The 72,089-nt window shown below is 31.4% G+C and overlaps 5 protein-coding genes and 2 long non-coding RNA genes across 24 annotated transcripts in view; 6 read left to right on the top strand and 1 right to left on the bottom strand.

Moving 5' to 3' along the window:
* The first annotated feature begins 21,196 nt into the window (after nt 1-21,196).
* Nucleotides 21,197-22,225, top strand: LOC119370726 (uncharacterized). The gene is made up of 2 exons (XR_005178298.2): nt 21,197-21,435; nt 21,574-22,225. It is a non-coding gene; the product is annotated as an uncharacterized LOC119370726 (long non-coding RNA).
* Nucleotides 22,226-33,298: 11,073 nt separating this feature from the next.
* Nucleotides 33,299-40,528, bottom strand: UREF (urease accessory protein F). 6 transcript variants are annotated; one of them, XM_020680545.3, is made up of 3 exons: nt 40,217-40,528; nt 38,201-38,959; nt 33,299-33,764 (listed from the first exon to the last, which is right to left on the bottom strand). In XM_020680545.3, exon 2 carries the CDS (start codon nt 38,926-38,928, stop codon nt 38,209-38,211), a length of 720 nt encoding a protein of 239 aa, XP_020536204.2. In that variant the 5' UTR covers nt 38,929-38,959; nt 40,217-40,528; the 3' UTR covers nt 33,299-33,764; nt 38,201-38,208. The 6 variants fall into 6 exon arrangements, with proteins under 6 accessions (XP_020536204.2, XP_020536202.2, XP_020536203.2 ...); XM_020680543.3 differs by lacking the exon at nt 33,299-33,764 and adding an exon at nt 35,083-35,252; XM_020680544.3 differs by lacking the exon at nt 33,299-33,764 and adding an exon at nt 36,214-36,672.
* LOC110009882 (uncharacterized) lies at nt 35,199-36,056 on the top strand. The gene is made up of 2 exons (XR_016320919.1): nt 35,199-35,321; nt 35,443-36,056. It is a non-coding gene; the product is annotated as an uncharacterized LOC110009882 (long non-coding RNA).
* A 201-nt stretch (nt 40,529-40,729) lies between the features above and the next one.
* Nucleotides 40,730-41,371, top strand: LOC149496019 (NAC domain-containing protein JA2-like). The gene has a single exon (XM_089722156.1). It carries the CDS (start codon nt 40,730-40,732, stop codon nt 41,369-41,371), a length of 642 nt encoding a protein of 213 aa, XP_089578282.1.
* Nucleotides 41,372-42,753: 1,382 nt separating this feature from the next.
* On the top strand, nt 42,754-47,247 carry LOC105637175 (putative mitochondrial protein AtMg00810). 2 transcript variants are annotated; one of them, XM_089721612.1, is made up of 2 exons: nt 42,754-43,738; nt 43,951-47,247. In XM_089721612.1, the coding sequence occupies exon 2, from the start codon at nt 45,945-45,947 to the stop codon at nt 46,851-46,853; it is 909 nt and encodes a 302-aa protein (XP_089577738.1). In that variant the 5' UTR covers nt 42,754-43,738; nt 43,951-45,944; the 3' UTR covers nt 46,854-47,247. The 2 variants fall into 2 exon arrangements, with proteins under 2 accessions (XP_089577738.1, XP_020536205.3); XM_020680546.3 differs by having other exon boundaries at nt 43,951-47,235.
* Nucleotides 47,248-51,103: 3,856 nt separating this feature from the next.
* Nucleotides 51,104-54,736, top strand: LOC105637174 (RINT-1 / TIP-1 family). 2 transcript variants are annotated; one of them, XM_012220591.4, is made up of 4 exons: nt 51,104-51,522; nt 51,612-51,707; nt 52,534-52,652; nt 52,760-54,736. In XM_012220591.4, exons 1-4 carry the CDS (start codon nt 51,216-51,218, stop codon nt 54,725-54,727), a joined length of 2,490 nt encoding a protein of 829 aa, XP_012075981.1. In that variant the 5' UTR covers nt 51,104-51,215; the 3' UTR covers nt 54,728-54,736. The 2 variants fall into 2 exon arrangements, with proteins under 2 accessions (XP_012075981.1, XP_037495457.1); XM_037639529.2 differs by having other exon boundaries at nt 51,507-51,522; nt 52,548-52,652.
* A 14,526-nt stretch (nt 54,737-69,262) lies between these two features.
* The window catches only part of LOC105637172 (Pentatricopeptide repeat (PPR) superfamily protein), a 5,800-nt gene continuing 2,973 nt past the window's right edge, over nt 69,263-72,089 (top strand). For 10 of the 11 annotated variants that reach the window (XR_005178301.2, XR_001046995.4, XR_002284745.3 and 7 more), the window contains exon 1: nt 70,167-72,089. This exon is cut by the window's right edge and continues 945 nt beyond it. Coding sequence is in view for 1 of the 11 variants with exons in the window: in XM_012220590.4 (XP_012075980.1) it covers nt 70,349-72,089 (1,741 nt within the window). In the remaining 10 variants the exon portion in view is untranslated. Of the gene's footprint in view, nt 69,515-70,166 lie in introns of those variants that run through there. The other variant, XR_005178302.1, reaches the window with a different exon arrangement.

The raw sequence follows: 72,089 nt of genomic DNA, 5'->3' as shown, positions 1-72,089 counted from the left end.
TTTTTTTTTTACTATTGAGGGGAGAGATTCAAGTGAAATATACATTTATCACTAAATTAAATGTAATAATTTTATTATTAATATTATTTTTATTTTGTATATTTATTTTAATAAAAATATAAAAAATTATATATCATCGTATTTAGTATTTATTATTTATTTTTGTGAAATTACTATTTCATGGATATTTTAGAAAATAAAAACAAATGAATCTTCAATTTTCAAGGTATTTTTGATATTACAAATAAACTAAAGCACGTAATTTTTATAATTTCTTTATGATTTTGATCTTCAATTCAATACATAAGTTAACTACTCAATCATGTAACAAATATTAAAATTAAAATAACACAATAAATAGAAAATAATTTTGAAAAGTTATGTATAAAATATGCGAATTTTATAAATTAGTGTAGTCAAGAGCTATCAATCACCAGAAAAAAAAAAAAGGATAATGATAATTATTTATTGATTTAGTATATAGGCGGTGTGATACATCAATATACCAAGAGTAGTTAAGTAATTTTCGAGAAGATATTGTAATCATAACAAAAAATTTATCTACATTTGGTGTACCAATACTCTCATTCATCAAATCAATCAAAAAATGTTAATGTTTTATCTTTTCTTTTTTTTTTTTCAGTATATATAGTCAGAAATATTCTCGTATAAATCAAAAAATTGTTTTTGATTAATTTAATATATAAGTGAATTCATATACGAGACTTAAGTAAGTTTTTACTTTATAACCAAAGACAATTTAAAAAAAAAGAACCAACCCCGTTGAAAAAACTATTAAAAATCTTTTATTAATTATGAGTCATTTCCAGAAAATACATATCTAGAATCGGTTTATAACTCCATTTATAGACCAAAATAATGAAATTAATTATCCTTTAAAAATTATTTTTATTTTTTTTTTCCAATTGTGAGGTCAGAAAATACACTCGTTTTAATAGAAATTTTCTATTTTCATTATTTTGATTTATATAGACGGCTCAATAGACCATGAATAGTCTACGTAAGTTCTCACCTTCGTTCCCACTCAGGCCAACCTTTTGGTGCAATACCAGTGACAGTTAATAATGAATGCACGTGAAGTATACTACTGGCATTCTTTTCTTTTTAATTTTAAACTTTTAAAGAAATTTTAAATTTGAATAAAATTAAATTTGAACTCTAACTCCTAAATCCAAATGCAACGTTTAAAAATATATATATATCTTATCAAGATATAAATAGATAGATAAAAGATCAGAAACGAAACAAAGTTTATACACAACCCCAAAAAAACCCTTTCCATTATTCTTTGCTTAACTCCTAACCCTCCATGTCTGTCTTCCCTGAACCAACAGTCGAGGCATATCAACCTCACAGTCCTCACAGTCACAATTATCAAGAGACAACGTCCACCTCCAGCCACCACCGCGGAAGTAATCCCCGCCAGATAACCACCGCTCACGGCAATGAAGAGTTTAAGCTCGAGAATATACCTCCAATTTACATAATACTATTTTTTTCTGTTCTCATGGTGGCAGTTCTTACCGTCTTCGGGATGACAACACATGGTCGTTCACAGAAAATCAAAAAGTTGAGGTATTATTTTGAAGCACCAACATTCCTCATCGAATCAGCCAAAGTTTATCCTTTTGATATCTCTTCATCTAATATAACAGCAAATTGGAATATCATTGTCTACATGGGCTACCCTGATACTGATTCTTTTGTTGAGCAAGGATTCTATTACCAAAATATGGAGGCTTCTGTTCTGTTGAAAAATGAGACTGTTTATTCTAAAAAGATAGGAAATATATATAAGGAGTATGAGAGGGGGGGTGATTTTAAGATGGTGGATGTGTTTCTTGAATCCTCGTTAGCAAGTATAAACCAGACTGTAGCAGAGGCTGTTATGGCGGAGAAGAGAGAAAATGGAGTCGTGACCTTCTCTTTCGAGTTGAATTGTAGTGGGACAAACTATCCTGCATACATTGATACAAGAAACAGAAGGAAGATGACGGTGTTATGTAAGGATTTGAAGATTAGGTTTTTGGCTAATACTAATGCTAAAGCTGGAGCTTTGGTAAATCCATATGGACCAATTCCCTGTGATGTCTTTGTCTTCCTTTGAATTCAAGAACTGTTATTAATTTCGTGATTTTGTCAATTTAATTTGCAAGATTGTTAATAAGTTTGAATTTATTTTGCTTTTAAATATGGAGAATTATGTCCTTGATTAGCTTTTTAATTATATATGTTATTTTTTATTTATATTTTTTTTTACAAACCACTTGTATCCGGACCCTATTACCAAACCGACTAAATCCAGATTGGGACTTTATTTTTTAATTATATAGGTTTCTTGTTTGATCACCGTTCTTCAAGGTAATACAAGTGGTATCTTCCTTTTCAAGAAAAAAATATTTTTGTGATTGTATCGATATATTTTTTATTATTACATTTAAAATATAAAAACATGCAAGCAGGTGTAAACTATACTTTGCTTAAAGTGATTTTAAATTTATGTATTAGTGTTATTTAGAATATAAAAATATAATTAGATGTAAAATGTAGATTATTTTTATTATATTTTTCTTATTGCATATGTGTTTAGATTAAAATAATATTCGGATAAAATTCTCAATGGTCTTTTAATAAAATACAGTTTGTGTTAAATAAAATGTAACCATGAAGGCAAATATTTCATTCATATCCCATTCAAAAGAGAGATTCTTTATCAACAATTTTTTTAGTAGGATTTTACCTAATTATTGTTTTATAGTTTTACTATGTTTTTGTATTTTCTTTTTTCTAATGATGATAAAAGGATAAATTTTTACTTTTTTTTTTCAATTTTAATCAATTATTCCCTCGGTCCCATATATATATATGTGTTCATTCATTTTTTGTTTGTTTCAAAATATACTCCTATTACTTTTGTTAAAACATCATTTATTATTTAATTTCTTAATATATATATATAAAATATACATTCTTATTCTCAATTGTATATACATTATTTAATATTATAATGAATAGTTTTGGAAAAAAATAAATAAAAAATACTCCCTCCATTCGATTTATATAGAGAAAATTTCATTTTTTTGGCGCTCTGTCTATGTAGAGAAAATTTCGTGAATATAACTTTAGGACTAATGCTAGAGCAAAAGGTCCAATATGCCCTTAATTTGGTTTATATTTTAAAAAAAAAAAGTGGCAGATATTATTGTGGCCGGTCATTTAATGTTCCAAAACTAGTTGAACCATGCAATAAGAAAATGTGAACTTTAAGTTCATTGTGCACACAGATTAAATTTGACCAAGAAGCTTGTGCTTAATAATTAAGTGTGCATATATAGTGAGATTTACTTATAACTCTAATAAATCCAAGAACAAATGGAAATTTTCCTCTAAATTACAATGCTTAAATCAAAATTGTTGTGCTCATTTCTATTTATTTATAGTTGTGTATATTTATAATTTGATTCTTATAAACAACTTTATCTTATAGACAACTTAAAGTATTGCAAACACATAAAATAGTTAGTCGACACTTGTAAAAATCTGTGAACATTTTTATATGACAGTGAACATGAACGTATTGCACCGTGGAAATCACATTTTTATTTTGTTAGAAATCTAAGCAAATAAAACTCCATATTTAAATAATCTATCCTCTCTCTCATCCTTTACTATCCTTTCTCTCATCATTGAAATTTGGGGACTATTTAATTGTCTTTTTAGCTGTAAATTAAGAAAAAATCCATAAAAAGACTATTTCCTTAATCGTAGAGAAATTTTGACTTTCTCTATTTTCTTATTGATAAAACAGAGAGAGTATAATTTAATTATATTAACTAGTTTTATGTGAAAGTCAAACCAGGTTTTTGTGTATGCTATGGATGGAATAGTTTAATTTTGTCAATCCATACATGGACTAATTATTTCATGTCAATTATGACTGTGACCTAGTGTTCATTGAAAATGTGATAAAGTTGTCACTAATGGGCCCATCAGGTACTAGATAAGGTCCACGTCAGCTTTAAGAAGGGAGTCTAATGGTCACAACTCTCCCATTTTTTAAGCTATGAAACTATGTCGTTTCATCAACACAAGCAAGTGTCCTCTAAAAAAATTGAGGAATAAATCCCGACACAATAGTTTGCCCTCTAAAGATCGAATTTATATTCTAACTTTAATTTGAATAAAATTAAATTTGAACTTTAAACTCTCTAAAAAAAATTTTAGAGAGTTTATACAAATAACAGATTAGAATTGACAGAGTTTATACACCAACTCTTCTTAATAACCCTTCCACTAACCCTTCCCTTAACCCTTCCATGTCTGTCTCCCCTGAACCTACAGTCGAAGCTCATCAACCTCACAATCATAATTGTCAAAGACAACGTCCACCTCCAGCCACCACCACCGCCTAATCGCCGTCAGATAACCATCACTCTGTAAAACTCACGTGCTTTATTGGTCCACTAATCTAGTATTTAAAATCAATTATAGTTATTAGCCAAGTAAAGGATAATACCAAATAACAGAGTTAACTCTCTTCATAATAGGATTCCTTGATGGATTGGAATTAAATAAAAATAAAATAAAAATATATATAAGAAGGGACAGTTATTAAACACGATATTTTTCTTTTAAAATAAGAAAACTGCATTGCCATCATCTCTCATCTACAAAAGAAAAACTAGAACATCACTTTGTTAAGCTTTTCTTCCATCAACAAAATTACATACATGTTGGTAATTTAAGTTGACAGAGAGAAAAAGTGTGAAAAGTAATAAAGTTTCAAGAAATGGTATTGTAAAGTTTGAACATGGCTGCATCTTCTTCTACTGGTATGTTTCTAAATCTCTACGTAAATTCTTAAGGTATGTTGAATTCAAAGATCTTTATGTTTCATTCCGCATTAAAGTTATGCTTTACAGTTGGTATCAAAGCCAGCTTAGTTGAATTCACATATCTTAGAATTAACGTTATTTTCATGTTTATATGCATATCTGACTGTTGAGCTATAATTCAGTAAATTAAGTTCATTTCTTTTTAGTAATTGAATATTAAAGAATGACTCAATATAAAAGTAGAAGTATATATATATATATATATATATATTATAGTCAATTTTGCTTTCATAGAATTTCATAGTTTATGACAGTTACCAAAGTGACTTGAAACATTGAAATTTTATGATAGCAAATTACATAAAACATATATATAATACTTTTCAATTTTATTTTTAATTAGTAGTTGGGACTAGCCCAAAGGAGAGTCACTTTTTACTAATTATCTGTAATAAAACATTATTTGTATTTACCTGAAAAGTTTAAATGGATGCCCAAAGGTAACATGTAAGTAGTACAAATTTATTTTACAAAGTTATGATTGAACACTAGATATACTGTAATTTTACCCAAAGGAAAAATTAAAGTGATATCAGTAGTTCGTTATTTATAGTTTTAACAAACTTGAGGCCATATATAAGCATTATCTTATTTTCTACAGTTCCAACTTCATTGCATTCTCTTGCTTTTATAATAACAACTTTTGATGGGTCGAATTTTTTGGAATGGTATGAAAGGTTCCAGTTCTCATTGGGTGTATTGGATCTTGAAGTGGCTTTATTAAATGAAAAACCTCCAAAAATTACTGCAGGAAGTACTGTGGAGGAGGTGCAACATTCAAAGGCTTGGATAAGGTCAAATAGATTCAATCTTATCTTTATGAGAATGACCATTGCTGCCAATATCAAGACTTCTCTTCCTCAAACTGAGATAGCCTCAGAATTTCTGAAATCTACGAAGGAACATTTTAAACGTGCCGATAAGTCTCTTGCTGGCACTTTGATGGCTGAATTCATAATGAAATATGATGGTTAGAAAGGAATTCAACAACATATTCTGAACATGAATGAAAAGGATATAAAACTTAATGCATTAGGAATGAATATTGATGAATCCTTCTTAGTGTAGTTCATCTTTAACTCACTTCCTTCCCAGTTTGCTCCATTCAAGATCCACTATAACACTACTAATGAGCAATAGAACTTGAATGAGCTGACTAGTAAGTGTATTCAAGAGGAAATGAGAATGAGGTAAAATGGACAACATTTAGCTCTTATTGTAACTCATGGAGCTAAAAAGAAGAAAGGCAAATTTGGAAAAACTAAGAATTTTCCACCAAAGAATGTAAGTGAACATGGAGAAACTAGCCAGTGTCATAATGAAAAATATGTTGTCAAATGGTATTTTTGTGGCAAGAAAGGACATGTAAAGAAGGACGGTATCAAATGCAAGAATTGGTTTGAAAAGAAAGGTATGCATTTTGCTTTTGTATGTTATGAATCAAATCTTGCTAAAGTACCTTCTAATACTTGGTGGGTTGATTCTGGTTATGAATCAAATCTTGCTAAAGTACCTTCTAATACTTGGTGGGTTGATTCTGGAGCCACCACTCATGCTACAAATTTGATGCAGGGATTCCTTACAACACGAAAATCGAAGGAAAGTGAAAATTTTCTCTATATAGGAAACCGTCTCAAAGCAGAAGTGGTAGCTGTGGGTACTTATCGCTTACTCTTAGAGATTGGCCATCAGTTGGACCTCATGAACACCTTTTATGTACTTTCATTTTCTAGGATTTAATTTCTGTATCCAAATTAGATGATTCTGGATATTCAGTTACTTTTGGTTGTAAAAGACTACGTTTGTTATTTAATTCAGTGATTGTTGGTTCTTGTGTTTTATATGATGGTTTATATAAAATTTCTTTGAATCTTAAATTTGCACAAGTATGTTTGGATTGCATTAAAGGAAAGCAAATCAAGCATACACAGAAAGGTGCCACAAGGAGTAATGAGCTTCTTGAGATAATACATACATATATATGCGGACCCTTTTCAACTCCTTATTTCATAAGAGAAATACTTTATCTCCTTCATAGATGATTTGTCTCATTATGGTTATGTGTATCTAATTCACGAGAAATCTCAAGCTATTGACATCCTTGAGGTGTACATTACAGAAGTCGAGAGACAATTAGATAAAAAAGTTAAAATTGTTTGATCAAATCGAGGTGGTGAGTACTATGGTAGATATGATGAATCAGGACAAAATCCTGGCTTATTTGCTAAATTCTTAGAAAAGCATGACATTAGTGCTCAGTATAAAATGCCAGGTACACCATAACAGAATGGTGTTGCTGAAAGGCATAATCGTACTTTAATGGAAATGGTTAGGAGAATGATGAGTTATGCAACTGTACCTATTTCCTTGTGAGGTAAAGCTTTAAAGACTGCAATGTATATCTTGAACAAAGTTCCTAGTAAAACAGTACTAATAACTCCTTTCGAATTGTTGACTGGTAGGAAACCTAGTTTGAGACATTTACATATATAGAGTTGTCCGGCGGAGGCAAGAATCTTTAACCCACATGAGAAAAACTTAGATTCAAGAACTATAACTTGATTCCTTATTGGTTATCTAGATAAGTCAAAATGGTGCAGATTTATTGTCCTAACCAAAGTATAAGATTTCAGAGATTAATTTTGGTTTTTAAGATTAATTGTATTTCTGCTGTACACCTCTTTAAGTAGAGGGAGCTGTTATAATATGATAAGCATAGGCAGAAGAAGATAACTACACAACAAATAGAACTTAGCTATACAAACAGAATTATAAACAGAATAAAACTTATCTTATCCGTGTGGCTTAATACTCCCCCGCAAGATTGTGTTCCCACAATGAACACCAATCTTGTATCGATTCGTAACAAATATTGTTTTCGACAGTGCCTTTGTTAACAAATCCGCCAGCTGATCTTTAGAAGATACATGGGCTACTCAAATCTTGCCCTTCTGAACCAAATCTCGAACAAAATGGATATCAATCTCTATATGCTTCATCTTAGAATGATACACTGGATTTTGACAAGCATAGGTGGCCGAAACATTATCACAATATAACACTGGACATTTAATCGACTCATTTAAACACCCTAACTCAGTTAATAACGACTGGACCCAAATAAGTTCAGAAGTTGCCGCTGCCACTGCTCTATATTCGGCCTCTGTTGATGATCGGGCAACAGATTTTTGCTTCCTAGAGGACCAAGAAATAGGAACTGATCCCAAATATAAAACAAACCCAGTCGTTGATGTTCGATCAGCAGGATCTCCTGCCCAATCCGCATCTGAAAATGCATGAAATTTTAAAGAAGTTTGATTGGATATTAAAATTCCATGATCTAGCGTGGACTTCAAATATCGCATCAAGCGCTTGAGCATGTCCCAATGTTGTGCAGTAGGTTTCTGCATAAATTGCGACAATTTATTTACTGAATAACATATATCCGGGCGCGTCCAGGTCAGATATTGGAGAGCACCTACCAATTTCCTAAAACCAGTAGCATCAACAACTAATCTGCTATCATCATTTTTAACCAGATGTGCTGCTATGGCAACGGGAGTCTTTACTGGCTTAGAACCTTCCATTTTTGCTGCCGTTAATAACCTGGTGATATAGTGGTGTTGAGAAAGAAATAGACCATCTTTACAACGATGAATATCAATCCCCAAAAACAAATGTATAGGCTGTGGCTCCTTGAGTGAAAAACAAGAAGCAAGTTCTTTCTCAAACATCCGAATAAAATCACTGCTATTTCCAGTAATAAGCAGATCATCAACATATACTAAGAAATAGCAAGTCACTCCATCTTTACAATATAGAAACAAAGAATGATCACATTTAGATTGAACAAACCCAAAATCCAAAGCACACTTACGCAAGGCTTGATACCAAGCACGAGGAGCTTGTCGAAGTCCATACAGCGCCTTCACCAATTTACAAACAAATGTCGGTTTCGAACTGTCAACAAATCCGGGTGGCTGCTGCATATAAACTTCCTCCTGTAAAGGACCATGGAGAAAAGCGTTATTAACATCCAATTGACTTATTTCCCACCTGTTCTTGACTGCAATTGTAAGGATAATTCGAATTGTGGCGGGTTTTAAAACAGGACTGAATGTTTCTTCAAAATCCACCCCAGGCCGTTGACTGTATCCTTTAGCGACTAAACGAGCTTTATACTTCGCAATACTCCCATCTGAATTCTTTTTCAGCCAAAAAACCCATTTGCAACCCACCAAATTCTGACTCCTATTAGGAGGCACTAACAACCAAGTTCCATTAGAAATCAATGCATTATATTCATCAGACATGGCAGCACGCCATTCATTATGATTAAGAGCTTGCGAAACACATGTTGGTTCAATATTAGAAGGTAATGGATACTTAGTCGCTAGATAAAGACGTTTGGGCTTAAAGATATTATTTTGAGACCTAGTTTGCATAGGATGCGTACGAACAACGGGATGAGAAACAGGAATAGAATCTGGTATAGCAACTTGCAAAGGAACTGGAGCAGACTCATCAACTGACACAACAGACTCATCATTTGTAGCAGCTGCACCGATTGGAGAAGAAAGAGAAATAGTAGCAGCTGCATCTACAGGTAAGGAACTAGGAGCAGCTGACCCAGCTAAAACAATATCAGTTGAAGAAGTAGAATTTCCAACCGTAGGACAGAAAGGAACCGATTGAACAGAGACAGCAGAAGTATCATTATAAAAATCATACCAAGATTCTTTAGAAACCAAAACATCTGATAGCTTGTCGTGTCCTGGAAATTTTGTCTCACAAAACTGCACATGTTCAGAAACATAAATTCTGCCACCAATATAATCAAAGCAAAGATAAGCACTTTGTGTGAAGGAGTATCCTAAAAAGATACACGGCTTAGACTTAAGATCAAATTTAGTTTTAGCATAAGGCCTAAGACATGGGTAACACAAGCAGCCAAATACCTTTAGACTTTTATAATTTGGATGGTGACCAAAAAGTTTGTAATATGGAGACAAATAACCAAGAATTGGAGTTGGTAGTCTATTAATTAAGTATGCCGCAGTTTGGAATGCATAAGACCAGAATGTTTTGGGTAAAGATGCAGTTTGAAGAAGAGTGAGTCCAGTCTCAACAAGATGCCTATGTCTACATTCTGCTGCCCCATTATGTTGAGAAGTGTGGGGTGGTGTTTTTAGATGAGAAATACCATTATTTCTAAAAATCGAGCCCAAAGCGATATATTCACCTCCCCCATCAGTATAAATAGAAACAATCTTACTAGAAAATTTATTCTCAATAAGCTTCTGAAACACAGGAAAAATTTTGGAAACATCTAATTTGAATTTCAATGGATATAACCAAATGTACTTTGTGAAATGATCGACAAAGATAATATAATACTTAAAACCATCAACAGATTCAACAGACGCTGGACCCCATAAATCAGAATATATTAACTCTAAAGGACGAGAACTGGACAAAGACGACTTTCCAAAGGTGAGTCTATGACTCTTATTACAATGACAAGAATCACAATAAAACTCTTCATTTTGAGAGACAGGTAAATGAAATTTAGACAAAATATAACTAGAAATTTTCTTGGACGGATGACCCAGACGATTATGCCAAAACGACGACGAGGCACGAACACTGACACAAGCTTGAGGACAGGAAGCCAATCGATCTTTAGACAAAGACGAAAGACGATATAACGAGTCCTTAATTCGTCCCCTTGTTATGATCTCCCCCGTGATTAGATCCTTCACAAGAAAACAATCAAAAAAGAATTCAATTGACACATTATTTTTCAAACAAAACTCAGAAACAGAGATCAAGTTCTCCTTAGACTTAGGAACACATAACACATTATGAAGAGAGCAATTTTTTGACGGAAAGAAAAGGCACTTTGAACCAACATGTGTAATACGCAAACCTGAACCATCAGTCAAGTGGAGCTCATCCAAGCCATCATATGGTGCATGAAGAGAAAGATTCTGTAAATCGTTGGTAACATGATGAGTTGCTCCAGTATCAAGGACCCATCCATTATCTTGTGAAGCAGAAGAATGAATATAATTTGCTCGTGGCTGGGGAAAATTATTCTTGAAAAATTTCTTTGCACTAAAACACTGCCTTGCTGAGTGACCAGGTTTCTCACAAATCTGAAAAATAGTTTTGGACTGCCCATAACCTCTCGACTGTCCAGAACGACATTGAGATTCAGAAAAAATTTGAGACTTGTCAGTGGTAGCCTCAGATTTACGAAAGTTATATCCTTTCCGAACAGAATTTGCCACAAGTGGCACTACTTCAAAAGTCGAATCTGTGCGTTTAAGATATAACTCATGTGCTAGAAGCTTATCTTCTAATTCTTCAAACGAGATTACAGAATCTCGAGCACGCACAGCCGCAGCAATCTCCTTAAACTCAGGTCCAATTCCATTCAGAACATAGATAATTAAATCAATGGGAGAAACTGGACTTCCACAAAGGGACAAATCATCTGATATAGCTTTAACCATCTGCAAATATTCAGAAACTGGCCGGGTTTCCCTTTTAAGATTAGATAATTTTTCACGAAGAGAAATAAGTCTTGTTGCAGATCTATTCGCAAATGAGCTTTGTATTCGATCCCAAGCTTTTGCAGATGTTTCAGCAGAATTAACAACATGCATAGCCGAAAAACTAGTAGCACCTATAAGAGCAGCCAAAATCAATTGATCTTGACACTCCCAAAATTCAAAATCTGTATTTGGTACATCCTTTCCATCTTTTTGTATAACTGGAGAAGGAGGAACAATCTTTCGTTCAACATACCCAAGTAAACCATAACCTCTAAGAATCGGAACAACCTGAGCTCGCCAAGAAGGATAATTTTGTGAAGTCAATTTCAGAGGAAACTGAGAAGCATTGAACGAAACTAACGTTCGACCAGAGGAATGAATAACATTAGAGTTATTTGAAGATGAAGTCATGACGACTCACAGAATTGAAAGGAGATAGAAGAAATAAAAACCGTAGTTTTTACGGCTCTGATACCATATAAGATTTCAGAGATTAATTTTGGTTTTTAAGATTAATTGTATTTCTGTTGTACACCTCTTTAAGTAGAGGGAGCTGTTACAATATGATAAGCATAGGCAGAAGAAGATAACTACACAACAAATAGAACTTAGCTATACAAACAGAATTATAAACAGAATAAAACTTATCTTATCCGTGTGGCTTAATACAAAGTAGGAGGATAGTAGAAATTGAAAATGCCAGATTCCTAGAAAATGGCAAGTTTAGTAAGAGTAATGAACCTCGAAAGGTAGAACTTGAGGAAACAAGAGTGGATATTCTACCCCCATTTTTACATCAAGAGCTTGTAAAAATGTTGTAGAAGCAACACAAGCTGTAGCTTTGAGAAGATCTCAAAGAGAATGAAAAATAGCAATTTCTAATGATTATGTGGTGTATTTACAAGAATCTGGTTTTGATATTGGGATAAAGAAAGACCCGATTTCATTTTCACAAGCCATGGAAAGTAATGATTATGATAAATGGATTAACGCTATGAATGAAGAGTTGAAATCAATAGACCACAATGGTGTTTGGGATTTTGTTAAATTGCCTTCTAACTGTAAAACTGTTGGGTGTAAATGGGTCTTTAAGACCAAACGCAATGCTAAAAGCAATATTGAACAATTTAAAACCAGACTAAAGGTTTCACACAAAAGGAAATTATTGATTGTAGAGAGACCTTCTCTCCAGTTTTAAAGAAGGATTCTCTTAGAGTTACATCAAATGGACGTTAAAACTACCTTTCTGAACGGGAATTTAGATGAAGATATCTACATGGAAAACCTGAAGGGTTTGTAAAGAAAGGAAAAGAGCATTTAGCTTGCAAATTAAAAAAATCCATTTACGATCTTAAACAAGCTTCTAGACAATGGTATATAAAATTTAATAATAGCATTACATCTTTTGGATTTAAAGAAAACATTGTTGATCAGTGCGTATATCTGAAAGTCAGTGGGAGCAAGTTTATATTTTTAATATTATATATGGATGATATTTTGTTAGCTAGTAGTGATATTAGTTTGTTACATGAAACCAAGGAATATCTTGCTAGGAACTTTCAAATGGTTGATATGGGTGAGGCAACCTATGTTATTGGCATAGAGATCTTTAGGGATCGATCTCGGATTACTAGGCTTGTCTCAAAAAGGATATATTAATCGAGTTCTAGAGAGATTTAATATGCAGTTATGTTTGGCCAATGTTGCATCCATTCAAAAGGGTGAAAAATTAAGTAATAAACAATGCCCAAGGAATGATTTGGAAAGAGAACAAATGAGAAAAATTCCTTATGGTTAGTTGTTGGGAGCTTAATGTATGCCCAAACATGCACTAGACCAGACATTAGCTTTGCTGTTAGAATGTTAGGAAGATACTAGAGTGATCCAGGATTTAAACATTGGAAAGCAGCAAATAAGGTTATGAGGTATCGTCAAGGAACAAAGGATTATATGCTTACATATAGAAGATCAGAAAAATTAGAAGTCATTGGGTACTCAGATTCAGATTATGGTGGTTGCATTGATAGCATTAAAGTCCACTTCTGGATTTGTCTTTATGTTAGTAGGTGGAGCAATTTCATGGAATGAAGCAATCCATTATTACTCCATCCACAATGGAAGTTGAGTTTATTGCTTGTTTTGAAGCCTCGAGTCATGCTTTCTAATTGCAAAATTTTATCTCAGGACTTGGTGTTATTAACTCAATTGCTAAGCCATTTAGATTGTACTGTGATAATGCAACAGCTGTTTTCTTCTCATGAATGGAAAAAAAATACTCAAGTGGGTCCAAACACATGGACTTAAAGTATTTGGTTGTTAGAGAAAGAGTCCACAAACAAGAAGTGTCAATTGAAAATATTAGTACTGCACTTATGATTGCTCATCTATTAAGTAAAGGGTTGCCTCCAAAAACATATATGGAACATATTGTTAGGATGGGTCTTTTGAGTAATCCATGATATGTATGTCATGGATATTTTAACTTTTATGTAATTGACATGATTGTGCATTAAGAATTTGTTTCTGCTTATTCTTGTTTTTAAATTACCAGTGTACATCTGGATTGCTTGACAAATAAGAATTGTTTTGACAAAACAAATTATAGGGGTTGTTTGATTTAGAAGAGTGAATTAATGATTGTGACTAATGTATAGTACATAGAAGGGAATATGACATTAAAGACATAGGACTGCTATGACTCACATTAGTAGCAAGAATTAATTTCAGTATTGTAGTATTTTAATTTGGGATTGTTGGCTAATATCAAACTTCGTGATCACTTGTCAAATGTATTTTGCTTTAAAATTTTTTTTTCCCTTTTCATAATTAATTTGGTGAACCAAGAGGGACAATGTAAAAAAGATAAGAACAAATAATAAAGTTAACTCCCTTCATAATAGGATTCCTTGATAGATTGGAATTAAATAAAATAATAATAAAAAAGATAGTTATTAAGAAGGGACAGTTATTAAACACGATAGTTTTCTTTTAAAATAAGAAAACTGTCTTGCCCTCATCTCTCATCTATAAAAGAAAAACGAGAACATACCTTTATTAAGCTTTTTTTTCATCTATAACAGTACATACATGCTGGTTATTTAAGTAGACAGAGAGAAGAAGTGTGACAAGTAAAAAAGTTTCAAGAAAGGATATTAACCATGGCTGCATCTTCTTCTACCGGTATGTTTCTTAATCTCTAAATAAATTCTTAAGGTATGTTGAATTCAAAGATCTTTATAGTTCATTCCCATTAAAGTTATATTTTACACACTCACCACGATAAAGTTATGTGATTTCAATGAGTTTTCTCTAACTGAAAAAATAATTTTCATTCTATTTTGGTCATTTTATCATTGTGCCGCCATTTACCTTCTTTGGGTCACTAGCATATATTTCAGAAAAAGACGAACACAAATTTGAAACACAAACATTCCTCATTGACTCAGCCAAAGTTTATCCTTTTGATATCTCTTCGTCTAATATAACAGCAAATTGGAATATCACCGTCTCCATGGGCAAACTTGCTGGTTATCGGAGACGATTCTATTATGAAAATATGGAGGATTTCTCTTTTGTCGAAAAATGAGAGTGTTTATTCTACAAAGATAGGAAATCTATATGATGGGTTTGAGAGGGATAATCTTAAGGTGGTGGATGTGTTTCTTGAATCCTCATTAGCAAGTATGAACTAAACTGTAGCAGAAGCTGTTATGGCGGAGAAGAGAGAAAATGGAGTTGCGACCTTCTCTTTCGAGTTGAATTGTATTGGTACAATGTATAATTCAAAAGTTGAAAGAATAAAAAGGAAGATGAAGCTGTTATGTAAGGATTTGAAGATTAGGTTTTCTGCTAATGCCACTTCTAAAGCAGGAACTTTAGTAACTCCACATAGACCAATCTTCTGTGATATCTCTATCTTCCATTGTTGTTAATTTCTCGATTTTGTCAGTTTTGGATTTACGTGGCTCTAAGTGCTTCTAACTATTTGAATGTGAATAAGATATGGAGAATTTCTCTACTTCATTAGCTTTGTAATTGTATATGCTTTTTTTTTATTTTTTTTAAAAGATATATTCTTTACTTGAATTAGAAAATTGATGGCTTTTATTTGTCAAAATGAAGCTGAATTGGAATAAAATCGGATTCATCCTGGGTTGTCCAGTTTCCGATTTCTGCGGGTTTTAATTTGTTGAATCCGATTTTTTATCCATCCGATTTTTCATATCAGAACGGATCCGATGAATTATCAGTTCGTGAGGTCCAATTAGCAAGTTCAGTCTGGTTTTGAAAACATTTATTTCCAATCTAACATCTAAACAGAAAGAAGTTGAATGAGTAAATTAGACCAAAAAGGAGATTGAGTATAGAGAGAAAAAATGAGGTTATATGTAGGCAAGAAACTGGAAAAATTATATGTAGAATATTATATATGTAGCAGTAGTAGAGAGGGAAAATTTCACAATCTGGTTTTGGTTTCTTGAATTGAAAATTTCACAATTTTCTGTGATGTCTTTATTTTTTTATTGAAATTCTATTTCATGTAAACTGAAAATTCTGATTGAATATGTTAGTTTAAATTTCTGCTGCCTTGTTGATTTTTGAGTTAATGATTTTGATTTTCTGATCTCCTCTCTTATTTTCCAACAAATTTTGGCTTGTCATAAGACATAAAACAAATAATCCATATTTGCATGGAAGCACTTCGCGTATTTTCTATTCCAACCAATTTTTTGGTGTGTCATAGCACAGAAAACAAATGAGATATATTTCTATGAAAGCTTCACGTATTTTCTACCAGACCAGACCCAACTAAACATTAAAATTTCATTGGAAAAATATATCATCCTTAGTTCATGATAACACAACTTACAATGGAAGAGAAAATAGCTGTTCAACAGGTGTTGTTCAAAGCAGATAATAGTGTTCAGAATCTGAAATTTCTCTAATCAAAATGTTGGTCTGGATTAACTACCAGTCACTTAGATATCCTGTAGTTCTTCCAATTAATCCGACTATTGAAGGAATAAAAAAAGGAATTGAGAATGAGCAGCACCTTGGATTTGAAGTACAGGACCAACAGCTATTCTACCAAAGCACCCTGCTGGAAAATAATAATGCAAGAATTGAACATTATGGAATTCAACCTAATTCTGAAATCGTTCTTCTTGTTGTGCGTAGTTAATTATATGTTTTAGATTACAAAATTGAATCTGATTTTTTCTGATATATATATAATATGAGCTTCTTGGTTTACGCAGATTAGGCGTATCAACATTTTGTTTAACTCGGCGAGGCTTACTGTGTCGATTTGGGACCAAGAGCGGGTTCTTCAACTCCAAAAAAAAGTAGCAAGAATGATTCATACAGCTCGTCTTCACGGTGTGGAGCTCCTTCACAATGGTAGCGAGTTGAAATTGGACCGAAAGATCTCAACTATTCCGATTGAGGATACTCTTGTTGCCGCTGTCTTATTTGGAGTTAAAGTTGAAGGAAAAATACTCGTTTATGAAGTAATTGTCCATAACCGGATGACAGTTGCACAAGTGAAGCAGAAACTCCATACAAAATATGGTCTTGAACCTGAAAAACTGAAGCTCCTCTGCAGTCGGTCGAGAAATTTTCTTGATGATGGTGCAACTTTGATGGATTATGGAATTCATAAAGAAGGAACTGTAATCCCTGTAGTTGGTGATATGTTCCCTGCAATTGATGACATAATTTAAGTAGATTTATGTTTGTTTTATCATATAATATTAGAAAAATAAAAGAGCTACGGATATATATATATATATATATATATATATATATATATATATATATATATATATATATATATATATATATATATATATATATATAAGGCTTTTAACTTGGTTTTATTAGTTTGATTACAAGAATTAAATTTTGATGGAATGCATCTGCTGCAGCCGCTATTGTTGCTGCAATTTTTAAACTGCAGAATTTAAGTATGCTCAATTCTACTTTCAAGCTATGGATCTTAGTTTATCGTATGATTTTAAATTAGTTTAGGACACTGGCTTTTATCTTTTTCTTCTTTTTTCTCTTTTACCATGTCTATGTACTTTTTTTTTTTTAATGAAAATGGGTTCGACATGTAACAACTACATAATTTTTTTAATTTTTTTTTTTTTTTGAAAAGTCATCATAAATCAAATATAGTTGCAAATATTATACATAAATGTTCTAAGATTTTATTCAAAATTTACTTTAACTTGATATTAAAAAATGAGTGTTTTAATTAAAAATTATTTATTAATTCATTTATTTTTTATTAGATTAAATATTACAAAAAATAGATTTAAAATAATCTTTCAATTCAAAAATATTATAATAATTAATAAATAATTAAACTTAATAAAATAACACAAAACGAATATATAATATAAATTAAATCAAATACCATACATAATTGTTTATGCAAATACTAAAACAAGATTTTGAAGTATTATGTTAATAAAATTAATAACTGAAAATTTTTTTTAAGAGTATATATTAACTTATCATCACTTATTTTTATTTATTTATTGTATAAATTTCATAATAAATAAAATAAAGTTCAAACATTATAAACACTTATTTGATAGCCTAGCCTTTAAGATATGAGAGATTTTTTTTAGAGAAAGATTAATAGTATTTAAAATTTTATTACTTTGAGAGGATCTCCTCTTTTAAGAAATAATGTTGTATATATAGGGTTCTTTTTTGAACCTAAGTCGGTATCTAATTAGGAAACTGTGTATGTTCCTGATTATGATTTTATATTAAATATTCATATTAGCCCCTATAATTGTTGGAGACTTGTGTCTAAATTACCATTAAGTCTATGGTAAATGTGTATATTCCATGAGATGTCTCCTTAGTTTTAGACATTTATATTTAAATTATTATTCATTTTCTACCTATGTATTATTATTTAATTTATTTCAAAGCTCTCCTTTATTAATTGAAATTTAGAAATTAACTTTTTAAGGCATTTAGTTTTTTTTCGACTCACTTAGAATATGACGAGTTGAGTTTGTAGCACGGAGAAGGTGCTTAGCCTTTTTAAAGCACTTAACAATTTTTTGGCTCACTTAGAGTGTCGCGAATTGAGCCTATAACTCAGAGAAAATGCTTAATCTTTTTAAGGCACTTAACCTTTTTCGGCTCACATAGAATATCGCGAGTTGAGCCCGTAGTTCGAAGAAAGCGCTTAACCTTTTTAAGGGACTTAGCCTTGGAGACACTGAACACTTGGCTACTTTATAACAAATAATAAATAATAAATTTAAATTTAATTCTAATTTTTCTATTTGATACATTGCATTAAGCTACTAAATAATATAATGGCATGGTTCAAATAAATAAATAGACAAATATTAAAAAACATAAAGAAAGAAAACCTATCTCTTTTTCTTTTTCTTTTAAATACGTTCTCCTTCTTTATTTCAAATGTTTGAATTATTTGATTTTTTTTTTAAATATCAGACATTTAATATCTGACGCTTTGACTACCAAATAACATAGTTTTATAGTTAAAATAAACAAATAAATGATCAATATACTATTATCTTCATCATAAGAGGATTTAGATAATGGTCAAAAATAAATTATTAGAATAATCAATAACTCATGCCATATTATATATATCCACATTTACAAGGGTGGTAAAAATATAATCTCATTAATAAATTCTTGATATATTTAAGGCTTATGCAAGAGCATAGCACCAAGTTAAATTAAACAAGATGAATAAAAATTATACATATGAATGCCGAAGTGTATGCTTGGAATGGCTAGGCCCTCGCATGTGATTTTGAGTAAATAAAATGTAGTGATTATGCCAACAAATTTACTTTTTAAAGATTACCTGTAACAATGATTGACAAATTCAATTTATTACTCCAACAATTTAATTTATCTTCAAATTGATAATTAAAAAAAATTAATTTTGGCCCGTTCAGTCAATCAATGTTCTAGAGATAGCCTAATCCATCTCTCCCCATTTCAAGCAGCATCAAACACCTGGTGATTGATTATGCATTTGGACATTAGATAATAAGTTTCCAATGAAATCAATGCATATATACATCACCCCTGTCAAACTATATATATAGAGAGATCATGGTAAATTAAAAGCAGCTATTAAAAGCGACAAAGTTTTTGATCGATGACATATACAGAACCCCAGTGCCCCTTCAATTTGAAGGTCCTGGTGCTGATGCCAGTAACTCTCTGTGAAGAAGATCAGGATTACATGGGCGCAGGATAAAGAAATTGCATGAATACCTTGCCCAGGTGTCTATATTTAATATATTCTCTCAATTCTTTAATTGCTATTTTACATTACATGAATGTTAAAGCTAGAATGATAATTCAAGCCGATGAGATTTACATGGCGTAGACACCTAGTATTCCCAATCCCAAACAGCAGTAGTCGGTCCCCTATGCCCACACATAGCAAATTTGAGCTATGTACATGACAAATGGTTCACACAGCGAAATAAGAATGGCCAAATTCCATTGTTTGATTTTTTTTTTTTTTTTCCTATTTTCCTCTTTGCAAGTGAAAGAATTAGTATTTTCAAGACTTACTCCTTTGAACTTGTATAATGTTGTTGTATCTTGATAGATTTGGGAAAAGCCAACAGTAGTTGGTGTAAACGGAGAGAAACAAAAGAACTTAAAAGCACACTATGGCTTCTTCTTTCACAATTCATTTTAGGACCAATTTTTATACAAGTTGCTCTTAGAGCTGGGCAAAGTGGGCTTAAAGAAAAACTGAACTCAACCATCCGATTTTAGTTTATTTTCATTAAATTATACGTCGGTTTTGGATTTTTAGTATACATATAAATAATTATTTTTTTGAAAATTGAACCAAACCGACTGAATTGGTTGAATTCAAAATAAAGTTCAATTGCAGTTTGATTTAAGAAAAATGGCAATACAATTTTTTTTTTATTTTAATAGATTGGTTTAGTTCGAAACTGAAATGCCAGATTACACACCTCTAGTGTCTCTTTCTTTTTATTGTCTAGGAGATGAATTAGGCATCCCCCAATTCTGAAATTGCGTGCCTAGCCTTTATTTCAGTGTAGAGATAGAGATGAAGGAGTTAGGTGGATAAGTTCTCTATGGTTTTGTTTGCGCCCACAAGTCATTCCGACACTTCTTCAAGTATTGTAACTACTAGTTTGTGAGCTCGAGTTTGGGGAGGAGTGTTATGTTGAACATATGAAGAAGAAAAAGAAAGATGTCTTTGTTTTTTTATTGAAATTCTATTTCATGTAAACTGAAATTCTGATTATTTTCCAATAAATTTTGTTTGTCATACCATAGAAAACAAATGCTGCATATTTGCATGGAAGCAATTTACGTGTTTCGTATTCCAATAAATTTTTTAGGTGTCCTACGGGTTGTGGCTCGGCAACATAGATTGGGCATATGGAAATAGCTCTCGAGTTCCGTCCCTACTAAACGCGCCTGAATTCGGTTTCTATAGAGTTCAGAGACACAGGAGGTTTATGAAAAAAAAAAAATTGGTGTGTCATAGCACAGAAAACAAATAAAACATATTTGCATGAAAGCAATTTACGTATTTTCTACCAGACCAAACTAAACATTAACATTTCATTGAAACAATAAGTCATCCTTAGTTCGTGATAACACAACTTAAAATGGAAGACAATACAGCAGTTCAACAGGTGTTGTTCAAAGCATATAATAGTTAAGAATCTGAAATTTCTCTAATCAAAATGTTGGTCTGGATTAACTACGAGTGTATTAGATATCCTGTGGTTCTTCCAGCGAATCCAACTATACAAAACATCAAAGAAGCAATTCAGAATGAGCAGCACCTTAGATTTGAAGTACAGGACCAACAGCTATTCTACCATAGTAACTACCTGGAAAATAATAATGAAACAGTTGAACATTATGGAATTCAATCTAATTCTGTAATCATTGTTCTTCTTGTGCATAGTCTTGTAGTTAGTTAATAATTATATGTTTTAGATTACACGCAAATTTTCTCAGTTAGAATAATTCAATCTGATTTTTTCTGAAATATAACATGAGCTTCTTGGTTTATGCAGATTAGGCGTATCAATATTGAGTATAACTGGGGGATGTTTACTGTGTCGATTTGGGACCAAGAAATGGGTTTTTCAACTCAAACAAAAAAAAAAAAAAAAAAAAAAAAAAAAAAAAAAAAGGTGATTTATAAGCATCCTGATAGAATATTGCTTATTCATAATGGTGGCGAGTTGAAATACAACCGAAGATCTCAACTATTCCGATGGAGGATAATCTTGTTTGCGTTGTCTTGTTTGGAGTTAAAATTGAAGGACAAGCAGCCAGTTATGAAGTAACAGTCCATAATATGATGACAGTTGCACAAGTGAAGCAGAAACTCCATACAAATTTTGGTCTTGACCCTGAAAAACTGAAGCTATTCCGCGGTAGGACGGAGGCAACGAGAACTTGAGGATGATAAAACTTTGAGGTCTTATGGAATTCGTCGAGAAGGAACCCTAATCCGTGCACTTGGTGATCTATCTTAAGTAGATTTATGTTTGTTTTATCATATAATATTAGAAAAATAAAAGAGCTAGGGATATGTTCTATCTCTAGAGCCTGTGCTCTCTTCTCTTACCAAAAAAGAGCTAGGGATATGTTTTTTTTTTTTTTTTAAGGCTTTTAACTTAGTTTCTGAAATGATAATAATGAATATGTTACTACTTATGATATTACTGTTATTTGTAATTTGTGTCTTAAGTGAAAATAACAGTTCAGACAAGGGCAGCCTTCAAACTAGATGAAAAGGATTAGTTAGTTCTTTGACCTTATTCACGATTTGAATAAGCTTAGATAAAATTGGTTTCTGTTAAAATTGCCTTATAATTCTAAGATTCACACTACTAGTCCTTTGGTGGCTAAGAAACATGTTTCTCATGGCTTATACTAGTCTTTTGGTGGCTTCAATGTTTCACACTACTAGTCTTTTGGTGGCTAAGAAAATTCAATATTGGTTGGCAATGTTGGTGAGCTAACTTGGACTAGGATGGCACATCTTCAACAATGGAAGGAAGACTTGAAACACATGGTGATACACCTCTATATAAGGCAACCTTGCTTGGAGCACATTTAGAAGATCAAAACAAGTGAAATTCATCCAAGAGAGAAATCCTCCAAGAGCATTTCTCTAAAACTATCCACTCTCTTCATATACCACCTTTTTCATTTATACACACTCTTACCATATTCATTGAGTGTAGTGAGGTGTTATCTTGAGTGTATTTTTGTGTGGGTGTAAAATCACTTGTATCTCCATATTTTTCATAGTGCATTTACTTCTCTCTCGCCCCGTGGTTTTTTCCCTCTATATTGGAGGGTTTCCACGTAAATTTTGTGTATTTTCCATTTATTATTTTACTTCTCATTTTATCATCAATTACCAAAACTAAATATTTATCCATTACCACGCTAAATTCCGCAACAAACTGGTATCAGAGCGTTGTAATATTTGTTTGGTTTTCACAACATGGCTTCTGTCATGAAATTTGATGTTGAGAAGTTTGATGGAAAAATCAGTTTTGGCATTTGGCGAGTTCAGATGATGGCCGTTCTCATCCAACATCGGTTGAAAAAGGCCCTTGTAGGAAAGGCAAAAAAGCCGAACACCATGTCGGATGAAGATTGGGAAGAGTTGGATGAAAAAGCCTTGTCAGCAATCCAACTTTGTTTATCCAAAGAAGTTCTGCGAGAGGTTATCAAGGAGGATACAGCTGCAGGTTTATGGCTTAAGTTGGAGTCATTGTATATGACGAAGAGTCTTGCCAACATTATTCGTCTCAAGGAGCGCCTCTATACCATTAAGATGGTCGAAGGTACACCCATTCAAACTCACCTTGATGAGTTTAATTCCATCATATTTGATTTGGAAAATTTGGATGTTGAAATTAATGATGAAGATAAAGCTGTTTTGTTAGTTTGCTCACTCCCCCGATCTTACCGTAACTTTAAAGATATTATGTTATACGGTGGTAATGAGACCCTAACCTTTGATGATGTCAAACAAAATCTCTTGTCAAAAGAAAAATATGACTATGAGAATAATTCAAAGGATGAAGCTGAAGGGTTATTTGTTAGGGGGAGAACTATGGATCATGGTAGTAGCAGTAGAAGTAAATCCAGATCAAAGTCTAGAGGCCGAGATAATAAGAAATTTTGTCGCTATTGCAAGAAAAAGGGACATGCAATTTCAGAATGCTTTAAGTTGAAAAATAAGCAGCAAAAGGGCGAAAATAATAATCAGAAAAATTCAGAAAATTCAGCTGAAGCAAGTATTGCTCAAAAAGAGTCTGAAGGTGAAGTTTTGTCTGTTACTGATTTTGGAACTAGATCTAAAACGGAGTGGATTCTAGATTCTGCTTGTTCCTATCACATGTGTCCCCATAAAGATTGGTTTACCACTTATGAATCTGTTGATTGTGGTATTGTCTTAATGGGGAATAATGCTCAGTGTAAAGTTGTTGGAAAAGGAACAATTAGAATTAAAATGCATGATGGCATGATTAGAACTTTAACCGGTGTTAGACATGTTCCCGACTTGAAACGGAACCTTATCTCTCTTGGCACCCTGGAGTCCCTTGGGTGTAAATATGCAGCTGAAGGTGGAGTTCTAAAGGTCTCTAAAGGTGCCCTTATTTTAATGAAAGCTAACAGATCTGGAAGCTTGTACGTGTTGCAGGGATCTACTGTTACAAGTTTTGCAGCTGTATCATTATCTATGTCAGATTCAGACGTCACAAAATTATGGCATATGCGACTTGGCCATATGAGTGAAAAAGGAATGACCATCCTGAGCAAGAGAGGTCTTTTGTGCGGTCAGAATACCGGTAGGTTGGAGTTCTGTGAACATTGCATTCTTGGCAAGCAGAAAAGATTAACTTTCGGTACCGGAATTCATAGAACCAAAGGTACTCTTGACTATATTCATTCAGATCTTTGGGGACCCTCACGTGTTCCTTCAAAAGGAGGACATCGTTACATGCTGACCATCATTGATGATTTTTCTCGTAAAGTCTGGGCTTATTTTTTAAAGCACAAAGATGAAGTTTTTTCCACTTTTAAGAAGTGGAAGATTTTGATGGAAAACCAGACAGGGAAGAAGGTCAAGCGACTCAGGACAGATAATGGTCTAGAATTTTGTGGAGGTGATTTCAACGCATTCTGCGAAAATGAAGGCATTGTGAGACACCGTACAGTTGCCGGTACACCTCAACAAAATGGCGTTGCAGAACGAATGAACAGGACATTGATGGAGAGAGTTCGTTGCATGCTCTCTAATGCTGCCTTGCCTAAAGAATTTTGGGCCGAAGCTGCATCTACCACATGTTATTTGGTGAATCGTTCCCCACACACTTCACTTGACTTCAAGATTCCAGAGGAAGTTTGGTCAGGTAATCCTGTTGATTATTCAAATTTGAAAATTTTTGGATGTCCTGCATATGCACATGTCAATCAGGGAAAATTAGAGCCTAGAGCTCGAAAATGCATATTTATTGGTTATGCATCTGGTGTGAAAGGGTATCGCTTGTGGTGTCCTGAACTTAAGAAAGTAATTATTAGTAGAGACGTTACTTTCAATGAAAATGTGCTAATTCTCCCTGAAAAAGAAACTGTCAGTTCTTCTCCGTCTGACACAGGTGATTCAAAGAAAACTGACGAGAAGGTGGAGCTTGAGTTTGAAATACCAACTCCTAGTAAGGAGAATATTTCCTCATCTCCGATCACATCAGAGTTTCCTGATTCCATTGAACCAGATCGTCGTGAAGACTATTCTATTGCCAGAGATAGACCCAGGAGAGAAATCAAACGGCCTGAAAGATATAATGAAGGGAATTTAGTTGCTTATGCTCTTGCAGCTGCAGAGGATACAGTTGAAGGTGGAGAACCTCACACATACTCTGAAGTAATCTCATGTCCAAATTCTTCTGAGTGGCAAGTTGCGATGCAAGAAGAAATTGAATCTCTGCACAAGAATGATACTTGGCAGTTGGTGAAATTGCCAAAAGGCCAAAGAGTTGTAGGCTGTAAATGGGTCTATAAGAAGAAAGAAGGCGATCCCGGAGTTGAAGATGCAAGATATAAAGCACGTTTAGTTGCTAAAGGCTACACTCAAAAACATGGTGTAGACTTTCATGAAGTGTTTTCTCCTGTTGTTCGTCATACTTCTATACGTGTACTTCTTGCCTTTGTTGCCTTGCAGGATCTTGAATTAGAACAACTTGATGTCAAGACTGCTTTCTTGCATGGAGAGCTCGAGGAGCAAATTTATATGCAACAACCAGAAGGATTTGTTGTTCCTGGAAAAGAAGACTACGTTTGTCACTTGAAGAAGTCTCTTTATGGTCTAAAACAATCCCCGAGACAATGGTACAAAAGATTTGATTCCTTTATGGTTGAACATGGGTATTGTCGTAGTCAGTATGATAATTGTGTTTATCACAAGAAGTTTTCAGATGGATCTTTTGTCTACTTATTGTTATATGTTGATGACATGCTAATTGCTGCTCGTGATAAGTCACTAATCAAAGAATTGAAAGATCAGTTGAGCAGTGAATTTGAGATGAAAGATCTTGGTGCTGCAAAGAAAATTCTTGGTATGGAGATTCATAGAGACCGATCAGCTGGAAAATTGTATTTATCTCAAAGAAATTACATTGAGAAGGTTCTTGAGAAATTCAACATGAATAACTCAAAACCTGTGAGTACTCCTCTTGCAGCTCATTTTAAATTATCATTTGATTTCTGCCCTCAGTCTAATGAAGAGAAAGAGCAATTGTCACATGTGCCCTATTCTAGTGCAGTTGGTAGTCTTATGTATGCTATGGTATGCACTAGACCTGATCTTGCACAGGCAGTTAGTGTTGTGAGCAGGTATATGAGTAATCCAGGTAAAAAACATTGGCAAGCAGTTAAATGGATATTTCGCTACTTGAAAGGTTCTGTGGACACTGGATTGGTTTTTGATAGGAATAAGGTGACACCGAATATTATTGTTGGATATGTTGACTCTGATTATGCAGGTGATCTTGATAAGAGAAGTTCTTTGTCAGGTTATGTATTTACTTTATGCAATTCTGCCATTAGCTGGAAAGCTAGCCTCCAGTCCATTGTGGCACTGTCAACTACGGAGGCAGAATATATTGCAATCACGGAAGGAGTCAAAGAAGCAATCTGGTTAAGAGGTTTGGTTACTGATCTTGGTTTAACCCAAGATGTTGTTACTGTATTTTGTGATAGTCAAAGTGCTATTCATTTAACTAAAAATCAAATGTATCATGAAAGAACCAAGCACATTGATGTGAGGCAGTATTTTATACGGGATGTTGTGGCAGATGGGAAGATCATCGTGAAGAAAATTGCTACAACTCATAATCCTGCGGATATGCTCACGAAACCAGTTCCAAATCTCAAGTTCAAGCATTGCTTGGACTTGATCGGTGTTCACCAATTCTAAAGGCCCTTTGGGGCATGGCGAGAAAGGAATATGCACATCATTTTGTAAGGAGATCATCTTAGAATTTAAGTCAAGGTGGAGATTGTTAAAATTGCCTTATAATTCTAAGATTCACACTACTAGTCCTTTGGTGGCTAAGAAACATGTTTCTCATGGCTTATACTAGTCTTTTGGTGGCTTCAATGTTGGTTCACATTACTAGTTTTTTGGTGGCTTCAATGTTTCACACTACTAGTCTTTTGGTGGCTAAGAAAATTCAATATTGGTTGGCAATGTTGGTGAGCTAACTTGGACTAGGATGGCACATCTTCAACAATGGAAGGAAGACTTGAAATTTGTTCACATGGTGATACACCTCTATATAAGGCAACCTTGCTTGGAGCACATTTAGAAGATCAAAACAAGTGAAATTCATCCAAGAGAGAAATCCTCCAAGAGCATTTCTCTAAAACTATCCACTCTCTTCATATACCACCTTTTTCATTTATACACACTCTTACCATATTCATTGAGTGTAGTGAGGTGTTATCTTGAGTGTATTTTTGTGTGGGTGTAAAATCACTTGTATCTCCATATTTTTCATAGTGCATTTACTTCTCTCTCGCCCCGTGGTTTTTTCCCTCTATATTGGAGGGTTTCCACGTAAATTTTGTGTATTTTCCATTTATTATTTTACTTCTCATTTTATCATCAATTACCAAAACTAAATATTTATCCATTACCACGCTAAATTCCGCAACAGTTTCTTTCATTACTTTTCATAGGCAACTTGTAATTCATTTCCCTACGCCAACAGAGCTACCAATAGCTGTAAACTCAACCTTCTCTCTCAATGTGCAAATGATGCTAGCTTCAGGGAGATGTTTAAAATTCAACATAAGACATTCAAGAACATCTACAATTTGAGGCTACTCCTTACACCACAATATCTTCTTCAACCTAATTGAGGTTACCACAACAAGAAACCCCAGACCGTAGAATATGAGGTTACCAACATCGACCATTTTCTGTTTACGTGCAGCAAAATAAGACGCTTGATTTTCTAGTACGTGATAGAAAGAGGAGAAGAAGAAAGCACGAGTTGAAATGAGAGAGGTGAGGCATGGAGACAGAAAGGAGAGTTCGTTCAATTGAGTGAGTAGGTTAGAGAATGTCACTTATGTTTTCAAGCTTAAATGCAAAAATGGAGTGTTCTGTTAGCCAAAATTGGCATGCATGGTTGGCCACCAACCAAAGAAATTTGTTAGTCAAAATCGGCATGCATGGTTGGCGAACAATTTTCTTTGGTTGTTCGCCAACCATGCATACCGATTTTGACTAACAAATTTCTTTGGTTGGTGGCCAACCATGCATGCCATGCATGCCAATTTTGGCTAACAATAGTTGATGGGAAACTACGCAAAATTTCCTATAAAACCAAATTAGCGAGAATGCTAAATAAAAGCGGAATAATAATACACATAAATTTAATAACGGAGTTCGGCTAATTCTGCCTACATCTCCGGAGCTGCTGCAGATCTTTTACTAAAAGGAGAAAAATTATACAAAGTGTTTACAACACTTATAACCCACAACTCATAAATTCACCCAAGAAAATTACTCTCAATTTTCTCTCACCAAAGCTTTTCTCTTTGAACTTTAGCTAATGGATTTCTCTCTGAAAAATGAGTTGATAATAAAACACATATGGAAGTGCTCTATTTATAGATGCAACCATTGCCTTAATTTTCTTTGGTTGTTGGCCAACCATGCATACCGATTTTGACTAACAAATTTCTTTGGTTGGTGGCTAACCATGCATGCCACGTATGCCAATTTTGGATAACAATACTGTTTATTTTAATTATGATGGTTAATTAAGTTAATCCATGTCGTAGAATGAATCCAAAATTAATATATTTTATTGTTCAATTTAGTCTAAATTTGAATTTAGGGTGAATACAATGAAAATAAAAAAAAAAAGGTGCAATTAGGGTTTGTAGGGAATAAAAATCATTTTAGGATGAAAATGAAACAATTCGAAAAGATCAATTGAAAATATAGTTTAACCTTTTTAGAACAGTAGAAGAAATTATTCCTTTAGGGAGAATAGGCTTGAAATTGAAGATGAGGTTTCTAAAATGGAAATCTACTATGCATGAAAACATCTTCTCTGTCAAAACACAAAGCTGTGTGCTTTAACCTTCCTTCAGTTGTAAACAAACATGGAATGCTTGTGCACTGAATACCCTTTTTACCAGCAATTAACTGTAAAGGTACTCAAGATAATAAGGTTCAAAATGCTGTTTTTAAATGGGAAAATAATTATTTCTTCACTGGTTTACCATAATTATTTAAGTAGTTCTTCACATTTTATGTAATATATAATTCATCTCTCTTATTTAATTCCGCTTAATTAAAAGGTATTTCCGTCTAAATATAAGGTATTTTGCCATTAATTTAAAAATAAAGTGCTAAAACACCCTTCTCCTCGCTGATATGGATCACTTTTTAGCGCTTAGCTTAAAAAAATTAAAATTAAAAGGGAAAGTAGCTCCGTTCCATCACCGCCGACTTCACCACCCCGAGATAAATAACATCCCCACCCCCAGCATCTTCTCCACTGCCGACTTCACCATGACCGCCTTCAAATCGCACTCAAACTCGCCGCTGATACTTGGGCTACTTGCTATTACAACTCCTCTATCCAGGATCGTCGGAATATCGGATCGTGACGGACCTCACCGGGCTCGTAATCGCTGCATCACTGCTCTCCCATGCCACCATCAACACTGTCGCTGACTGAAGGGCGAACGACGAGGCATAGTAGCGGCTGGTGATGCGATGTCATTTGGTCCTTGTCTCTCTCAATCCTATCTTTTCGCTGCCAAACATTTATCCTGGACAAAAAGTCCATGAAGATGGTGAACAAGAACTTTCATTGCTATCAACTACTTACTAGTCCTTTCCCTTCAATTAGACAACAATTAAATAATACTTGAAAATCCAAGTTAAGAACGATGTGAAGCTTTCGGAGAAAAGAAAAACAAAACTTTTTTTTTTTTGAATTTTTTTTTTATTTCGATGTTATTTTCGCTGCCTTTGGAACGGAGCTACTTTCTTTTTCAATTTTAATTTTAATTTTAATTTTTTTAAGCTAAGTGCTAAAAAGTGGTCCACCGCAGCAGCAAGGGAGAAAGGGGTGTTTTAGTACTTTATTTTTAAAATAATGGTAAAATATTCTATATTCAGACGGAACGACTTTTTAATTAAACGGAGTTAAATATAAAAGATAAATTATATATTACATAAAATGTGAAGGACTATTTAGATAATTATGATAAATTTGAGGGACGAAATAATTATTTTCCCTTTTTAAATTGGAAATGTAATATATGTGATTATCAACAATTAAAATACAAATCAGAATGTTAAAATATCATCACTAATTAAAATAATAAATATAAAATATTAATGCGAGGACACGTGTCACCTTGCTATTGGAAGAAAGATTGGCACATTGCCATTGGCGGAGAGGATGGCAATTTAATAGCCATTGAAGTGTACTTGGCGACCAAGTTTTACTGCCTATAAATAGGCTTTGGCGTGAAGCTTTACAAACACACAGCAACAAAGCAGAAGCAATAGAGTGAAATCGCAAAGGTGTGTGCAGGTGTGGTGTAAGCATGTGAGAGTAATATTTTTGAGTTGTAAAAGTTTCAAGTTAGTACCTAATAATATAAGTATTTCTAAGTAAGTCCAATATTTAATTGGGATATTTGTTTTATTTTATTTTATTTATACTCCTCCCCCTTATTAAATCCTACATCAGAAAACCCGTTTCTCCTCTTCATTATCAGAATAAAACAGGGAATGCTGCCTCCAAACTAATCAGAAAAAAGAAAAAAAAATCAACTCTACCTTCTATTTTGGCCCTATAATACACCGACTAGCCAAATTGATATTAGAAGCAGTAAAAATTTGCAAATCACTGAACAATTGATTCCTCAACAAGAAGCAAAAGTAAAGAAAAAGTTCATTTTTCCATTATTGTTCACAACATGGACATTGCAAAGAAACGATCCAATTCCCATAAAACTTTCCTCCCATTTTACCAGAAAAAAAAAAAAAAAAAAAAAAAGATAGGAAATATATGTCAGGAGTACGAGGAGCACGATGATTTTAAGATGGTGGATGTATTTCTTGATCCTCATTAGCAAGTATAAACCAAAGTGTAGCAGAGGCTGTTATGGCGGAGAAGAGAGAAAATGGAGTCGCGACCTTCTCTTTCGAGTTGAATTGTGTATTGGTACAATGTATCCTTCACAAGTCGATAAAAGAATAAAGAGGAAGATGACGGTGTTATGTAGGGATTTGAAGATTAGGTGTTTCTGCTAATACTAATACTAAAGCCGGAGCTTTGGTAAATCAATATATATCAAATGTAGTAGTACAATCTCCATTCAATCTTAAAATAGGAATGAAATAAAATAGAAATTTCAATACTTAAATCAAATCCAACTTTAATTCCTACTTATTTATCATGCAGTTTTCCCATTGATACACATGAACTGACATGAATACACCAGTGACTTCCACTTTGATTCAAGTCTCTTCTGAATTTCATGAGAGCTTCCTTGATCTTCACGACACTGCGTCATGCTTCTGCAGTTATTTTCACGAGAAATTGCCTCCCAGTATCTGTCTTCTATGTACCAAATTCACCAATTTGGTAAGTAAAAGGGAAGACTATCTATGTTCTATAACTCATAATTTTTTTTTTTTTTTTCTACGACCTCTTAATGAATAAAAAATATTAAAATTCAATTTCTTCAGTTTCTGAATATTAAGAAACAAATCCTTAATTTAGAAATAAAAAGCTACCAGTTTCCTTGAATGTGTTAGATTTCTTTATATTAAGAAAATATTTTTAAAAATCCATTCAGAAAAATAAATATTCATTTTAATTTTTTTTTTTTTTTTTTTTTTTGGTTCATTCAAACTATTATCTTGGTTGCAAAATTTGTAGGGTAAACATGAAAGAATAATTTCTAACTGCAGCCATAACATTCTTAGGTAAACCCCACATAAGCATTGATGAATACGAAAAGACATATGGGATGGTCGCCACTCTAAATTCTTTTTTTTATTATTGTTATTTCGTTTCATAACATTTTGAAATTTTGTTTTTTAAATTTAGTCTCCACGATTTTTTATTTTTCTTGTTTTACCCTTAATGTTGAAGTTTGAGTTTGTTATTATGCACAAGTAGAAAGTGACGTACTTAGGATAAAAGCGAATAGGTATTTTAGGGTATCCTTCCTGTTTCGAACGCAACACCATCAACTAATTTCAGAAACTTAATTCTGGTATTAGCTAGCTCAAATAAGAAAAAACATATTTCTTCCTGACTTGTAAAATAAAAATTTAATATTCTTGTCATATTAGAAATTCTCAAGAGAAAATGCTGCCAAGGTTTGTACCTTTTAGACCATGTTTGGTAACAATTTTTAAGTAACTTTTAACGTTTTGAATGTTATTTTTTATATTGTTAAGTGATATAGCGTTAAATTTAGAGGTTAAGATAGCAGTGTATAAAAAGTTAACTCATATAACGTTTAACTTTTAGCATTTTATGAAAAGTTAATCAAACAGCTAATAACTAAACGCTATCAAAACAGTTAATTTCACTTGAACACCTCTTGCTTTTGCCTGAAGTACTCTTGCTTTACCAGGCAATTATCAACCACTCAATCTATTAAAATATGGAAAATACTTATCCATACTAATCATCATTGAGTATCATTTGTAAAAATTGTTAAATTTTTTTTATTAATTAGTCATACGAGGCTAATGGATCAAAATAATATTGTAGGGACTATTCAATTAAATTAATTGTTCTATCAGATTCATCTGTTTAATTAGCATTTCATCACACGACAAATGTTAGCTACAAAACACTATAAATAATAAAAGTAATATTTTATCTTAGTTAAAACAATAAAAACTACATAAAAAGTTATTATCGAATAAGACCCTAAACTATTTAGAGAGGAAGAATCATTTCCACTAGTGGATTAGAACGTACTTGATTAGCAATTGCAGTGATAATAAATAATGAATGCATATGCAATATGCTGCATCCATTCTTTTCTTTTTAATTTTGAACTTCTAAAGAAAATTTAAATTTGAATAAAATTTAAAATTTGAAGTCTAAACTCTCTAAATCAAAATGCAACGTTTAAAAAAAAATTTCTTCTAAAAAAATAAATATATAAACAACAGATCGGAAACGAATCAGAGTTTATACATCAACTCCTAATAACCCTTTGATTAACTCCTAGCCCTCCATGTCTGTCTCCCCTGAATCTGCAGTCGAAGCTCATCAACCTCACAGTCATAATTGTCAGAGACAACGTCCATCTCCAGCCACCACCAGGGCCACTAATCGCCGCCAGATAACCACCACTCACCAGGATAAAGTGTATGATTCCAGTGAGCTTTCTCTAACTGAACAAATATGTTGTTTTCTTATCTTGCTGCCGCTAGTTACCCTCATGGGGCTAATAGTATATTATTTAGTAAAAGACGGGAACAAATTTGAAACACCAACATTCCTCATTGACTCGGCCAAAGTTTATCCTTTTGATATATCTTCGTCTAATATAACAGCAAATTGGAATATCACCGTCTCCATAGGCTACATTGGTGATGATCGGAGTCCATTCTATTATGAAAATATGGAGGCTTCTCTTTTGTTGAAAAATGAGCGTGTTTGTTCTACAAAGATAGGAAATCTATATGAGGATTATGAGGGTGATAATCTTAAGGTGGTGGATGTGTTTCTTAAATCCTCACTAGCAAGCATGAACCGAACTGTTGCAGAAGCTGTTATGGGGGAGAAGAGAGAAAATGGAGTTGTGACCTTCTCTTTCGAGTTGAATTGCATTGGTACAATGTATTATTATTCAAGAAGTGAAACGGAAAAAAAAAGGAAGATGAAGGTCTTATGTAAGGATTTGAAGATCAGATTTTCTGCTAATACTACTTCTAAAGCAGGAACTTTGGTAACTCCACATGGACCAATCTTCTGTGATGTCTCTGTCTTCCATTGTTGTTAATTTCTCGATTTTGTCAGTTTCTGATTTATGTGGCTCTAAGTGCTTCTATCTATTTGAATTAATGTGAATAAGATATGGAGAAATTCTCTACTTCATTAGCTTTATAATTGTATATGCTTTATTTTTCTATGCTTTATTTGATTATTTTTTTAAAAGATATATTCTTTACTTGATTTAGAAAATTGAAATGCATTATCAAGGAATACAATATGGTAAATTTTTATAACAGATAAAAGTATTTCTGTGATTATATTAATTTGTTTGTCATTATCAAAATCTTTTTTTCAAACTTTGTCACCACTAAATTTAAAGTTATTTTGAACCGTATAATTTGTTTAGTTGGTCCATTGATCGAGTCCTCTCAACCACAAATTTTTTTTATCATTAGACCTTTTTTTTTCATAATAACTCTTCACTTTCTATTAAAAAATTTTTTTGAACTTTTATTTATATAAATTTATTTCTAAATTTTAGGTATGTTCGGCAAACTGCTATTTTATTAGAATATAGCTGTTGTTTGAGTAGCGTATTAATCCTTAAAAATTAATTTAAACAAACTATTTAAAAAGTTATTGGTGGCTACAAACTTAGCGTATTAATCTATTTTTACTTAAATCATTATTTACTAGGCTACAAACTTTAAAAATAATAATAAAAATCATGGGTGAGATTTTACAATTTCATCAAGTAACAATTTTTTGGTCTATCATAACATAGAAAACATATATTGCATATCTGCATGGAAGCAATTCACGGATTTTCTATTCCAACAAATTTTTTGGTGTACCATAGCACAGAAAACAAATAAAACATATTTGCATGAAAGCAATTCACGTAATTTCTACCAGACTAAACTAAACATTAAAATTTCATTGAAAAAATATATCATCCTTAGTTCATGATAACAAAACTTAAAATCGAAGACAATGTAGCAGTTCAACAGGTTTTGTTCAAAGCATATAATAATAGTTCAGAATCTGAAATTTCTCTAATCAAAATGTTGGTCTGGATTAACTACGAGGGTATTAGATATCCTGTGGTTCTTCCAGAGAATCCAATTGTTCAAGACATCAAAGAAGCAATTCATAATGAGCAGCACCTTAGATTTGAAGTAGAGGAACAACTGCTATTGTACCAAAGTATCTACCTGGGAGATAATAATGACACAGTTGAATATTATGGAATTCAACCTAATTCTGAAATCATAGTTCTTGTTGTGCGTACTCTTGTAGTTGGTTTAATTATATGTTTTAGATTACAAGCAAATTTTCTGAATTAGAATAATTCAATCTGATTTTTTCTAATATATAATATGAGCTTCTTCTTGGTTTTTGCAGATGAGGCGTATCAAAATTGATTATAACTTGGCGAGGTTTACTGTGACGATTTGGGACCAATCATGGGTTTTTCAACTCAAACACAAATTTTCAGTAGCGACTCGTATAAATTATGATAAATTGGTGTTTCTTCTCAATGGTAGCGAGTTGAAATTCGATCGAAAGATCTCATCTATTCCGCTGGAGGATAATCTTGTTGCTGTTCTCTTATTTGAAATTAAAATTATTGAAGAACACGAAAACAGTTATGACGTAATAGTCCATAACCTGATGACAGTTGCACAAGTGAAACAGAAACTCTATAGGAGTCATCTCCTTGACCCTGAAAAACTGAAGCTATACTACTATAGTATGGAAACGACAACTTTTCTTGAAGACGATAGAACTTTGAGGTCTTATGAAATTCTTCAGGAAGGAACCGTAATCCATGCGGTTCGCGAACAATCTTAAGTAGATTTATGTTTGTCTTGTCATATAATATTAGAAAAATAAAAGAGCTAGGGATATGGTTTCTTTTTTTTTTTTTTCTTTTAAGGCTTTTAACTTAGTTTCTGAAATGAAAATAATAAATGTTTCTCCTTTCAAAATAAATAAATATGTTACTGATTATGATATTACCATTATTATTTTTAATTTGTGTCTTAAAACAATGAAAATAACAATTCGGAAAAATAAGGGCAGCTTAAAATTAGATGAAAAGGATGAATTAATGGCTATCCAATGAAAATTTCAGAATCGTAAATGCTGATATTTTTAAAAAATGCAAATCAATTCAAAGACAACTTCTGATATTATAATTTATATATATATATACAAATGTTATTAGTTTGATCAGCTAAATCAGTTAGTTTCTCAATTACAAGAATCAAATTTTGATGGAATGCATCTGCAGAAGCTATTGCTGCTGCAATTTCTACACTGCAGAATTTAACTATGCTCAAATTCTACTGTCAAGCTATGGATATTATCTTATCTTATGATTTTAAATAAATTTAGGACACTGGCATGAGATTTTCTTTATCTTTTTTCTCTTTTCCTTCTTTCCCTCTGCCTGAAGTTTCTGGGAAATCCTATTTCAACAATTCATTGCTTGTTATTTGTCCTTTGCAGAGTGATTGTATATTCTTCCAATGGAAGTAGCATGAAAATGGATGAAGGGAGCAGCAAAACTGCTTATACAGATTTTCTATTACAGTGGAGCCAGTGGCAATTGCTTTGATTCAATTCTTCCTATAGTCGAAAGCCACTCTTTCAAAAATTACTTTAAACAAAAAAATGCACAACACAATTTGAGTAAGCTTTTAAAAAAAAAAAAATTGAATAAGCTCAAATAAAACTGGTTTCTTTCATTACTTTTTTCATAGGCACTACCAACTAACTTTTGCTACATCAGAGCTAACCACAACAAAAGAAACTGCAAACTACACAAATAATCTCCCTTCCTACCTATTGAAAGTAATTATCCCTGTCACAAAGAATCACCACAGCAAATATAACAATGGTCAAAAGATTGTCCCTTTCCAATTGAGTCTTCAATTCCTTCCAAAAGCAATTTTCTAGCAAACACCACATATCAATTTTATAGTTATTGTTTTAGTATTCAAAAGTTTTAGTGTTTTGCAACTTTGATTATTTCATACTTATATATAATGCAGGGTAGCATTGGATTATAACTATGTTTAGTTAATTCTTGAGAATTTTTTGTTTACTTGAAATCGAAATAGAAATGAAATGGATGTCGAAATCCAAAAAACCACGCTCTAAGTCTGTTGTAGAACTTATTGATTAGATTTCTTGACACTTGCCGTTAAAAATTTACAATATTAACTGCAAAGGTGCCTAAAGGGAGAATAGGCTTGAAATTGAAGATGAGGTTTCTAAAATGGAAATGTATTATATATGAAAACATCTGATCTGCCAAAAACAGAGAAAGCTGCATGCGGTAACCTTCCTTCAGAATCAACATATATGGAATGCTTATGCACTGAGTTACCTTTTTACAAACAATTAACTGTAAAGGTACTTAAAAAGATAATAGGGTTGAAAATGGGGTTTTAAATGGAAATTTAATATATTCAACTCAAAAGATGAGGTTACAACTGCAATCCCTCTTCTCTGCCATAACAGCCTCTGCTACAGTTTTGTTTATATATGATACACCGATGAGGCTTCAAGATTAGCCTGAACAACCTTCATCTTCTCTCAAAACAGTTCTGTTTATTATTCATATATTTTTTTTGAAATTTATAATTATAATATAACAATATTTCAAATTTATTCATTTTCTTCCGTAATTTTATTTTTTTTTATTTTTCATATTTATTTTTTCATAGATGACCAAGTTTTTAATCTCTATTTTTAAAAACAATAAAAATATTAATTGTACAAAATTTTTGGAATCAAAGTTGATTCTTTTTGAGCGAATTAAATACATATTAATTTAGTGATGTTTATTTTTTAGATGGAACAATATCAACCGATCGCAGAAACTTAACCTTATGCTATTAGCTAGCCCAATCAAGGAAAAACATATTTCTCTTTGACTTGTAAAATAAACATTTAATTTTCTGCCAAATGAAATTCTCAAGGGCCAAGGTTTGGACCTTTGGCCTCCGTTACCAGGCAAGCACTCAACCTCTCGACTTTAATCCAATCCTAGAGGGATGCTCTAAGAGTATATTCCTCACTGACTTATGTTAACATGACATGCAAATTGAAAATAGAAAAGTGAATGTTTATCAAGAGTATATGCATTTACCTGAGATATCAAGAGCAAAACAATCTTGAAAACAAATAACTATGGCAGCCCTGCAGTGTATCAAGCAAAGGAGCTGTTTGGCATGCTTCCTCAACTGTACGGTCCATCCACTTTTTCAATATAGTTTCAGCAATAACAGAAAGCTGATGCTGTAAGACAGCAGAGCCTAGGGGTCCAACCAAATTCAGCCTTGTTGCAGCAGAAAAAGCATCTCTCATTGTTATAAACATGTAAGCTCTTTGAGAAGTCTCACTATCCATTCCAATTAGTCCACATATAATGCCAAAAACAGGTGCATGGTGAAAAGAAACGACCCCAGAACCAAGCAATGTGTCTCTCATAGTTTTAAGATATGGGACTTCCGTGAACACAGAAGCAGCTACCCTCATAAGAGCTGATCCTTGTGCAATAGATGCCTTTCTACTTACTTCATTTGTTAAAGTTGCATCCAATATGGTGTTAAGTTTTTTCCAAGTATTGATATCTGGAGAGATGGTAGCAGAGTACACAAAAGGAAGAAGCAAACTCCCTGTATTCTCCAAAATGTGAAGCACCTGAGTCTTAAAATCTTCAGAGCCCAAGATTATGCGTGCTTGAATTGCTGCCTCAAGACCAAAAGAATGAGCAAAACCACCTGTAGGAAGAATGGAATCAAGCAATTGCCACTGGCTCCACTGTAATAGAAAATCTGTATAAGCAGTTTTGCTGCTCCCTTCATCCATTTTCATGCTACTTCCATTGGAAAAATATACAGTCACTCTGCAAAGGACAAATAACAAGCAATGAATAGTTGAAATAGGATTTTACCAAGCAATGATTGTAACCTTATTTTCAGAAGTTCATCAAAATCAGCAAAGACACAGAGGTATTCCAGATGTATGCATCGTTCATCAATAGCATCCAAACTCTGAAAGAACAACTATAATATGATGTATGATAGATAACTCACTTTCGGAAATGCCCGTGGTATTTATCAATTTCTAGTTCCAAGTTTCAAGGTGCCTGAGAACCGCACAAATTTATTGTCTTTTACCTCGGCATCCTCGGTTATACCACACCAGAGAGTAAATTCCCAAAAGTTATAACCATAGCAAATTCTCAAGGAAAGTTGTTATGGCCATAGCAAATTCTCAAGGAAAGTTGACACGATATTCAATCCAAACCTCACAATATCACCACCAAAATGTCCCATAAAAGAGAAGTTTCACTCCCATCCATAAATTTAGAGGAAATCAACAAAATAGGCATTTGTTGAGTACTAAAATCTTTTTTTTTTTTTTCCTTTTTTTTTTTTTCAATTTAAGACAAAGGGAGACAGAAGCATGGGTTTGAACTCTTGAGGGTCTACAATGCAACAAACACCCATACACTAGGCTATTAGTCCAGACCATGACAATATCACGATCAAACCTCCAAAAAGAAAATGTCCAATAAACTACCATGTTAAGAGAAGTTAGAATATTGTCTATACCTATATTTGTAAGATTGAAGTGGACTTAACCAACTTCAGTTTCATTCTCTTAACACTATCTTTTCCATTTTCTTCGTATAAAATAGCCTGGACTTATTATACCTTAAGCTTACATTTTTGGGAAAAATTAATAATAATAAAGAAGCAATTTTATCTTTTAACAACAAAATTATCAAACATTTGTCCAGCAAAAAAGGTTGAGGCTAGCAGTTGAGTAAATTGAAGGGGGCAATTCGGTGGGTTATAGACTGGATTATGCACCCTCATTCAATCTAAATCAACCCAAAACACTACTGACATATACAATTAATGATGAATTTGAGTAATTTCAATAATGTCATGTCTATAACCCAATTCATGATCAAACCAAAAATGCAATAGGTAATGAGAATCTAACACTTAAACAACTAAAACATCAGACCAAGAAAGGAAACCAATGATAAATTTTAGGGTTTGTGCCGGCAGCTATCAAATTGAACCACATTAATTAAAATCATTTATCAAATTTGCTATATTTAGTTTCATTCTATTTGTTAAAGCTTTACCTCGCGGTGAGAAAGGAATGCCGATTACAGAGATGTTGGTCGATGAAACTTCCTCTCTCCCTTTCTCCGTATATACAAGCAAATCAGAGGATTTTTTTTTTTTTTTTAGATGAATCATTAGACTTTTGTAAAGTAAGAAGAATAAGTGATGTTTTAGATGCGAAGGAGACAGAACAGCGACCGCCGATACAGAGAAGGAATTTTTTACCCAAGGAAATGAATAGGAGAAAAGAAAGGAAGAGAAAATTTAGTCAATTGAACGAAACAACGCCGAACAACGAAACTGAAACGGCGTCGTTTTACTTTCTGTTTTTTTTCAAGGAAATGTAAAGACCACTTATAAAGGCGGTACTCTTTTTTTTTTTTTTTTTTTTTTTTTTTTTGCGAAAAATAAAAATTCAAAGGCGGTGATAGATATTACATAAATTAATAGGGCAACGCAGTTGAATAAGTATTAACGCAGCGGTTGCGAAGCAGAGAAACTCAACAATGGCAGGGCAAATAAAATTAACAATGGGAAACCTACCTGTTGGTTATCGTTTTAAACCAACGGATGGTGAAATAATTAGTTTCTATCTTCCACTGAAATTGAAGGGAGAGATAATTCCTCACGATTGCTTTGTAAATTGCGATTTGTATGGAGACAAAGAGCCATGGATGATTTTCGACAAAAATCTGAAGGAAACCTTTTATGCATTCACCAAACTGAAGAAAATAACGACTAAAAATGGATCTGTGATTAAAAGAACAGCTGGTATCGGAAATTGGGATTGTCAAAATATTGAAATTGTTGAAAACAGGGAAGGTCGCTCAATTGGGGTTAAGAAATCATTAGTTTTTCAAGTGGAGGAAGGGGAATCGGAGGAGAATGGCCACTGGGTCATAGATGAGTATTCGGTTCATCCCGAGGACGAATATGTTATTTGCAGAATCAGAAACAAAGATATGGACGAAGAAAATCTTATAAAAAAGCGCATTCTAGCAATGGAAGAAAACGATCAACAGGCTCCAAAACGATTTCGGGTTTCTGATCTGATTTCTCTGTCGGACCAAGAAGATGTAATCCAAGGCGAAGAAAGTTCCCCTGCGGATGAAGAAACCACTGATAGTGATGAATATACTGACGAAGGTAGTGCAGATAGCTCCAAGGACTGAATATTATGGAAGGTACATTTTCTTGCATTTTGGCCTGATTTAATTTATCAACTATTTATTTGTCAAATTTTCTTGTGTTTCTTTTCTTTTCTGATTTTTATAATTATTTATTTAGTATCTAGTATTGAATCAGAAGCAGGAATAGTTTTAATTCTGTTACATGGAACTATTTTCTTTCAACTATGGCTGCCAATTTCCTTTGTTTGAGGTAGGCAGGGTTATAACAATTTCTTTTAAATTTGAACTTTGAAATACAAATTTTTCATTTTTATAACTTGTCAATATGCATAAAGAACCAAGGTTCTCTTTTTCTGAGGCTAATGTCAAAGATGGTGACTTGATTTGTTAAAGAAAGAGTGCGTATGTATAGTATTGTATTTGCCATTGAATACCTTGGTCCTTGCCAATTGCAATTTCAACTTCAATGAGTTGAGTTGGTGATATTCAGTTTATCTTAAATATTATATTTTGGATTGATTTTGTTGTCGTTCTTTCTATAACGATCCTAGAAATCCCCGACAGGTCGTTTAATTATGAAACATGGAGGCTTTTGTTTCACTGAAAAGGAAAATTGCAAACCAACTAATTTGCAATTGAGTAAATTGTAAATTTTACTTTTCCCTTTAATTTGAAGATTATAATCTTATGTGAGAATTTAGAGATCATATTTATCTCCAATGATAAAGAAAGTTTAATTGGTGGAGATATAAAAATGGTTATGATTCAATCCAGAAATTATTATCATTATTTAGATCGACCCAAACTTTAATTCTCTCTCGATCAACTACTCTTCTCCTATTTCATTATTTTAATAAATCTTCCCTTATTTCAATAAATTTTGAGAATGCAAGATGCTCTTCCCTGCAAGTCTGTACAGAATATTAATCATCACCAATCATCATACAATCATTATTTACCCATCCTTCACCCTACACTTTGGAATATTTTCAGTTAAATAAATGTTTCACCACAATTTAGTCTTATCTTATAAATATTTAGTAGCCCACAAGAAATAGCCAACAAGGCTAAATCTAGAATATTCTTTTGCTGTATACATTTTCCCCTGTACTCATCATTTTACTCTCGAGAATGAGAATTACAAAACAGAATTTATTCTCCATTTTTTTTTTATCTAAAGATGCTCATGGTATCAGAGCCATTAGCCTGACCCCTTTCCATCTTTGTCATCAAAATTTTGTTTTTCCATTTCTGATTTTCCCCTTTATCTTTCCATTATGACGCCTGAAGAACTTGTGAGTGCTATCACATCTAGCTCTAGGATTTCAGGTCCAGATCCTATACCCCTTATTAACTCTGATTCACCTGAACAATCTCTTGTTAGTATTCGATTGAATACCAATAACTTCTTATCATGGAGCAGATCCATCAAGATTGCTTTGAGAGCTAAAAATAAGCTTGGTTTTATCGATGGAACCGTTGCAAGACCTGAGCTTATTATTGCTACTTACAACACCTAGGCCAGAACTGACAGTATGGTAATTTCTTGGCTCTTAAACTCTATGTCTTCATATATTGTAGAAAACTTTATTTTTTGCCCTACTGCTAAAAATTTATGGGATGAGGTTATCCACAGATATGGTCAAACCAATGGTCCTTTGGAATTTCAGATTCTTAGGGATTTAGCTAATGTCACCTAAGGCACAAAATCCATTAATGAATATTACACATGTTTGAAAAGAAAATAGGATGAACTTTCAACCATTAGAGTCCTACCTGTTTGCACTTGTGATGCTGCCCGTAGTTTTTCATATCTTGATCAAAAGGACAAATTGATGCAATTTTTTATGGGTCTTAACGATGAGTATGACAATACTAGGAACAGCATTCTCATCATGAATCCTTTACCTCCCCTAAACCAAGCTTTCAGCATGGCTTTAAGTGTTGAAAAACAAAGAGAGATCCACCATCACCCTATTGAATCAACTGAATCCACTGCTATCATGCTTTCTCAAACTCGACCATCCACAACCAACTCCTTTTACAGAGGCAATCAAAGAGAGAACCATTACCAGAACAAATCTAAAGATTCCAAAGATGACAGATATTGCACCTACTGTAAAAATCCCGGTCACACCAAAGCAAATTGTTTCAAATTAATTAGGTACCCTGATTGGTTTCTTGAAAAGCAGAAGAACAAGCAAAAAAAGGGAAACAACACTGCTATTCATAACATGGCTACATCAGAGTCTCCTTTGGATATTTCTATCTCAAGTCCACCTCAAGACACAATTAGTCCCCATCTGAGCAAATTTATTCAGCAAGAAGTAAGTAGAGTTGTAAAGGGAAAAGCTTCAACCTCTGACTCTGGTATTTCTGATGCATCGACTAATTTTGTCCATTTTTCAGGTAGCACTTTACTCTCTGTTATGTCTAGCATTGATTTTAAATATAGCACTATAAAAGTTGTTAATCAATACGACAACATCGTTGTTAATAAAATAACATTATACGATGTTTTATATGTGACTTCATTAAAGTGCAATATCACTAGTGTTTCCATTTTATCAAATACCTGCAAACTTTCAGTGCACTTATACCCAAATTCTTGTTTCTTCCAGGATATGCAGACTGAGACTGTCGTTGCTTTTGGTACAGTTGTGGCAGGATTGTACTACCTCACCAAAGACTCCTTTTCTCTTCAAAGTCACAATGCCATCTACATAGCAGATTCTACACACCCCAGTTATCTTGCCTATCTATGGCACTCTAGATTAGGCCACTTATCAAATAAGAGATTAAATCATGTTCATGGCTTACCAAAATGTGATTTTTCTTCAATTGTATGCCCTGTTTGTCCACTTTCAAAGCAATCAAGACTACCCTTTTCACCTAGCTATTTTGTTTCACAAAGCTTATTTGAATTATTGCATATTGATCTTTGGGGCCCCTATGGGGTAAAATCTATCACAAACGCATTTTATATGCTCACCATCGTTGATGATATGTCTAGATACACCTGGACCTTCATGTTACATTCCAAAGCTCAGGTTTATCAAGCCTTAAACACCTTTTTCAACCTTGTTCAAACACAATTTTTGGCCAAAATAAAAAAAATAAGAACCGATAATGGGAGTGAATTTATAAATTCAAATTGCACATCCTTGTTTACCAAGTTAGGCATTATACACCAAAAATCATGTGTATACTCCCCTCAGCAACACGGTCGTGTTGAAAGAAAACACAAAACCCTTAGTCAAGTTGCCAGATCTTTAATGTACCAATCCAACCTTCCCAAAATTTTTTGGTCAGAATTGCTTTTAGCCATAACACATATCACCAGTCGATTACCTTCTGAACCATTAAACTGGATTTCTCCCTATGAGAAATTAAATAAAAAACGTCCTGATCTTTCCTACTTTAAAACAATAGGATGCTTATGCTACGCCACCAATGTCACTCCCCATAAAACCAAATTCCAGAGTAGAGCCATACCTTCTGTTCTTTTGGGGTATTCTAGTCAACATAAGGGCTATTGGCTATACAACATAAAAACCAAACAAATCTTCCACTCTAGAGATACAATTTTTCATGAAACAATTTTTCATGAAACAATTTTTCCTTTTTCCAGCTCCAAACCAGAATCTGTTACTTCCTTCTCCCTTCCTAAATGTCTTGATGACTATGATCCACAACCTTGCTTTTCTCCTAATCCCACTCCTCAAAATCAGTGTACCTACCCCTTCCTCATCCCCACCTATCACAGAAACAATCACTAATGAATCCCAACCTGAATAGCAAATAATACAACCAGTGCTTCGATGAAGCACTAGAGTGCACTCCAAATCCCGCTGGTTACAAGATTTTGTTGCCACAACCTTTACCAGCGGCGATGACAACGTCTCAGCTTGCCCAATTAAGGTACCACCATATCTCAATACTCTTTTAATCCTCCATTATCTTATTTAAATTTTGTTGCTCAAGTTTCAAAAATTCAAGAACCTAGTTCTTACAATCATGCTAAACATGACAGCAATGGATTGCTGCCATGGAAACTGAACTTAATGCATTAGAAAAAAATCATACATTGATCATTACAGACTTACCAAAAGGAAAAAAACCAATTGGTAGCAAATGGATTTATAGAATCAAAAACAACTCTGATGGTAGCATTGATAAATACAAGGCAAGGCTTGTAGCTAAGGGCTATAGCCAAATTCCTGGCATTGATTATACTGACACCTTTTCTCTTCTAGCTAAGATTGTAACAGTGAGGGTCCTTCTTTCTGTAGCAGCAGCTAAATCATGGCCAGTCCATTAATTGGACATAAACAATGCTTATCTTCATGGAGAAATTGATGAAGACCTTTAAATTGATGAAGACCTTTATATGATACCTCCATAAGGTTACCCAAATGTTGCAAGAGGCAAAGTCTGCAAATTACTCAAATCTCTTTACGGTCTTAAACAAGCGGGGAGACAATGGAACAAAGAGCTCACTTCCTATCTTCTATCTCTTGGCTTTGTACAATCACAAACTGGTCATTGCTTGTTTACAAAGATTTCAGGTGCAACTTTTTTAGCTTTGCTTGTCTATGTTGATGACCGTTTAATAATGGGTTCAAGACCTCTTGATATTTTTTATCTAAAGCAATTGCTGCACTCTAAATTCACCATCAAAGACCTTGGTGAAGCAAAATATTTTCTTGGAATTGAAATTGCTAGAAATTCAGAAGGCATGTTTCTCTCTCAAAGAAAATTCATTTCTGATATCATCCTAGACACTGGTCTGACAGAAGCTAAACCAGCACCAACATCATATATTCAATGGACCAAATTGACTGCCAATATGGATTCTCTTTTGCCTGATCCAGAATCTTATCGAAGATTACTTGGTCGTCTACTTTATTTATCAATTACAAGACTAGACATCTCATTTGCCGTGCAACAACTACGCCAATATATGCAAGCTCCTTGTTCTTTTCACCACAAAGCAACCTTACATGTGGTCAAGTATCTTCAAGGAACAATCTCTGCTGGTTTATTCTTCCCTTGCAACAATAATTTTCAAATTACAGCTTTTGCCGATGCTGATTGGGCATCCTGTGCAGAAACCAAAAAATCAGTAACTGGATTTTGCATTTTTCTTGGTTCTTCACTTGTCTCATGGAAATCGAAGAAACAACAAACAATTAGCATGGCCTCAACAGTATGTGAATTACAATGGCTTTCTAACCTACTCAAAGATTTTCAACTACCACTCAAATTACCAATACCCCTTCATTGTGACAACAAAGCCGCCATACACATTGCCTCAAATCCTGTTTTCCATGAAAGAACAAAGCACATTGATATTGATTGTCATGTGGTCCGATCCAAGCTCACAACATGTTTCATTACTACACCACATCTCCCATCCAAACAACAACTCGCCGATATATACACTAAACCTTTGCCGACCCATTCATTTTCCAACCTTTTTTTCAAGCTTGGATTGGCATTACTATCCCAATCTCCAGCTTGAAGAGGGGTTGTACAGAATATTAATCATCACCAATCATCGTACAATCATTATTTACCCATCCTTCACCCTACACTTGGCATCTTTTCAGTTAAACAAATGTCTCAACACAATTTAGTCTTATCTTGTAAATATTTAGTAGCCTACAAGAAATAGCCAGCAAGGCTAAATCTAGAATATTCTTTTGCTGTATATATTTTCCCTTGTACTCATCATTTTACTCTCGAGAATGAGAATTCCAAAACAGAATTTATTCTCCATTTTTCTTTATCTAAAGATGCTCAAAGTCTTAGATTTGATCTCTAGTGAGCTTCATAGAAATCCTTTGTGAGTGATATTTGATTTGAGAACATTTAAAAACTAGACCATAAAGTAAGGATATCTCATCTTAATTGAGCATTTGCAGCAACAAATGAATGAAATTTACATTTAAGAGTGACCGAATACATAAATTTACCTTTAAACTTTACTATTTTAATACTGTGGCACCTTCAACTTTGCAGATGATTTATTATGCACTTGAATTTATAAATTTTGATAATATTACATACCTTTTAACACTAATAATTTTTAGGATTTTTGACTTTTATATGTAAAATATCGACTTGATATATAGTTAACATGACTTTTAAAACAATAAGTTTTATAAATTTTAAATTTTTAATAAGTGAGTAATCGATCTAATTTTGCAAGTTAAAGTGTTTAATAAAATAATTTTTAAAAATTAAAGTGTTTGATAAATATAATTTTATAACAATTGGATATTTTATTAAAACCAGGCTCTTATAAATTGACTTTTTTAAAGGAAATGAGCTATTTTTCTTTTCATGAAAGGATATTCTTAATCTTAATTTTTCGTATGCCATGGTCAAATTTAATTTAACAAATATAGTTAAAAAATTTTGTAAATTAGTGATGATACTAAACCATTTTTAAAAAATATATAATAATAATGTTATAAAATATTTCAAATAAAATATTTTATTTAATTTTATTTATTTACATAGTTAAATAAAATTTATGATTTTGTAATGTCTATTTTTTAGTGGAGAAATTTTTATTAGGCTAATTATTTGTTTAATTATTTATTTAGTCAAATGCTTATTTTTTCTCACTATATTATTGATTATTATCTTTTCACATTTATATTTTTGCATTTATTTATAAATTAATTTCAATCAATAAGAAATGAAAACAAAATGATTGCAAAAGACAATAATAACCTTAATCATCTAACACTATGAGTCTGTTTGGCAATAACATTTCAGAGAGCTCTTAATGAGTTAACTTTAGTCAAAACACTATATTTATTAATTACACGGTTCGATAAAGTAATATTTATAATAATTTTGAGAAGATAGGAAGTGTTTCATCAAATGTTATATACCTCACTTTAGGATTTTAACTTTATTTTAACACTCTTATCCTTTTTCTTTTCCTATTCTTAAGGCCTAAAATATAGGTATTACATTTATTATAGCTCTCCTTTCAGTTTGGTACTTTGTTATTTATTTGATTTTTCTCCCTCAAATTTCAATTCAGTTAATTAGATTAATTCAGCCACTTTAGTTCGGTGAATAAATGTTCGATTAAAATTTAGTTAAAGAAAATTAAAATTTCAGTGATTGGTTAAAAGTTCAGTTAAAACTTAATTTAATTGAATTAATCAAATTAACCGACTTTCAAAACTAACATTGTTTTGATTAAGTATATAATAAAATTAAAAATTAAAATATTTCAATTTTTATTTTGATTAAATAGTGATTAATAATTTCGATTATTTTTTATTTCAGTTAAAGTCTGTTAATCATAAATTTCGGTTAATTAAGTTTTTATTTCTTTAACTTCGATTTACTAAACAATTATTCATAAATGTATATATATTTATATATTATTGCTCTTAATCTACCATTTAGTACAAGTTAGTAGTTTAGATTAAGATGCTTACCTCTACATCAATATCACAAGTAATTATATTATTATTTAAGAAACTAATCGTATACCCGCGTGTTATATGGACTAATGCTTATAAATTATTTACCACGATAGAGCTACATTATTTTTATATTTAAATTTATTTTAAAAATTATTTTATTAGTTATTTATTATATTTCATCTATAGACTATAAAAATTTATATTATTTTACTTGCTAATACAATTATTATTTGATGAATTAAGAAATTCATAAAAGATGATTAAAATGAGTGAATAAACTTTAAAAATATATAAGTAATCAATAGAATTAAATTTGATTATATGATGAAAGAAGTCGTATGTGTCGTTTACCCTTTTTTTTTTAAATATTTTTTTAGTCTTTCACTATTTTAACAAAAAAAAAAACTTTTTTAACTTTTTCTATACATTTAAATATGATAAAAGAATTATAGCTTAACAAATTTAAAACAATAAACTCACCTTCTTAGCTATATTAAAAAAAAAAAAAAAAGTTGCTTATGCAAATTGAAACAATCCATTTTGCTCAAATCATAAAAATACGTGAATGGAAGAAAAACAAACTTCGTGGATCGTTAATCATTAGGTGTCTTTTGTTTAAGCTATTAATTTTATCATTATCAAAAAAAAATTGAATATAAAAAGAGAAAATATGAATTTGTGTCGCAAATTTATTAGATGTAATATTCATTTCCATCATATGGAACTAAAATTTAGACAATAAAATTAGAGGATAATTAAATTATAAAATAACAAAATGTTACATCAATTTATAATGTGGTTTTTCATTATTAAAATTTTTATATTATTAATACAAAAAATTTATTATTTAGATTATTAATTATAGCTACAGAAAGAAATCAAGGAGTTTGTTATTAATTAAATAAATTTATTACTAGTCACGTACCCGGGCGATGCACGAATTATATAATTTTTTTTAATTAAATTGAATGTAATTTAAAAAAACTATTGCAATTTATATTTGTGTTGATTTAATTTAAATAATTTGTTTATGTAATTTTGATTAAATTATGAAAGATAAAATTATATGCTCGCACAATTAATTATTATAAACAAATTATTGTAATTCAACTAATATATTTAATTAATTATTTATTTCTCTTGAAATTTTCATATATTCAAATTAACCGAGGTATAAGAATATTTAATTTTAGTAAATTGAAATTAATATTTTAATTCCATTTATTAATATAACTACATTATTTAATTAATTTTTATTAACTGTGACTCTATCGTAAATCTATTAGTTTTTTTTATAGAGTAAAAACTATTTAATAAAACAACTTATTTATTAAATGTAAAAAAATTGCCGTGCCCAACTCCAACCACCAGAGAAAATTATCCACTTTAGCCATTCCATACTCGATTAGCAAATTGAGAACTTCCCATGAAATCACCATTGTAGGATTTTCCGTTAAGCAAACACATTTAACTATGGAGTTCTTCCAACTCTCCAATCCATTCCACCAAAAAATGCCAATAATGATTCGTTTTCCCCTTTTCTATATATAATCCGATTTATTCATGTGTTCCGCATTTCGCTATCCATAGCTAGACAATTCTAAAAGTTAGCTAGGAGCTTTGTTCTACCCATCCTCTTAGGATCTTTTTGCCGGGTAGGGATGTCACAAAAATATTAATTATAATGAAATCCTCCATTAAATTTATTAGTTTGCAACTCCATTATTTAATAAAAAAAATTTAATTTTTATTAAACGCAAAAAATAATTATAATAAAAAAATAAAATATCAAGACCACTTCAATATTCTAATATGTTGCTACGTAAGTATTTATGATTTAGAAATTATATACTTATATAAATAGGTATACAAAAATTTATTATTTAATTTTTTCAAATTAGATGATTAAATAAAAATATTAAAAATTTGAAAAATAATAAAATTATACGATTCCACTCTACATATAAATTTTTTTTGAATTTTTATTATTTAGATAGATGTGTTAAAAATAGTACTCCCTTCGTTTCAAAAAGAAAGTTCATTTTTCTTTTTTGGTTTGTCGTAAAATATAATTCACTTTACTTTTTTTTTCTATAGTTAATCCTTAAATTGTCTAGTATACTTTTATTAAATTTTACCTTATTCTCAATAACACTCATTAATTTTTAATCATTATTTTTATTTAAAATAAATATAATAGAAAAATTATATGAATAAAATTATTTTCTAACTATATTTTTTAATTTACAATACACCGGAGAAATAATAAATTAGCACAATTTAATTAAAAAATATATTTTTTAAGAAATACTATGCCCGGTCATAATTCAAACGGTTTCTGCACTAGACCGTACTACAGTTCAAGCGCTTCAGGGTTGAAGAGATTAGTTAAAAATTATCGAATAGCATTTCAATGATTTTTGGCACCAATGGAACCTCCATCGCCGGCACAGCCGCCGCAGTATCTAGTTCTGCCCAGGCAAAGTGAGCTCTCTTCGGGCCAAATAGAGTTTCTGAACCAACATTTGAGGACCCATGAAGATCTTAGCTCCAAAGCTCCACTTCTCTTAACCGATTTGACAGATAACTTCGCTGACTTGGAAGCCAATATCCTGAACCTGCAGAGAAATCTGATGAAGCGTACCGTTTCATGGATATGTCGCTCGTTTGGAGCCAAATCATCCCTTGCCAATCTTAATTTCAAGTTGGAGAATCTCAGTCTTCAAACCTCCCATTGTTAGTCTTTTTAATCTTTTTGTGTTTGGAATTATTGTATCCTTTTAAATTAACAAAAAAATAAACTATTTTATTTTCGTTTTTGTTAGATGGGATCTGTTCGAAAATTCAGAAAGTTCTGTGTGAAGAGCTAACTCAACTTGCCAAATGCCTCAAACGAATTGAAAATATTCGAGAATATGTGGGTAAGTTTCAAAATTTTCTATTTTTCCTTAAATCATTTACCAAAGGATAGACTTTGCTAGCCTTTTGATGGAGTCCCATTTCTATTTACTGGATAAATTTTGGGTGAAGATAGTATTGTACTGTGTATATTGAGTATTTTACTTTATTACATTGTGGGTAGTTTAGAGTATAAATGAAACAGGTCATAGCTAAGTTGTGCCAATAGTTTTTGCCTCACTGTATAGTTTCTTAGAAATGTTACATGAAATTGGAGAGAAACCTAAAAATATCATAATTTTTAATGGTATTCCAGAATTCATCCTAAAGTTTGACAATGATCTTGATATACAATTTGGCTATTCAGTACCATTGATTATTCTATGGGTATTCTTTAACAAATCCTTTAGTAAATATTTAAGATGAGATATGCTTGGGACTAAAGGCTTAGTTGTTGTATTATCCTGTATTATCCCAAATAGATTTTGTTGTTTAAATAAATATGTCTGTCCGTCTCTCTGTTTATTTGTAAGTTATTCCTTAATGGTTGATGGTGGGGAGATTGTTGGGTTGCTTCTCTTCTTTGTGACTGGGTTTGAGTTGTGGAATTGAGTTGTCTGCAAAAAAGAAAGCATAAGGAGGCCATGTACTAGGGACCCCCTCCCTCAACCCCTGCAAAGTGAGCATTCGCTGTAGGGATCCTCTTATCCTTAATGATAGTTTGATGCATCATGGGTATTATATATAGATGACAAACTTTTGTAAGCGTTGGCATTAGGTTTTGTGTCCATATTAACTCTTACTTAGCCTAGCAGGCTGGCAACTAAGTTTACACGTTAATTATTTCAGATACTGCCTTACAGTTGGAAGCTTTGGTTGGGGATCTTGAGGATGCAATTTACTCTGTTGGAGATTGCTATGCCAGGAATATGTTTTCGACAAAGATTTTTACTTCACTGATATCAACGGTAAAGACTTTGTTTCTCCTTTTTCCCAATAATTCCAGCACGGCTGGAAGGTTTTTCAACTATGCATGGCTCACTGAATATGAATGTGTTCTTTATTTATAATGCAGGACTTTGAGACAAAGCAAGAGAGACTACTTAGAGCCATAAAAGGGATGAACAACATTGAGGATGTATTGGTTGATGTTGTGAAATTTCATCCTCAATGGTCTCATCTTTTGGAATCTGTCGATATCAGAGTAGATAAAATCTTAGCCATTGTTCGGCCTCAAATTCTTGCTGATCACCGAGCTCTTCTTGGTTCTTTAGGCTGGCCACCTAAACTTTTGACATTGAAAGTTGATAGTGGAGAAAGTGCCAGCTTTCCAAATCCACTTGTTTTGATGGAAGGAGAAAAAAGAAAGTATTATTCACAGAGTTTTCTAGGTCTTTGCACTTTGCAGCATCTGCAGACACGGAGGGAAGATCGACAACATAACATTTTTGGACGAAAGGAGTGCTTCATGAAGTTTTGGGCCATCGATGAACTGGTTTCTCCCATTGCATCCAGAATGGAACACCACTTCTCTAAATGGGCTGAACAGCCTGAATTCATGTTTGCACTTGTGTATAAGATTACAAGAGACTTTATTGTGGGAGTGGATGATGTTTTGCAACCTTTGATTGACAGAGCAAGATTGACGAGTTACAGTGCTAGAGAAGCTTGGGTTTCTGCCATGGTCCAGATGCTTTCTGGGTTTTTGGCAAGAGGTGTTGTTTCTGTTCTCGCTGAAAGGTACAAGGAGAAACACATGAAATCGGAAGTTATATCGTCGTGGCTTCATTTGATAGATCATGCTGTTGCTTTTGATAAACGGATGCAATTGCTTGTAAGTTCAGAAATTCATTTCTTTGAGGAATCTAAAAGCTATGACTCTAGATGTCTCTCAGTATTAATGATATTTTGTGATAGGCCAGATTGGCTCAAGATTTGGACTAAAATAGAGCTCAAGGATGCTTGGAAGAGACTAAAACTTGAACTGAAAGATGAAAGAGTTTGGTCAATTGACAAGAATTCTAGAACTGACTTTCCAATTGGTGCAGAAACTGTGCAATTTTTACTTGCCACTAGAGAAGATTATAAAGCTCCATTAGTAACAGAATCTGCACTTAAAATCACCTGGGAAATGATTGAACGCTGTGGAACTCTGCCTGCTGTTTTACCACGGGTTAGATTTATCAGATCAACATCTGCAAGATTCCTCTGGCATTTTCTTAATGTATTGGCATTGCGATGCAAGAACACTGAGTTCCTTCTGGATAACTCAAATGATGCCTTAATCAAAGTGTGTGGATCGATTAATGCTGCTAGATACATTGAATCTAAGCTGCAAGAGTGGAGCGATGATGTTAACTTCTTGGAATTAAGAATTGCTGAGAGGGATTTAGAAATTAATGGAAACCATGATGGGGTTGACAATAATAGCTTCTTTGGCGAAGAAGTTAAGAGTCTGTTAGAGCTCAACACTAATTGGCTTATGGACATAATTTCTTTTCTCCTTCATCAATTTGAAGAACTTTCCTGGGAATATCTGCAAAACAAAGGATATTTCAAGCAACAACAAGAAAATTTTACTTCAAACAGCATTCCTGCTAACATGGAATTATCTGTATCCATTGATATTGTGGAAGCTCTGGATGCTATCAAAACTCAGTTAGACCTTCTGAAGTTGAATCTTAATAAAAAAGACTTCTTGGATTTGTGGAGAAGCGTAGCTGACGGGCTTGATCAATTCATTGTGAGTAGCATATCAACAAGTGATATTCAATTTTCTAGTTGGGGGATTAATCAGTTTGAAGCTGATATGCAGAAACTGTTCCTAGTCTTTCAACCATATTGTGCTCGCCCTGAAGCATTTTTGCCCTGTATTAAGGAGACTCTTAAGCTGTTAACAATGTGTGAGGCAGAGGCAAACTATTTGCAAGTAGTTGCATCAAATGATGAAAATCGAACAAAATGCTTGCGTTCTTTTGGAATTTTGCACTTATCTTTTGATCAAGTTGATAAAATTTTAAGGAACAGAAAGTTTGAAACTTGATCTTAGTCATGTGCTTATCTTCTTTTTTTTTTTTTTTTTTTTTTTTTTTTTTTTTTTTTTGCCTTCCCTTTTCTAAAAATCATCTTCCATCATGTAGTGATTTATACAAATAGTGAGATGCTTAAAACATCATCTTTCTCTTGATGAGCAGAGCAGCAAAATAGGTGCCAATAACTCCGGTTTGAACTCTTTCGTCCCAGTTCTTTCCACTGGAAAAAGCTCGAATTTGGGTAATAGTTCATGTTTTGTTTTCCTGTATCGAATTGGAACAAGGATGACTGTGATCACCTTAGATTAGAGAAGCATTAATTTAGAACCATAAATTACAATATATATATATAATTCTTTCTGTTTTGAAATTATTAAAAGAAGGAATTTTGAAATTGTACCTTACATAGTTAATCACTAACATATTAACTAAATAATTAAAACTGAAAACATTTTTTGGTTTGAATAATAATTAAATATTCAAAAGCAGCTTCATTTAGTAGCATTGAGAGTGTTTGATGAATTAAATTGATATTTTTTTATACTAATTAAATATTCAATAGCAGCTTCGTTTAGTAGCAATCGGGAAAGTATTTTATGAAATGTTATAGTAACAACCGATTAAATTCCTGTTTTCCTTTTTTTTTAAATAATAAAGTTAAATGTCTATTTTTATTGAATACTTCTGCTTTAAATCATCGACTAATAATAATTGAGAGTTACTTTAATAGCTAGCACTATAATGAATAGCTAATATTGTCGTTTATAATAACTAGTTTAGTCTTTGTATAACGTGCGTTGTACATTGGCTATACTAATTATATACTCATTTTTTTATCCAAGTTTTGTTTAGATTAAAATAAATACAAATTGTTAATGTATATTATAATTTGCCGTACAAACTAACTACAATGCTACTTCTTATGTACTTAATACTATTTCTATATAATGAAGCGATCTCAAAATAAAGTTGAACCTCATGTCTTGACTTAATCCTTTAGTCTCTAACTTATGTACCTAAAATCCTAATAAGTACCCAAAAAGAAAATCAAGTCATCACTCAATTTTCAACTTAATTCCCTCTCTCAATCCCAAATCAATATCTATATACAGTTATACAAATAATAATAATAAATTGTTTTTTACTGCTAGGTAAAAGAAAAGAAATGAAAAGATGATCTGAATTGATAATGGGAATTACTTTGATTACAGTGACAGTATTACTTACGCAGTGTATCAGAGAGAAAAGAATATATGCACATATACACAAATTCTTGAAACCCTAAAAACTGACCCAAATAGAAATATATAGTTCTAATTGTTTTTCAGTTTACTAAACAATATTTTCTTTTAAGTTAAACAAATTTAGGATCTAAGAGAAAAAAATATCAAAAAAAAAAAAAAACTTAATCATCAATAGGTCATTTATTTATTGCAAATGAGATATAAATCTTTTACTAAATTAAAATGATAGTAGTTACAAATTATTCAGTAACGAAAAAGAAAATAAAAAATTATTATTAAGAATAAAACTCTTTTAAAACTCACTTAACAAAAAGAAAGTATCAATGTATAGAGGTATATAAATATACCAATAAAATATTATATATATGTTTTAAAATTTTTCAAATATTTACCATCACAGGTTTAATTATGTAAATTCTTTTTAAAAATTTACTTTTTAAAAAATATATCCAATCAAATCCTCAAAATGTAAAAAAAAAATATTAATAAAAAAAATTCTTTTTCTTCTTTTTTTATCCGTCTCCTAAATAAAATATTATATATATTCTATTTGAAATTTTATTTTTAAAAAAATATATCCAACAAAAGAAAAAAAAGAATATTAATAAAAATATTTCTTCTTCTTATCTATATCCTAAAAGTATTAAATAATTAATAAATAAAACATAATTTTTTTTAAAATATCTTATTGTCATATATATTTATTAAAAAATAAATTTAGTAAAGATAAAATTTAAAATTTTGAAAAGCTTTATTATTTACATGTATTTATTTAAAATTATTTCACCAAATTGGTGAAAACACTTATGGTCGAGAGGACTCAAACTCGAGACCTCTCACTCCTCATATAAATGAGAAGACAATTAGACCACACATGATTAGGTTAAAAAATAATTTTTATAAATATATCCAATCACTGTAATTTTCTAAATGGTTATGACTGGTTATTTTAGGATATCTTAAATTTCATTAAGAGCGGTATCGAAAATCCCATTATCCCTCTCTATTCCCACGTTTATATATAGTACTAGTCTTTTTTTTGTGACATGCATTGCACGTCAACTTTGCTCGTTATATACTCATTTTTTGTACTCAATTAATTTTTTTTTATCTATAAAATATTAAAGCATAAGTTATTGTTTATATACTTATTTTTTGTACTCCTTTAATTTTTTTTATCTATAAAATATTAAAGCATAAGTTTTTGTTTAGATTAAAATAAATACAAGTGGTTAATTTGTATTTCACTTTGCCGTACAAACTACTTGTAGTGCTACTTCTTATGTACTTAATTCCATTTTTATATAATGAAATGGTCTCAAATTGAATTGATAATGATAACCATTTGGCTATAATAGCAGTACTTATCCAATACATTAGAAAAAAGAATTATATGCACATATACATAAATTCTTGAAACTCTGAAAAGTGATCCAAACAGAATATATAATTTTAGTTTTTTTCTTGTTTCTTAAATACTATTTTCTTTCAAGTCAAACAGATTTTTGATATAAAAGAAAAAATATCAAGAAAATTAAAAATGTTTAATCATCAAAAGTTCATTTATTTATTGTAAATGAGATATAATTAATATCTTACGAAATTAAAATGATAATAATTAAAAATTATTGAGTAAGGAAATAGAAAATCAAAAATTATTATTAAGAATAAAACTCTTTTTATAATTCACCCAACAAAAAAACGTTTCAATATATATAGATATATAAATATATCAATAAAAAGTTATATATATTTTTATGATTAAAATTTTAAATTATTTGTCAATCACACACACATATAATCATTTTAGTTAAAATAAATTTTGAAAAGTAAAAATTTAAAAATTTTGAAAGGTTTAATTATGTGTATTCTATTTGAAATTTTATTAAAAAAATATATATCCAATCAAATCATACAAACATAAAGAAAAAATATTTAAAAAATAATATTTTTTTCTTTTTTTATCTTTCTTCTAAATAAAATAATATATATATATTCTATTTGAAAATTTATTTTTAAAAAATATATCCAATCAAATCATATAAATATAAAGAAAAAATAATATATTTTTCTGTTTTATTTCTCTCTAAAATAAAATGTTTTAAATTATAATTAAAATAGAATCAAATATTTAAAAAATAAAATATAAAAAATTTTAAAATGTCTCCTTGTCATATATATTTATTAAAAAAAAGATAAAACGTAAATTTTGAAATGCTTAATTATCTATATGTATTTATTTAAAAAATAATTTCTATAAATATATCCAATCAACTAATAAAATATAATTAATTGGCTATGAGTAAGATTATTTTGGCATATTCTAAATTTCATTAAGGGCATTATCAGAAATTCCATTTATTCCTCCCTATTCTCACTTTTATATATAGTACTAGTCTTCTATATAACGTGCATTGTATGTTGACTATGCTTGTTATATACTCATTGTTTATTTATATAATATTAAAGCATAAGTTTTGTCTAGATTAAAATAAATATAAGTCGTTCATTTGTTTTATACTTTATCGTACAAACTACTTGTAATGCTACCTTTTATGGACTTAATTTTATTTTTATACAGTAAAGTGGTCTCAGAATAAGTTCAACCCAGTTCTTAAACATAATCCTTTAGTCTCTAATTTATAAATGCAAAATTTTAAAATCCTAATTGGTGCCCAAAAAAGAAAATCAAATCATCAATCAATTTTCAACTCTTGCCCTCAACCCAAATCAATATCTATATACAATTATAATTAAAAATTATAGGCCCCGATATATGTATGGCATAGCTCAAGAGGAGTGTGAATTTGATTTTCTAAATATTTGACTTTTAAACAGCAAGATCATGATTCTATAGCAGCGGGATTAGAAAGCATTTGTGAGAAGCAGTTATCAAGTATAGATCTTCCTCACAAAGCTTATGAAAGATTAGAATACTAATTATAACTCAGATTCTAATTTCTATTAAATATAAAAGGATAGATTAGAATTTGAAAAAATCACAATACAAAAATCCAGAGTTCTAATGATCCACAAAGATAGAGCTTGTTCACTATTAGAAATAGAAAAAAATTAACAACTTTGCATTTCTAAAAATATTAATAGATGTATAATCATAAGATAATCAAGTTACACTTCAGAAAATAAAAGAAGAATAACACAGAGATTTATAGTGTTTCGGCACTAACTCGCCTACATCCACTCCCCAAGACTCATTTTGAGATTCTCCACTATGTTATTTCTTTTAAAGGGTAAAAGACAAACCAATAGTTACAAGGGAATAGATCAAAATCTAGATTTAACCTTTAACCCACTAGATTTCAAAGGTTCTAGTTAACCTTTACCATTCTATTTTGCAGAGAACAAAAAACTCAGATTAAGACATTAAAATCTAACACAAGGAGAAGGTCGCTTGATAACCTTCTACAATATAGCTTCTCACTTAAGCTATTATAAAAATATTTTTCATTTAAGAACCTCTAGTCTACAACAGATTACAACAATCTATATAGACAAAGAGAAATACAACTATAAGCACAGGAAGAATAGAAAATACATTTTGAAAATAGAAAGTAAGTGCAGAACTGTTCTTCAAATAGAGTAGTTTCTTTTCTCTTATAAATGCTTCTAGAAGAACAAAGAAGAAAAGAAATGAAGGGGATTAAGAGAGAGCTTTGAGAGATCTGAATTTTTGAGCAATGGACTCTAACTCTTACCAACTGTGTTTTTGAAAGAGGAAAGAGTTTTTGTATGAAAGAGTGATCATCACATTATAAATAACTTGAGATTATTGCTTCAATGTGTAATTATTAATTTTGACATTTTAAAATAAACAGACAAAGCATGGGTTGCATTAAATGAGCTGTTAAAGCTCTTACACAAGGCATGAAGTTGAAAGGGTAACTTTAGAAAGCTGTTTAACTTTACAAACAGAAACTATCCGCTATGTTTAGAAACTATTAGCTATGTCAGATCAGAAATTGCTTTTTGCATAAACTCATTTAATAGCCATCAAGGAGATTGACTCCAAAAATCTTTGTCAAATAGGAAACATGAAAAGTAAGATTTGGCTATTTCCTCTTAATATTTTTATTTAAAAAAATTTAAAAATAATTTTTGAGAGAGATAAAATGGATTTGTGCTTATTATATTATTTACTCACTATCCTACAATAATTTTCTAAGACTTAATATAATACTAACCAATAAAAAATATCATCATTGATCTTTATGGTCTTCAAATAAAAATCTTGGACTGTAGGAGCTTCATTTCTTCAAAAATTCTCAACAATAATTTCTGCATAAAATAACTTTAGTACAACAAGAATATTAAATTTATTTGTTTTGTATAATGATCAAAATCTTAGGATAAAATTGACCTTGAGCCAGCAAAAATAATAATAAATTATTTTTTACTGCTAGGTAAAAGAAAAGAAATGAGAAGATGATCTGAATTGATAATAGAAATCTCTTTAGCTACAGTGATATTATTACTTACCCAGTGTATCAGAGAAATGAATATACATACACAGAAACTCTTAAAACCTTAAAAAGTGATCCAGACAAAAATATATAGTTCTAGTTTTTTTTTTTCCAGTTTCCTAAACACTAATAGTCAAATATATTTAGAATATTAAGAGAAAAAATATCAAGAAAATTAAAAAATGCTTAATCATCAATAAGTCGTCTATTTATTGCAAGGAAGAATAAATCTCTTACTAAATTAAAATGATAGTAGTTATAAATTATTCAGTAATGAAAAAGAAAATAAAAAATTATGACTAAGAATTAAACTCTTTCAAAACTCACTTAACAAAAAAACATTTCAATGTATATAAATACATAAATATATCAATAAAATATTATATATATTTTTTAAATTAAAATTTTCAACTGTTTACTATCTCAGATTTACTTATGTAGATTCTATTTGAAAATTTACTTTTTAAAAAATATATCTAATCAAATCTTACAAATATAAAAAAATATATTAATAAAAATAATATACTTTTTTCTTCTTTTTTTATCTCTCTCCTAAATAATATATTCTATTTGAAAATTTATTTTTTAAAAAATATATCCAATCAAATCATTTAAATATAAAAGAAAAAAATTTTAATAAAAACAATATATTTTTCTTTCTTTTTTATCTATATCCTAAAAGAATTAAATATTTAATAAATAAAATATCAAAACTTTTCAAATGTCTCATTATCATATATATTTGTTAAAAAATAAATTTAGTAAAGATAAAACTTAAAATTTTAAAATGCTTAATTATCTATATGTATTTATTTGAAAAACTAATTTTTTTTATTCATAGGAAGTCTAATAGGCTAAAAGAACACTGCGGACTACACAACAAGGAATAACTCTCCACTTACTAAATTGATGAAAACACTTGTGGTCGAGAGGACTCGAACTTGAGACTTCTCACACCTCACATAAGTGAGAAGACAATCAAACCACATATTATTGGCTTAAAAAATAATTTTGTATAAATATATCCAATCAACTAATAAAATGTAATTTCTAATTGACTATGCTAAGGTTATTTTAGGATATCCTAAATTTCATCAAATGCGTTATTGGAAATCTCATTATTCCTCTCTATTCCCACATTTATATATAGTATAGACTAGTCTTTTTATGGCGTGCGTTACACGTTGACTATACTCGTTACTTATACTTGTGCAATTTTTTATATCATTCACTTTTACTTATTATTTATGCTCATTTTTATTTTTTAATATTAAATATTTGATTGTAATTTTATCTTATATTATTTAGATTTTTATAATATTGAAACAAAATTTCATACAGATTAATGTGAATATAACGGTTAATTAATAAAACAGCAGTGTGTATCTACACACGGTTACTTCAGTTTATATCGTCATTTTTCTAAAATTTATTATAACTCTATAAGTACAATTCTACAATATCACCTAATAAATATGTTTCAATATATATAGATACATAGATTTAACAATAATATATATATATATAAATTAAAAATTTTAACTGTTCGTCGTTCATCACACACATATGTTTTATTTCATTTAAAAATAATTTCAAATATTTTTATAATTTTATCTTATACTATTTAGACTTTTATAATATTAAAATAAAATTTCATATGAGATTAATGTCAATATAACGGTTAATTAATAAAACAACAATGTTTATCTACACACATTTCAATTCAAGTTATATCGTCATTTATCTAAAATCTAGTATAACTGTACACTAAAAAAAAAACGGCATTTTGTGACCGACCAATCGATCGCAAAATGCCAAAAATCGGTCGCTAAATTCCATTAGCGATCGATCTGCGACCGAAAGATATCGGTCGCCAAAATGCTCGTCGCAAAGTGCTTTGCGACTGATTTTTGCGTCGGTCGCAAATTAACGACCGATAAATTGCAAAATTGGTCGCAAATTTTGGTCATGTTTTCAATTGGAAACTCTGTCGCAAATTCGTCTCAGAAAAAGTCTGTCGCAATTATGAAATTCGGTCACAAATTGTAAATTTAAAATTTTAATTTTTGGTAGCAAATCGGTCGCAAAATTGAAAAAAAAAAATATATATATATATATATATATCACAAACGCAATTCAAGAACAATATAAAAATGTAATTGTTATTGTACTGAACAAAATGTCAAAAAACAAATGAAAAACTAAAAAGTTCTAAAATCAAATCTACGCGGTTGCTCATCTGCACGATCCGATGTCGAATCGCCGGGAGGAGTAACTACTGGATGTGTTGTAGTGTCAGGAGGGGTGACCAAGGTATCGTCTGCAACATCGGGATCAGGAGACGGAAGTGGCTGCTGCTGAGATGTCGAAACATTTCGATCTGTAGCAGGCGCAGGATCAGAGGAAGAAGTACTATGACCGGGCTCACCGGATAGCCGCATCACATGCGCTCTAAGTTCTGCAATCTGTGTCTGCTGATCATCAACATAAGTCCGCAATTCAGTAAACTCCTCGGCGGTGTTCTCGGGCTGTGGTCGTGCGCTGGGTGCAGAAGTGTGAGATGCTGAGCCGCAGTAAAACTGTGATGTCTGAGACCCGATGCCGTATACCTTCCTCTTCTTCTCACCCCCTACAGCCTCGAGATAAAGTGCTACCTTGTCAATTCTTGACTCAGCTTAAGATTCATCAGTCTGAGAAGAAACAAGACGCTCCCAAGCTGTAGTATAGTTCTCCTGAAAACAAAAAATTAATTAATCAATGCAATTGCAAGCTTTATTATAATGAACTTTGTACATCTTCGCAACGAGTAGAGCGTAAATGTAAATATTATTCATTGTTACTTACATTGATGCTCATCTCACGTCTGTCGACAAACGTATTAAGATCGTGGTCCTTCGTGTGAGTGTATGTAAACACCTCAATTGGTGTTGGCTTACGACCTAATTCTTTAGCCTGTAATGAATTTTTATGCATGATATATTAATATATATGTGGGTCTCGAATATATATGGCACAATCCAAGAGGGGGGTGAATTGGGTTTTCTAAAAACTGAAATAAATTTTAGAAATTCTAAACAAGAATTAGAATTCTAAGTGCAGCGGAAAACACACAGAACTTTGTGAGAATAGAATATGGATTAGAATCACCTCACAATGTTCTAATTGCAAAAGATATCTGTGCAAAGTGCAGCTATTGATTAGAACAGTTTTACACTGACTTATACACTATCAGAGCTTCTTTATGAAGGAAAGTTATTGATATTAGAACTTCCTCATAAAGTTTGAAAAACCATATAAAGCTATGTGAAAGACAGTTATTAAATTCAGAACTTCTTCACAGAGCCTTAATCAATTATCAGAAATAACTTTATGATGGAAAGTTATCTGGATTAGAACATCCTCATAAAGTTTAGAAAATGAATCAGAAACCCAATCAGTGAATAATACTGGGAATAGAACAACAGTTAGAACATTGTATATTCACTTTATTAGAATATCAGAGTTCTAATGTTCAGAATAGATAAGACTTATTACCATTTTAGAACATCTGAATTATTAACAATTTTAGCGTTTCTAAAGATAAAACAAAAGTGATATAAAGACAGTGTCAAGCAAACTTCAGAAATAAAGAGATCAACACCGAGAATTATAGTGGTACGGCACTAACTCGCCTACATCCACTCCCCAAGACGCATCTTGAGATCCTCAACTAAGTTATCTCTTTTAAAGGGTAAGAGACAAACCAACAGTACAAGGCAATAGATCAAAAACCTAGATCTACCCTTTTGTCCCACTAGATTTTCCAAAGGTTCTAGTTAACCTCAACCCTTTCTGTTTTTGGCAGAGTACAGAAAACTCGATTCAAGACATTAATATCCCACACATGGAGAAGGTCGCTTGATAACCTCTAACACAATAGCTTCTAACCTAAGCTATTACACCCAAAAGTTTAACAAATAAAGAGCCTGTCTACTATAGATTACAAAATCTAAATAGACAGAAAGAAACGCCCATATAAGCACAGGAAAAACAGTTTTATCAGATTAGAAGATCGATTAGAACACAGAACTGTTTTTCAAAAGTAATTGTAAAAATTCTTTTCACTTTAAATATTGAAAACGTTAAGTGTAAAGATGAAAAGAAAATGGGGGTAGAGAGTAAGTTTTGAGAGATAACGATTTGTTCAATGAGAGAATGCTCTTAAAACAAAAACTCTTACTTCACCAAAGTTCAATACGTGAAAGCTCCTTTATATAGGAAGCAAAGAAGCTGTCGCCTTTTGGAAAGAGATTGAAATCAGAATATCTTCTTTCCTTATTTAGAAGATATGAAAATCTTTGTTACCAAAAGTTTATTTTATCCTTTTTGGTAAGAGAATAAAACACGATTTTACTTTCCTTTAAACAAGAGATTTTCGGCAGCATTTATTTGGAAAATATTTTTGCGGAAGGATACTCTTACTAAAACCGAAAGAGATTCTCTTTCGTTTTTAAGGTAAGAAAATAATTTTAAGTATTTTAGATCTTTCAAAAGATATTTCTGAAAAGAGTATGATTGTATTACCAAAAACATTTAGAGAAGAAATCTCTTAAGTTTTAGGAAAATAAATCTTTTCGATTTAAAGGAATATTTTCGAAAATACATTATTTGAAGAAAACTAATTTTTCGAAAAATATTTTTGAGAGAGAAATAGATTTTTGTGCTCATATATGGATTTTCTCTCTATCCTACAAAAATATCCTAAATACCTAGCTTACTAGGATCTTCGAAATCTTCATAATCAATGTAGGACTTGCCTTGTACGATTTCTTTCCAAAGAAATTCTGCATAAAATAAAATTGGCACAAATAACATAATTTAAATTTATTTGTTTTGTATTAATCATCAAAATCCGAGATTTGACCCTTGAGCCAACAATCTCCCCCTTTTTGATGATGACAAAACCAATAAATTTAGCAATCATAAAAGCATGTGCTCCCCCTGAATTTTATGCACGTAAGTTCTAAATATGCCAAAATATTTTTAATATGAAGCAAATTAGAACATGTATTTTGCTCCCCCTGAATAGATGCAATAAAACTGTTTTATGAAAATTAGAACTAGGGAGGCCTTTTTAGAAACTGATTTTAGAACTAGCAAAAATAGGCAAGATATTCTAAGTTCTAACAATCAGAGCATATATATATTAGAACTAGCAGAGATTGACAAGATGTTCTAAGTTCTAATAAACAGAACATATGGTCAGAGCAAAAGAATAGAAACTGATATTAGAAATAGAACAAAGGATCTTATATTCAACCTGCAAAACAGTCGTTAGAATAAGAATCTAAGTTCTAAAATCACATAGCTTATCATATAGAAAATATAGCTCACCAAAACAGACCATATTAGAAAAGCGATAAACATACAGATTAGAAAATATAAGCACACAGATAACCACTATATAAGTACTTTGGTTACCAAGTTTGTACCAACTGGTCGGTCGCAAAAAAAAAAAAAAATCGAAAAATTTGCAAAACTTACCTCAAGTTGTGTCCAAACAGCAATGGAGTGACCGGAGTTGCAACGGAGCGGAGCTAGCGGCGTCAGGTGGGCTGGAGCGGCGTCAGGAAGGGCTGGAGCAGCGCCGCGAACGGAGGAGAGGAGAGGAGGAGGAGAAGAAAGAAAGAAGAAGAAAGAAGAAGGAGGGCATCTGGCGTTTAAAGCCCTAAAATTTGCGACCGACTAGTCGGTCGCAAATTTCATTAATATCGATTGCAAATTTTAACTCTGCGACGTCGTTTTACTTCGCAATAAAATTGCGACTGATTTGCGACTCAAAACTTCGATCGCAAATAATCGGTCGCCAATCGGTCTCAGAACTTATTCCTAATTTTGAAGCGCACAATGTTGCGACGGAATAAAACGTAGTCGCAAATCGGTCGCAAATTCATAGTACACTGGTCGCAAACTGAAAACAAAAATCGTGGGAATTTTTAGCGCTATAATTAGCGACTGTTTGTCCATAGGTCGCAAATCGGTCGCAAAATTGCTACCGATTTCAGTCGGTCACAAAAATCGATCGCAATTAGACGTTTTTTTTTTGTAGTGGTATACATATAATTCTAAATATTACCTAATAAATACATGTATATACACATACACATGTATAACAATAAAATATATTTTTTTAAAATTAAAATTTTCAATTGTTCATCAACTCATACACGCATATATTCATTTTATTTAAAAATAAATTTTAAAAATTTGATTATAATTCTATCTATTATTATTTAGATTTTTATAATGTTAAATAAAATTTCATATGAGATTAATGTCAATATAATGGTTAATTAATAAAACAGCAGTGTGTATATACACATACTTCAGTTCAATTTATATCGTCATTCATTTAAAATTCATTATAATTATATATGTACAATTATTCAATGTCACCTAATAAATACATATATATATATATATATATATATATATATATATATATATATATATATATATATAATAAAATATATATTTTTAAAATTAAAATTTTCAACTGTTCATCATCTCTCACACACATATATTCATTTTATTTAAAAATAAATTTTAAATATTGATTATAATTCTATCTTACATTATTTAGCTTTTTATAATGTTAAAATAAAATTTCATATGAGATTAATGTGAATATAATGGTTAATTAATAAAACACCAATGTATATATACATACACTTTCGTTCAATTTATATTGTCATTTATCTAAACTTCATTATAATTATATATGTACAATTCTCGAATATCACCTACTACGTACGTTTCAAAATATATATATATATATATATATATATATATATATATATATATAACAATAAAATATATCTTTCTAAAATTAAAATTTTCAACTATTTCTCATCTCACACACACACATATGTTCATTCTATTTAAAAATAAATTTAAAATATTTGATTATAATTGTATCTAATGTCATTTTGAATTTTATAATGTTTAAATAAAATTTCATATGAGATTAATGTGAATATGACCGTTAATTAATCTCATTCATACATATGTTCATTTTATTTAAAAATAAATTTTAAAAAGTAAAAGTTTAAAAATTTTGAAAGGCTTAATTATTTATATTTTATTTGAAATTTTATTTTTTAAAAAATATATCCAATCAAATTATACAAACATAAAGAAAAAAATAATTTTTTCTTTTCTTATCTCTCTCCTAAATAAATAATTTTAAATTATAATAAAAAGAATTAAATATTTAAATTTAAAAAATGAAATATAAAAATGTCAAATGTATCATTATCATATGTATTTATTAAAACATAATTTAAAAAAGATGAAACTTAAAATTTTAAAATGCTTAATTATCTAATTTCATTATTTAAAATAATTTAATAAATTATATATAATCAATTAATTAAATATAATTTTTTAATTGGTCATGTCTAAGATTATTTTAAGATATTCAAATTTTATTAGGAGCACTATTGAAAATCTTATTATCCCCGTATTCTCATATTTATATACAGTATATATTATACATATTATAAATTATTATTATAGATTTAGGAGTCCTTTATTGAAAATAAAAGGAGAGGAGAAATTAATTCAATTTAGAAATAATTTAATTCAATTAAAATATTAAAAAATTTTCACATTGGATTTTTTAATATATGTGAAAATATTCAATTAATTATCATTAATTGAGTTATATGTCTATAATATATATGAATTTTAACGTTTTACGTAGATCATCATTACATAATGATAATATATATTAATAAAATAATATATAAAAAATATATAAATATATTAAAAGATATCCTAAATAAACTCTAACTAACATGTAATACAAGATTCTGATAATTTTTATCCTAGTAGAATTTATCTTGACTCCAATATATATACTCCAAATCTACTTCAAGCAAGGACCAACTCTTGAATACTCTCAAATCTCAATTTTGATGGTTAACACATAAACCATTTTAATTTTATATATGACTTAATTAATGATAGTTAATAGTACAAACGAGTTATAAAATTCTTTGCTTTAATGTTGGTTAGAAAATCCTAAACGTCATTATAATTATACGAATACTTAAAATCTTAAAATAAAAAATAATAAGGATTTTTCTATGTTAATAAGAATAAAAAATAAAATTTTAAAAGATAAAACTTAAAATTTTGAAATACTTAATTATTTATATGCATTTATTTAAAAATAATTTGAATGATTATATCCAATCAATTAATAAAATATAATTTTCTAATTGGCTATAACTAAGTTTGTTCTTTCATTAAGGGCATCATTGGAATTTCCATTATTCTCCCCTTCTCATCTCTTCTCCCCCTCTCTCCAATTCCCAAATTTATATATAGTATCGATAGATAGATAGATAAAATGAATGAAAGAATATAGAGTAAAATTCTCGAGTTCAAGGCATTTAAATCAAAATGTTTTTAACAATTTGGAAAGTTTGGAGAGAACTATCCCTGTTGTGAAATCTATAATGTTTTTCCAGTCTATTTAGTCTCTTAATGAATTAATATATTTATTAAAAATATCAATATTTTTGAAATATCAATATTATTAGAACAAATATTTTTAAATATAAACCCATGTTAGGGCAGAAAAACAAAATTTACAATAGGGAAAAAATAATAAGGCACTTAAATTTTGGTCTAATTGACACTTGAGGACCTCTATTTTTAAAAAGAAATTATAAAGTCCTTATATCTCGATCCGTCTAACAGGTTGATTATTCCGTCTAAAAAATTTATTTATCTTATTAGTCTTTGCTATAAAGTGAGTCCAAGCAGAGAGAAATTTTAAAATCCCAATAAACACCCCCAAGTGCATGTCATCTTCTCTGACAACCCCAAGTCCCACCGCGGCAGCTTGCCACTGCTGAAAAAGAGCCAGTTTTAGTTAACTTATGTACCCTGCAAATTTGTTTTATTATAACTTCCTAACATTTGCCTCTGCTTTCTAATTAAGGTAGGACATATGATTCAAACTGAATCTGATCCACAGAGGAGAGATGAATATCTGCAAATAGTAATTGATCTCTGAAACCAGGTTTGTTCCATTATAAACTCTCTCCCCCTTCCCTTACTCCCTCCCTCCTTCCTTCCATGTGCTTCTGAATCTTGAAGATTTGGTAAATAAGATGGAAATTGAAAGGCATTAGTTACTCTCATTTCGCGTGAATGATAGGATACTCTGATACAATGATATGCAATATTATTCTGAATTTGTTAATTTAGCTTATATATATTTATGTATACTATTAAATTTTTTTTTAATATATGGTATTTGATTTCATGAAATAATTGTTAATTTATTTTTAGATTGATGTTTCGAAGACCATGGAAGAGGTTTTTGAGACAATGAAAACCTATTTAACCCTCTTCTTGCAAAAAAATGGAGGTTGAAGTTATATTGGAGGTCAAATCTAAACTTGAGGGCGACATCGTAGATGTGGCTGGGAGCGAAGGTTGTAAGTGAAGTTAAAGTAGAGGGTATTTTTACAGTTACACGTTGATTAAATGGTTAAAACTTAAAAGCATGTGTTTTGGACGGAAGGACCAACGGGTTAACGGAATCGCAACTTAAGAACTATATAATTGCCTTTTAGAAATGTACGCTCTCAAGCGGCAATTAGCTCAAAATTAAGGGATTCTGTTATTTTTTATCCTTTACAATTATATTAACATAAGGTTAAAAAAAAAAAAAAAAAAGAAGAAGAAAAGGAAACCAACCAGAGCGGGCAAAAGTGTTATCGTTTCGAAAGAAAAAAACGAGGTGGCTGAATCCCGTCTTTAGAAGGAATAGGAGGACGCGGAGAAGGAGAAGTAGCAGCGCCGAGCCAAAACCCTCAAAATTTCAAAATAACACAGAGAAAACAAACCGATGCTACCAATAAAACAAGCAAGCAAATCAAAGAGGGCGTTGCTCTCTTCACAGTTTCTCTTCAACAACGCAACTACAATCTTTTCTATAACTGAGACTTCCTCTTATCTTCCTATTCCTCCTTTTCCCACTTCTTGTTTTGCTCCTTTGAGTCGCTACTGTTACTATCCAACAGCCCAACCAATTTCAATTCAACCAACTACCTTCGATTATTCAACATTTGGATTGAACGCCAAAGACGTTGCTCAATCCTTTAAAAAATGGTTCAAGCATCCCAACAGTGGTTTATTGGATCTAATTTTCGATATTTTGAGCCGCCAAGATGAGGTCGATGAAATTGCTCTTTCTCAACTGGGTCTTCGAGTCACTGAGTCATTAGTTTTGGAGGTTCTTAACTATGGGTTTCTAAAAGGTGATATCTTTTCTTCCCTTAAATTCTTCGATTGGGCTGGTCACCAATGTGGGTTTTATCACACGCGCGCCACTTATCAAGCCGTTTTCAAGATCCTTTCAAAATCTAAGCATATGCGTGTAATGCTTGATTATCTTGATAGTTATATGAGGGCTAGGCTTTCTAGCAATGATCTGTTTGGATTTCATAGCACTTTAGTGATGGGATACTCTTTGGCTGGAAAGCCATATTTTGCACTCCAAATGTTTGGTAGAATGCGCTTTCAGGGTCTTGACTTGGACGCCTGTACTTATCATGTGCTTCTTAGTTCTTTAGTAGAGGAGAATTATTTTGAAGCTGTTGATAGTATTGTTTCCCAGATTTCTCTTAGGGGTTTCGAAAGCCATGTAACGCATTTTATAGTAGTTAAAAGTCTTTGTAAGCAGAAAATGTTGAACGAGGCTGAGTCATATTTGCGCCAGGTGATCTTAAATGGCAATAGCTATTGCCTTGGAGATGCAGTGCAGGTTCTTGTTGATGCACTTTGTCAAAAAGGTAACTTTGATAAGGGATGGCAGTTGATTGAGGAGTTCAGGGAGTTGGATTCCGTGCCTATGGAGCCTGCTTATGGTACGTGGCTTAAGAATCTTGTTCGAGTTGGCAAGCTTGATGAGGCTGTGAAATTCATGCAACTCAAGAAGGCATCAGAAAGTTATGTTCCAGATGTTTTCCGGTATAATGTCTTGTTGTGGAGGCTATTGAAAGAGAACCGTCTTGCAGAATCATGTGATTTGTTGTTGGAGATGATGGAGAGTGGTATTTCTCCTAATAGGGGCACCATGAATGCTGCATTGTGTTTCTGTTGCAAGGCTGGAATGGTGGATGTGGCGCTTGACTTGTATAATTGCAAAGCCGAGTTTGGGCTCTCACCTAGTTCAGTGGCTTGTAATTATCTCATTGTTTATCTATGTAAGGAGGGGTCTATCGATGAGGCATACCAGGTTTTCAGGAATTCTACTCAGCAAGGCTATTTCCCTGGTGACAGAACGCTTTCTATACTTGTTGATGCTTTGTTTAGAGAAGGAAAACTCGATGCGATGAAAGAGCTGACTTTTGTTGCTCTAGAGTGGAATTTTTGGCTGAGTGATTCCATGTATAATAAGTTTATTTCAGCTCTATGCAGGGCGAGGATGTTAGAAGATGGTTACTTGATACACAGGGTATTTAGCAGAATGAATAGAGTTGCCACAAAGAGCACTTACTCAAACTTGATTCATGGTTTTAATAAATTACATAAGTTGGATATTGTTGCTGGGCTTCTTATAGAAATGCAAGATAAGGGTCATATGG

The sequence above is a fragment of the Jatropha curcas genome, chromosome 5, assembly GCF_041381405.1.
Source record: "Jatropha curcas cultivar XTBG-Jc1 chromosome 5, XTBG_Jcur_1.0, whole genome shotgun sequence".
Classification (NCBI taxonomy): domain Eukaryota; kingdom Viridiplantae; phylum Streptophyta; class Magnoliopsida; order Malpighiales; family Euphorbiaceae; genus Jatropha; species Jatropha curcas.
Note: the sequence above shows the minus strand (reverse complement) of the source record. Positions and strands in the feature narration are given on the sequence as shown.

Coding starts and splice junctions, on each gene's coding strand:
- LOC105637174 (XM_012220591.4), top strand. CDS start 51,216: ATGGAACCTCCATCGCCGGCACAGCCGCCGCAGTATCTAGTTCTGCCC. Junction 51,523..51,611: donor CAGTCTTCAAACCTCCCATT/GTTAGTCTTTTT, acceptor CGTTTTTGTTAG/ATGGGATCTGTTCGAAAATT. Junction 52,653..52,759: donor TTACTTCACTGATATCAACG/GTAAAGACTTTG, acceptor TTTATAATGCAG/GACTTTGAGACAAAGCAAGA.
- UREF (XM_020680545.3), bottom strand. CDS start 38,928: ATGAAAATGGATGAAGGGAGCAGCAAAACTGCTTATACAGATTTTCTA.
- LOC149496019 (XM_089722156.1), top strand. CDS start 40,730: ATGGGAAACCTACCTGTTGGTTATCGTTTTAAACCAACGGATGGTGAA.
- LOC105637175 (XM_020680546.3), top strand. CDS start 43,709: ATGCATCGACTAATTTTGTCCATTTTTCAG. Junction 43,739..43,950: donor TAATTTTGTCCATTTTTCAG/GTAGCACTTTAC, acceptor TGTTTCTTCCAG/GATATGCAGACTGAGACTGT.